The sequence below is a fragment of the Cucumis sativus genome, chromosome 7 (assembly GCF_000004075.3).
Source record: "Cucumis sativus cultivar 9930 chromosome 7, Cucumber_9930_V3, whole genome shotgun sequence".
NCBI classification, from domain to species: domain Eukaryota; kingdom Viridiplantae; phylum Streptophyta; class Magnoliopsida; order Cucurbitales; family Cucurbitaceae; genus Cucumis; species Cucumis sativus.
The window spans coordinates 1,166,644-1,238,732 of NC_026661.2; the positions used below are offsets into that span (position 1 = coordinate 1,166,644).

Genomic DNA, 72,089 nt, shown 5'->3' on the forward strand with positions numbered 1-72,089 from the left:
GGTTGTTTCCAAGATTTACACATTTTATTTATATAGTAGAGATTTGTCTCGATTCAATCGTAGTAATTTATAAAGCATATAAAGTAAACCTCTTTTCCATTTAGAAACACATGGATGTAATGAGTAGGTAGACGACCTAATTAATGGTCATTGTCCCATAACAATTATCAATATTGAAAACTAATTTTAAAAAGTTATAAAACATTTAATCATATTTGTATCTAATAGGTATTCATATTTTTATAAATGATGTATCAACAAACATCCTAATTTTAATTAGACTTTTATCGATTTATTGGAAATTTAAAATTTATTATAAATTTATTTAAAAGGTTACAAATTTAACAGCTAAAATAGTTAATTGCATTAAGAAAAAGTTAATTGTAAATATGTCAAATTTTTAGGATTATAGTAAATCAATTTATAGGTTAATTATCAACTTTAGTTCTATCAAAATTATTAAAGGGAGCATAAGTCAATGTTGACATGTACTAATCTTCTTTAATTAAAATTATATGTTTGAATGATCGAACTCATTTTTCAACTAAGATTATTGTTCTACGCATTTTGAGAAAATTATACCTTTATAATATTATTTCCATAGTTTAACAAGCAATAACCGACCTGATTCAAACAATTGATCGACAAATTAATATTACACTGACCCCTAAGTTTGTTAGATGATCTATCTTGTGTTACACTTATCTTTATGCATACGACCATCAACATAATTTACCAGAAGACAAGTTCTCTTACTTCTTTTGAAATATTTAATATACTTTTTTTATATAAATAATTAGAATGAGATGCATAAAGACGAAGTGCAGTCCATGATGCATTCAAGTATATCGATCAATCCTATAAAAATTTATATGTTTATTTACAATATTTTTCGTCACACTTCACATGATCTTAAAAATGAATTTTAGTCAACTCTATCATGGTTTAACCGTTAAAACGTCTCTATACTATCTCAAAGGAAGTCCCACTTGTAGCATATAGGATTAGATAGGAGAAACGTGAAGTGAGGCAAAAGAGAAACGATAGAAGAAATAGAAGGATGAGGCACTTTTTTACGTGTTTTGGGTGTTGTTTGATGCAAGCTTCTAAGGTGGAGGTTAGACGAAACTTGAAACTCTCTCTCTCTCTCTCTCTCAAAAGGATAAGAAAAGTGATACATATATATACATATATATCATATCCTCACTTTTTAATCCTTTTTTTTCTCTCTTAGTATCAACATGTCCACTTTCTTCCTTCTCTCATTCATATCTTATCTCTTCTCTCTCTCTCCCACGTCTTCTATAATTTTGATCTTTTAATTCAAATCTCTATTCATATTATATTTTACTTACCTAATTTTCAAAATAAAATAATATCCTATTATTGTGATGCAATACACGTACAAAGATCGATATATATATAGAGATATACATGGTTCATTAACAGTGTGTTAGTTATGTCTATGAAAGTAGAAAAAAGTACAATTTTATTAAAGATAATACAATATAACATTACTAGATTGAAGAGTTTATATATTCCGTTTCTCTAAACCTTTATACTAGGTGATTCAGTGTATTTCAATACATATTAATGATAGTTAAGTTAATAACGGCTATAAAAAGTCTATTTTCGTATTTATTATATTATTGTTGCTTCTTGGTCAAATAATTCAACTTAAATAATATTATCTCATTTTAAAACGGCCATTTTACACGTGTGTTACATGTGGTTTAACGTTACGTAGATGAATAGAACGTGTTTTCCATGCCGGCTTCCGTTACTTAATGGTAAAATTAAAAAGAAGTTATATATCATGTATAATTTGGATACTAGTTAAGATATAATGATTAATAATATCATGGTAAGATTATGATTGATTAATTTTAATATTTATTTAAAAGACAAATGTAACAAAGCTCCCATATACCGTGAAGTTCGTTTCTATGTGTGTGATGTGAACTATACTTTTTTACTCCTTAGCTTAATGCCTTATATAGAGACGTTGCCGCGGACCACGAGAATGTGATGACTTTCTTTGCCCCATCTCAATCCCTAACCGTAAAAAAATTTGGTGTCTCAGTTTAATTTCTCCCCATAGAATATATTCATTGTTTAATTCTTTTCTTTTAAAGAAAACCAATCAAAATTGTTTATCATTAGAAGTTTTAAAATGATTTAAATAAATCATTTAAGAGTTTAAAATGATTCGAACCTACGTTCATATATCAATGTTCGGGCATTAGAAGTTAGCCATGTACATATTTTTATTTATATGTACATAAATATAGAAAAAATATATAAAAACTAAGTTGGGTGGGAAACGAAGGTAATAATTGTAGAATGTATTATGCGTATATCCGTTGATCGTATTTAGCTCGCATAAATTTTTTCACTCCCTTTTCCATTTTCTTTCGATAACTAAATTTTCATATGGGTCCTCGACTACTGGAAGAAAATAGACATCTTTAATAATATATCATCAAATTCCCAAAGTTTATTAGAATGAAACAACATCTGTATCACCAAAACAATAAACAAACTTGAAACAAATCTATTAAATATAAAAAAAACTAAAAAGTTAAAATGTGACAACTTGATGGTCCTAATTATATTCGTATCATTCAAAAAGAGAGTAAAATTTAACCTTTCACAGTATTTATAGTTGATAATAACAACACTTATAAATCATTTCTTCTGTGGGGATTATACAAAAAAAAAACATTATCAAACCGTAAAAATCAAAACTCTAATTTTTAATTTAAAATTATAAGAAAATCTAAAAAAGTATATATGCTAAATAGACATATGATCGGTTCTTGTAACAAGTTGAACATCTAAAATTGTAATTCAACCCAAAGAATTTGGGACCAACATAAGATATTTAATTATTTATTGGGACCAAAATAATAATAATAATAATAAATGTTTAGATTTGTGAATAGCTACTGAGCTCTATCCTGTCCGAGCTGTATGGGAATCCAAGTCGCTGTCTTTAATGTTTAATATTTTTACAACCCTTCATTGCCACGTGGATAGATCTAATCTGCCAGATATTACCATGGACCCATAATCATCTTCAAATTATCTATTCTCTCATGCCTTCTATTTCTTCTTTGAATAGCCTATGCAAAAAATTAAGTAGTCAATTCAACTTAACAATTTACGTATTTTATTTGAATAGAGAATCAATATTATATTAAATTTATCTCTACCTATTCTTGTGTATTCAATTGGTAATTTATAATTGTATAGGAGCAATTTTCTCTCATCTGACTTTTATTTATATTTTAAGCTTACAAGTGAGAAAATACCAAATATATTATATTAATTTTACGTTTGGTAACGTCAATTTTTATCGAACTAAAACTTTTCCTTCCATCATGCTTTGACAAATTAACTAAGCTAAGATTAGAAATTTTTTTTTTGTTTTTTCCTGTTTTGCAGTTGTTTCATTTTGATTTAGTTTATGTATATTCTACCATTCTTTAAATTAATTTGTTGTTTTCTCGCAAATATATTTAACTTTAGTTAACATTAATAACGATCTGATCTCAAAATCTTGAGAGGTTTACCTACATTCACTTTATAAATTGTAAAATTATATTTGTACGATGTACTTTTTGTATGAAAATTATTATTATTGTTTATCTAATTTTGATGAGAAACTCTTTAATGTTTATTTAAAGTATAGAGATCACAATTTGATTATGTATAGAAATTATAAGGACTAAAATGTAATGAAATTCAAAATACATCGACTAAAATAATATTTTACCAAAACCTAATTACAAATTTAATTAGGACTATACGAGTTAGTAAAGTGGCTAAAATATCGAATTGATTAGATTTCAATAATTCAAACTTTTAGTTACGTGTGAAATAAATATTTGAGTAATTTCTTTTATTTAGCTCGTGAACATATAAAATAGAAAGTTTAATAAATTTTAACATACAACCCTTTTAATTTTGTATTTAATAGATTTTTCGATTTTAAAAAACGCAATCACGAGACAAAAATGAAAAGTTGAAAGTCATTTTTATATTAAAAAGGTTTCTATTTGTATATATACTTTAGTTAACCTTTTTAAACATCATTATAAATAATTTCATAATTTTACTATCTAACTCGTAAATATAAAGTAAGCATGCTTCTTCTTTTTTTGTCGACATATCAATATTTTCATCGATCATCGCCATAAAGTATACAAAAGTATAGAAAAACATTAATAAACAATATAAAAGAAAGGTAAATATATACAAATTGTACACATTAACTTGTTTTAAAATTAGAAAGAAAAAAAAGTTCATTTACTAATTCAAATTTATTGTTTATGATATTTTTTTATAAAAAAACATTTCCCATCTTTTATCATCCACACATATAAAATTAAGATACGAATATTCTATGTATTAGACGAGTTTGAAATACGAATTGATATAATCATAATAATTAGTTACCAAAAAGAAGCTAAAGTTGACAAATCCATGAAACCAAAGTAGACCCAAACAAGTATTTAAAAGGATACATAGAACCAAAATCATGGGATTATAAAGTAACGTTTAGTTTATATTCATAATTGTGATCTGCCCAATAAAGAATACCTTCAAGTTAATTAGTCAAACGACAATATGTTTTATTGATAATATTAAAAATTAAGAACTAAATAAACATTTTTCTATAAATATTAAACCTATAATCTAGGCACTTTCCATTAATTCTTTAACATATATTTTTATGAAACCACACCCCCAAGTACCACCTGTGTGTGTTTTTATTCTATAAAGAGTAAGATTTCAAACTTTAATAACATATAATAACAATAATAATGATAAATGATAATATATTTTTTTCCTTAAATAAGATGATAATGTTAATTAACAAATTGAGTAGCATGCAAGTCGTGGAACTAATCATGATTTATTTCGAGAAAACGAATGAACGGTTGGGATTAGATGGTGGGAGCAAGTTGATGTTCATCATGGGGTCAAGAATTTATAGAAAGTTTCAGATTTGGAACTGGGCGTGTTGGTGGGCTGTTCCAAGGCGACGAGATTGAAGTCCAGATTCGTGGGGATTTGATATAATTGTGGTTTTTTTTTTCTTTAAACAAGTTGTTATTATTTTGATTGGTTAATTAATTGGTAATAGTTCAAAAATTAAGATAAATAATAATGAGCTGACTCAAGGGAGTTTAAAAAAAAAAAGACTTATCTTATTATTATTGCCTAGAATTTGAAATATTTTGTTGGGATTACTCAATGAATTTGCATAAACAAGTATTTAGGATGATATATTTATATGTGTGGACATTTTACTTTACGAAGGTCCATATAGATTAGTTTAGATTAAAAAATGATAATATAATATATGAATAATTTTTTAAAATGATGATTTAAAACTTCCATCTTCTTCCACATTTTATAATCATAAAAAAAGGATTTTAAATATTAAATAATAAGAAGAGAAAAAAAGTTGTTAAATGACAAATTGTAATTGAACTCTAAGTAGACAACACAAAGATCGATGCAAACTTAAAAATATACGAACATTTTCTTCTAAAATGAAAAGAAGAAAAATGTGAAAATGATTTTATTTTTCTAATATTGCAAGAGTACATGTCCCATTTGTTTTTCTAACACAACAATTATTAGAGACAATAAATCAAACCTCTAACTTCTTTTTAGGTAAAAGAACATGTCAACATAGCTACATAACCCACTTTTCACACTAGAGATTTACCTTCATAATTATTGGTGGATTCCACAATTCATCCGTCGACTTTTTAAGTATTTTGATGTGACACACAATACGTGAAGGGTATGAGTTTTTTTTGAGAACGTTGCAAATAATATAGCAATCAAGTTTAAATTATTTATAGATATAGTACAATGTAAACTGTAAAGTTAGTTTTTGAAATTTATTAGTGATAGATTATATCATTAATTAATTTTTTAATGAAAAAAATAGAGCTTTTTAAAAAATATTTATGATTTAGTTAATTTTTTTTATTTGAGTGGTTTTGTTGGAGAAAATGTAAACAATTTATAAATTTTTTCTACTTTGAAAAAACTCGTGCTACACATTCGATTAATAAAAAAAAGGAAGTTGAATGAGAACGTGATCCACGTGGCAACAAGTGGGAGGAGCGTGAGGGGAGGTAGGTGAGGTGCACGAAGCAGACATGAAGACAGGGGATCCGCATCTTGGGATGAGAATAAACTGCCGTTGCCCGGTGTTGACCTGGCAGAAGGATGACGTGGAGACGACGTGGAATGGGGGGAGCATATCTGAGGTGGCAAGTGGCCTTTGGAAGTAACGAAGAGCCAAAAAAAAGTAGAATGTGAGGACAGCACGAGGTTTGCCAGCGAAGCGGCGAGTGGTAGCCGCTGGAATCGCCGATGGAAAGGAAAAAAGGGGGAATTAGTAAACATTTGAAAGAAAGGAAGGGAAAAAAGCGCATGTTTTGGGGGAGAAATATTAGAATATTGGCATTATCATATCTCAAACAATGCAAAATTAAAAAATAGCATTATCCGAACAGAAAACAAATTTAACTTTTTTATTTTTATGCATGTGCCCTCAACTTTACCTATTTTCATTTTTTCATTTTACTTCATTATTTTATTTTAATTTTTTGTTATGTAAATTATTTTTGGAGTACTTCATTCATTAAAAATTAAAAATATAATAGTACATTTGCATTTGAATGTAGAGAAGTGAATATGGGAAACTAGAAGGTAGGGTGATGTAGCCATAACCTGGACTGATTGCTGACCTGATTGAATTTGTGGTTTAGATATAAATGTTGATCCGCTACCGTTGGGGGCCCTTTATGGACTGACAATATTGACCCTACAGGCGGCATGGGGTGTGGGGGCACAAGGAAATATTTGACAAAATTTCAGATCCTAGGAATTTTAGATGGCCCCATTCTTCTCTCTCTCTCTTCATACATGAGCTTTGAGAAATTAACTCTTCAAATTACACATCCTATCAATGGCTAAATTAACCTTTTGTTTATCTCATTTTAAATAAATTTGTTCCTTCACGACATCCAGATCATCTTCATGTTTGTTTTGTAGTATTGTAAAATGATCAACATTTGAAGATTTTCGAGAATGGAAGAAGGATAATGAGTTTTTTATTTTAGATCCTCTGATATTCTCTTCTACATTTTTTTTTTTTGTATTTTACATATATTAATTTCATCTGATATTCTCTGATGCTGTTAAGATCTAGAGAGCCACAACTTATTCGATTATAATGAAGAACTTGCTTACCTTGTGTGCACCTCTCCATTCTCCTCTAAATATAGGTTTTGATGATTATCCTAATTTTTCTTTTAGTTTACTCCTTCTCATGATTAACTAATCCTCTTAGGGTTTTGAATGGGCGGAGTGAATATGAACGAGCTTGGACCGAGTCCTTGCTATCTAAACCACTTCAAGTGAAATATGTCTTTGTTCTAAATTAAGGATGAACTAGGTTGGTTCTTTGATTGTTGGGTATGTCCTGAAGCTCAGACAACTCAACAAAGTCGTAGGTTGGATTCATGACTTTTTGTTATCCTCTTGTTCCTTCTTTCTTATTATGACGTTTTTGTCATTGATTCTAGAATCCACACGTAACACATTTTACTTCAAAACTTGTCACATCACATTAAAATTCACTCTAATTAATATTCTAGTCTCTCCAAAGCATACCATATATAGACTAAAATGTTACCTGTTTATTAAATTCAACTTTTGTTAATTCAAAAACGAGTTTTAAATCAAAAATTAAAATCATATGAAGATTATTGTATTATTATTAATTTTCAACAATATATATAGTCTTGATTACTACAGAAGTGAATCATTCATTGACTACATTTATCAAAACTCATGATTTTCTTTAATAAAATAGTATGGACTAATGAAATATATAGTTTTTTTTTTTTTTGCCACACATAATACTCTTGTAACAAGGTTTTTTTATAAGAAAAAACTTGTCCAAACAGGAATGATTGTAATAGCCAAATTAAAAGTTTAAAGTTAAAATCAACCACTTTACTCAACAAATTTAGAAAAAAATAATATTTTCTCTATTTTCTCTAACCCTATCAAAGATGTTTTAGCCATTAAACACTTCATTTATTCTTGGTTCTTTTCCTATTACATGAACCGTTTTAGTTGTTAGTTTACTATAAGATCATGTTTTGAAGTGAATATAAAGTGGTTAAAGAAATTATGAAACATTTTTTTATCCCCCAAAGACATTTTTGAACTACAATTAAAAATCTAAATTAACTATGAAGTTAATGTGGACGGTTAAAAACTTGTTTTGGATTGATTTTAAATATAATAAAAACACTTTTAACAATTTCAAAATCACTCATAAACAAATTATACTTAGTGCATTTAAAATAAAATCGTTACATGTGATTAATATAAATAAATATATCATTCTATTTCTTTCGGAACCAATCATGCGCTAGGGTCAATCAAACAACTACAATTGATTTTTGTTGGCTCGAGACACTTGCACGTATTTATTGCCACCATAGATGTTTCACACCCTTGTTCGATGTCTAACTTTTCTTGGTACAATCTTTGTTCTTCGAGCTGTTTTGTGTGAGAGTTTCTTACATTGTTATATATAATGCCAAGTATATACCATACTCTGATTGCTTAATTAAGTTGGTATATGGAGTGCATAGTTCAATTAAGCTCAAAAGTAATAGGTTAGAGTCGTCACCTTTGAAGATTACTTATCCCTCCAATGTGTGTGGTTGTTGATTGCGACTTATCATGCCTTTTCTAAAACTCGTTTGACACGTGCAACTCCAAGCAATGTTAGGGTTATTGTGACAAGTACTCTAGATTATTGTAGGGCGACAAGTTGACTTTTTCGATTGGTATATATTTTCTTGCCCAATTGGTTGGTTCAAAACCTAACGACTTTGACTTTTCCGATACATGTTTTTCGATGTCTTCTCCTAGTTTTTCTAGACTTATACCTGTGTCTATGAACTTTGAGTTACCTAGAGCAACTCTTAACAATTTTTGTGTTTTGCATACAAATTATGATAAATTCAATTAATGAAGGTCATAGAAGGAATAATAAACAAGAACTCATTGGATTTAAATAAATTTGAATTTGAAAGTTTTCAAATTTGTTAATTCAGAGTTCATAATCTTTAAGAGTTGTTTAGGACACCAATCAGAATTTGGTGAAGCGAGTTATTGTAGTCCATTCATGTTTGGGATACCAACTATAATAATGAAGCACACAACAATTTATAACCTACAAGTAAGTATAATAAATACTATTTCAAAACTTTTTTTACTACAATATATTTACTATTTGTTTCCATGTTTACTATTTTTCACTCATTCTCTATTTTTTTTCTTTGCTACAATATTTACTATTTTCTATCTAAACAAAATTGGTTCACCCTTCAAATTATTAAAACTCAAATGAAAATAGTTTGCATCTCAAGTTAAAACGTTAACTGTTATAACTAGTCCATTAATTGTTATAATATATTAACTATAATAATTGCTGACTATAATAACTAACTTATTAGATGTTAGAATTCATAAAATTTTGGTTAGTTGGTAAAATTTTCATAAATAATTGATGCAACCAGATTTGATTAAATTATAGATATTAATATTTAAGTAACTAAAATTTGAAATTTTAATTTAACAAAAAGAAAAAGAAAAAAGTGGAAATCAAAGCACCGACTTCCAACTAATTAGACGTCTGGTGGGAAAATAAAATGACCGAAATCATCAGAAAACGCCACCGGAAAAGTTATGCAAAAGCAAACGCGGGTTGAAGAAAACTCCAATCCAACTCCGTCTAAGTGCAATGAACCAACAAAGTTTCGTCCACATTCATTCAACCAAATATAATTATAAAACTTCTTATTTATTTATCTAGGTTAACATCGACATCCGTCGAGTCAAAGAGTTTATATATTACACTTTTTTAAGTCATTTAATAAAAAATATAAAAAATATAAAGATGAGAAATGCATAAATAACTTATTTGTACTTGATCATTCAAAGTATCAAATAACATATTCAAAGTGCTTCATCAAATTTTATAAACTCTTGTATTGATGTTCTAGATGATAGTTTTTTTTAAAGTGAGTCTAATTTTCATTTGGTTTCTAAGTTTAAGTTGTTATACATTTATGGACCGTTTGGGGAAAGGATTATCACTATTGGGTTAGGGTTATGGTAACACAACCCTTGTTTGGGGGAAGAGTTATCATAACCCTTGTTTTAGGTTTACCATAACCCATCTTCCCTCTCTTTCTTCTTTCTCAATCCCTCTTTAACCCTCCATAATCCTACTTTTTCAATTCTCCATAATACTACCTTTTCAATTTTCCATAATTTTACCATTTCATTTCTTTTTTAAAAAATTACTCTTTTATTTATCAAATGTCATTTGTTTTTTAATTAATTTAATAGTCTTAAAAGAATTTTGTTTTTAATTTATTTTATTTACAAAATAAATTTTAAATAAATATTCATTGTGATTAGTTTATGCATTTAGTACTCGTATTTACTTTAAATTTTATTTGTTTTTTACCTTTTTTAAATACTTTATTGTTTTATGTCTTTTATTCTAAATAATGATTTTTATTAAACTTATAGAAAAATCAAAATAAAATCAAATAATACGATTTAATATTAAATTAACTAACTTTAGAATTCTTAAACAGCCTAAAAGATGTATAACAAATATTTTTTTTGGAAGTATTTAAATTTTTAATGTATAATTTTTTTAAAAAAATCAATTTAATGGTGAGATTTGATTTAAGATTTATTTGAATTAAATTTTGAATCTAATTTTTTACCAAATTATGCTATATTTTTTCAAAATGTACTTTTTTTTTTCCTCTTTCTTCTTCCTTATTTTTTATCTTTCATTGATTTATTATAATTTTTTTTATCATTTTTGTTGCTCCTCGAACAACAATCCTTTAATTTAAAAAGTGGAGAAAAAAAAAACATAATATTGAGATAAGAAGAAATCTGAGAATGTTTTATTCTTAAAAGAAAATTAGTAATTTATTCAACCGAAACGATTACTTAAAAAAATGTTCATAATTGTATTTAAATAAATTAAGGAAAATTATGTTACGAAAACTAGAATGATTAGATAAATTAAATATACAAAATTTGTGTATTGGAGTTAGAATATGAATTTTTTTAAAAAAATTAATAATTTATTTGCACGTAACAATTACGTCAAATAAATCTGTATATTAGATTTAGAATACAAATTTCTTTAAAAAAATCAATAAATTATTTGCACATGACGACAACATAAAAAATGTTGGAAATAGATGTGACATTTAAATAAGTTATTGAAAATTGTTTTACGAAAATAGAATAATTTAGTAAATTAAATATACAAATTTTGGTTGGATTTAGAATATGAATTTTTTTAAAAAAATGTATAAAAAATAAATTTCTACATACATAACCCTTCCCCAAACACATCTTATCATAACACTATCATAACACTACTCACATAACTCTTTCCCCAAACAACTTTTATCATAAAACTAGTTTTTATCATAACACTAGTTTTATTATAACCCTAATCCTTCCATAACTCAACCCTTCCCCCAAACGGCCCCTTAGCCTTTAAGTAGTTGGAAGTTTGGTTTCAATCTTAGTTCCCAACTTTTAAAAGGTAATAATTTACTTCTTGTTTCAATTCGATTTAAAAGTTTTGAGTTTTTCACTTTCAATCATGATTTTTTATTGGTTAAATTATATACAAAAAAAAACACATGTAATTTACACTAATTTGCATAAAAAAAGTTCCTAAAATTTCAAAAGTAAAGGAGTAAAAAGTTTTGAATAGAAATCATTAAAAAATATTATTTCGTGTTTTATTTATTATCTTTTTTCTTATACATTTCATATACTAGCTTAATTAAAGTTTACAATTTTACTTATTTATTTATTTAGACTAACAATTGTCAATTAGTTACCAAAAAGGCATTAAGAGTGATGAAGAAGAGAGCGTGGAAAAAGATGGAAAATAAGAAGATAAGACGATATTAACGATTTATGTTTATATAATAGTAAACATTGATGGATCCATAATTTTTGTTAATGGAGGCTTTATAGTTTAATAAAAACAATCTGAATAAATGTAAAGAATAAGACTTGGACCTAGTCTAGAGGGAGCTAAGAAGCAATTTTACCACTAAGTGAATTTCTACTATTGGTATATATTAGTCAATTATATATACATATTATATAAAGAGCATAAAGTTGAGTGGAGTTCGAGTCTCCTCTAGACCTATGCTAAATTTGTCAATGTCAAACTGATAGTAAGTGTGTTTCTTTGTTTAATTATTTTTTAAAAGTTATTAAAGAGAAAATAAGTCAATTTTGTATATAAAATCCTAAAACTTCCTAACTTAAACATCAGAGTCTATGTGACACGCATACAACACGTGTGTAGATTTACTTATGTTTTGCATTTAATCACATGCTTTTCCACTCTAATTAATTTTACTTTAAACAATTTCAAAAACAAAAACAAAAACAGAATATTTTGAAAACTAGCAAATAGTCTTGAAAACGTAATCCTTTATCATCATCTTAATTTTTAAAACAAAAACTCAAATGATTTAGGTAGCAACAAAAACCATTTAACCCCACATGTATCCCTATGTATGCATGTATGGATCAGTATTGTATTAATATGTGGTATCGTCAATTGATAGGGTAGAATCATAAAAGCCTTTATTTAGATATTGATTATGGTTTGGTCAATAATTAAAGAAGTGTCAGTTAGGATTGAGATAAGATAAGCTTTGTGAATGTAATTAAAAGACTAGACCGTTGGTGTGACGTGGCATCAGTAGTTGACCTATTAAAACTCCAAGAGATTATATTTGAGTCACCAATTAAATAAAGTTTCCAATATTGGGTATGATTATAGGGAAGAAATCCGAATTATTAAAGTGACAATTATTATCCTTTAGAAAACTAATTAAGGCAAATATCATATAGTTTTACCCATCATTAAGTTACACACAAAGTTTATGCCATTTATGGGAGACAATTCATAGAATCGTGATCTTTTAATTTCTATTACTAAATCATCATGTATTCTATATAACTTTTGCATTATTACTATATCTATTCTATCATATCTAAATTGGTTTTGCTTATATCTAAATTGATTTTTGCTTATGCATATGGAGTGAGAAGAGAATATTTTAACTTACCATTTATACACAGCTTGATAATCATGACTTACTAAGTATGAAAAACAAAAGTATATATATTTTTCATATCTAAGTTTTAAGTTTAGGTTTCATTTAGTAGTCTTTAAATTTTGAGTTTGATTTCGGTACGTTTCAAAATGTTACAATTTTTTTGTGTTGTTTGATAACTAAGTTTATTTTTCTAATTTAATAACTACTTTTTGTCCGTAGTGTTAGTTATTTTTAAAAAATATTACTTAAGTTTAACTCTTTTATTTATCACTATTAAGCTTTCTTTAACTCCATTTAACAATTATTCGAAATTAATCATCAAACACTAAAAAAATAAATATTAATTAAAAATTCAAGGTTAAAAGTATAATATTTTTAAAATCTAAAAGTAAATGAAAATTAAATCGTATTTTTCTTTTAAAAACTCTACTAAAATGCAAATTAATTAAAAGGTTTAAGAACCTTTTAAACACAAAAGGTTGTAAAAGTCATAGAATAAATAGGTAATTTAACCAAAACAAACATGGCCAGTCATGTCAAAATTCTTATTCATACAAACTATTTTTACCATAAACTTTATTTAAGCTTGAGTTGAGTTGATATATAATAAAACAAACTTTTACAAACTTTAGTCTAAATTAGATTAATGAAATGAAAAAGACCCCTAGAGAGAGAAAAAGAAAAAAAAAAAAAGAAAGGTTGTATATTGAAAAAAGAAATCCACTAGCGTAGGGGTATCAAATTTAGGGATATGATCAAAACTAAAAACAAAGCCACGATTGATGAAGCAAAAAATGGTGGAAGCTGATGCCATGAAAGAACAACATTACCCACACACATACACTCCCAAAACTCACTTCTTTCATTCACCATTCCACCATTTTAATGTTTCATTCCTGATACTTTTTCATTCAAGAAATTATCAAAAATAACAAATTTAACAAAATATATACAACATATAGCAAAATTTGACACGTGACTATTGATAGACACTGACATCCTTTTGTTAGTGACATTGATAGACAGTGATAAAAAGTCTATTAGTTTTTATCATTGATAGATTGTGATATTGTGCTATATTTAAAAATATTTTTGAAATTTTGTCATTTAAAATAATTAATCTCACGAAAATGTTGGAATTGGCCTCAACTTAATCGAGATCGATGGTTCGAATACTAGTTAAAATGTCATATTTATATTATATTTAGTGATATTTTGTTATTTACTTTTTATATTTCACTAGTAGGAGTCGAAGGTTACAAAGAGTGGTTTTTAGATAATAATAAAATTTATCACTTTTGTTTTTGGTATTAAATGTCAAAGATTAGGGTTTGAAAGAGATTTTCAAAATTTTGGTTGTTAAGTTCATATTTGTTAGCTAACAATAAATTTTAAGGTAATATATGGTATGAATTTGATTAAATGTGTAAAATGAGATCCAAATCCTATAATTTTCAATATGTTAATTTTAATTTTTTCCAGTGATACCAACTTTAGTTTTGAATTATTAAAGTTGTTGTAGTTTGGTCCCCTTCCTTTTAAAAAGTCTTATTTTAGTTCTATCAACTTTTTAAAAGTAACTATTAACATTTTTACTTTCTCATCTTTTTATTATTTAACCATAGTAACTTAGAAAAGTAACATACCAAGAAACAAAAATAGTTTAACTAAATAAATGAAAATGGTTGTTTTTTACCCAAAAAAAAATTGCAAACTAAAATTAAATGAAAAGTCTGAGGTGTAGAACTTAGGGTTTAAGTACCAAAATAAAATAGTCTCAAACAATAATAAAATTCAAACTAATTTTACATGATTTTACTTGTATTAATTTTCACAGATTAGAGTTTAAATTCTCCAACTCAATTTTTTAAAAATACTTTAGAAACTATGTTGATTTTTTTTTCTTTGAATACAACAACTAGATGGAAGATTAAACTTTCGAATTTGTAATTTGTAAGTGAATTATTATTTGTAGGGATGGATGGGGTGTTTGTTAAAGCTATGTTATATCATTTGTGCTGACAATGCTCCACGTTGGTAGGATATACCAAATTTTAAAATTTTGACTTTGTCATTTTGTTGAGTTATATCTAAAAATGAGAAAAACGTTGTCACTTTGATCATTCATTTTGAATTCCATTGGACAAAAGATATAAATAACCAAATTTGATGGATTTGAATACATACACATACATACACATATACATATACATATTTAATGCAGATTTTAAAACATTAGTTGCTTTTGATGGCCTCATTTCTCTGTCAAATGTAATTTTCTTGATAAGCATACCAGCTCAGCTGGTTAAACATGGTCATGATTTCAAATCTGTGTTCCTTTTTTTTTTCCAACTAATAATTCAAATGGAAAAGTTGGTTTTAGTTTGGAAGTTTTGGGTCTTGTTTTTGTTTGAGTTGTTTAAGTTTCGAATTATTTCAAATTTATTTAAGTTTTGAGTTTAGATTGAACTTAGTTTCATCTTATTCTAAAGTTTTGAGTTCAATTGGTTTTAAATGTTACAATTTTATTATTGGAATTTGAGTTTGGTTTTTATTTGGTAGTTTCTGTTTTAAGATTTACACTTTTGTCTTGATTTTTCACTAAGGCCATGTTACCCAATTAAAAACGTGGTAAATCAATAGTGATGTAAAAAGTGAGTCTCATTTGATTACTTCTTATTTTGTTTACTTGTATATGCGTATGTACAAACACATGAGCCTTGCTTTCAAATATGCAATAAAACATGTGAATTGATTGACGAGTTGAGCATGCTCAATCCAATTGCGTTTGAAAATTAATTACGTCGTATTATTACTGTTAATGTCACGGTTACGACCATTATTGTTGTTGTTCAAAAGAAAAAAAAAAAAGCATGAACTTTGATTTTTGACCCTTAACGGCAATGGTAAACGTTAATGTAACAAAATTTATAACTATAAGTAATCAAGTTACATTTCTAATTTAGATTTGTTCATTATAGTCGATCCATAAATAAAATATCATTACAATTACAAAAATTATCATTATGGTTTGGTCAATGTGGCAAAAATACAAATGATGAAAGTCTAAAATTTAATTTGAATTGTAATGAAAATCCATCAATAAAATATCATTACAATTGCACCAATTATCATTATGGTTTGGTCAATGTGGCAAAAATACAAATGATGAAATTCTAAATTTAATTTGAATTGTAATGAAAATGGTGAAATCTAATTAATTATATATTTTTTTAAAAAAATTCGAGTCGAATACAAATTGAGTTAAGCTCTCGTTATAAAATATATGAAATAAGTATTTATTTAATGAAAGCTCGAGAAATTTTCTTTTATCTTCATAATCGTGAGAACTCAAAGTTACCAGTGTTAATTTGAAACCTAATTCAAAACTTACAACAACAAGTCTTACATTTTGAAGTTTCTAGAGACAAAAAAAAAAAGAAAAGAAAAAGATTTAGACCAAAACTTAAAAGGACTACAAATGTATTTTTTCTTATTTCATATTTAAAAGTAAGTAAGCCAAGTTTATGTTTTGTCCAGGGAATATATCTTAACTGGTTCAAGACATGAAAATTCAAAATTTGAGATTTTGACAGAAAATTGAGTTTGATCAATTATAATTACAAAATATAATCAACTTTCTAATATAATAATTGTGAGGATAGAGCCTTCCACTGGAAGGTTATGCAAGCTTTTTTTGCCAAACTATGATCAATTGAATGAAGGCATAAAAGACTAATGAAGTATTATTATTATACTGAGCAGCTACTTAAATAAATGTCTTATTCTTTTTTTAATTCTGTAATCAAATTATTTGGATAAGTTTGGTACGGTAGGGAAATAATTAAGAATATAATAATGAGTTCATTATTTTATTATTTTTATTTTGAACAATAATATAATATTAAAACCAAAGACATAGACTTCCAAAAAGATATTGCATGAGAATGACATTTTCTTTTTGAATCAGAATATAAAAAACAATGCTGTGTTTAGATGTCACTCACCACAAATGATTCAAAGCTGAGAATAATAGAGAGATGGTAGGATTTTGATTCTAATTCTCGATCACTATTGGCAGAAGTTTTGTATTAACACTTCCACTCTAAAAAATATGTCAAATGTAAATAAAAACAAGTCATTGACATAACAGAGAATAATTTAAAGTGTAAACAACAACAGAGAATCAACATACATTTAAGTAATTTGTTAATAGTATGTCAACTAAGTCAAGAAACAAAAGAGAAAGAATATCATATCATAGATTCAAACTGCATCTAAAGTTAAAAGTTTATATAGAAAATCCTAAAAACAAAATTGTAAATAACATAAATACAAATAAATACAGATTGTATTTAATACAGATGCAACTTTTTTAGGATCAATTAGAGTGCCCGATAACAAATCCAAGACAAACACGAGGATGAATGTAGTTATAAATTAAATTTTGGAAAAAGAGAAATGGATGGAATTGCTTTACATATAATGCCTTAAACAGTGTTAATGCTGAAGGGATGGAATTACTTTACGTACAATACCTTAAAGGAGCATACATACAATATGATACATAGAAATCCAAGTATTTTCATGGAATCATATGATTAGCTCTGCATCATTTTCATCATCTGCTATATCGTCATCGTCCTCACCATCAAAGAGCCATTGTTCAAATTCATCCACCTCATCATAGTGGTGCATATAGAAACTGTCTGAGCTATCCCAATGGTCGGCACCCAACTCCTCACCATGACATGCTACATGCAAGAACGGTCTACTTCTAGCTAAAGCATCTACCAAATCGCGATGTAGACTTCCTGTCACACCCAACCATCTCATCCTTGGAAAGTATGGGTTCTTCAACCACTTGAACGAGAGCTGTGTAAGGCCACCACAATTGTACAAATCCAACAGTCGCAAGCTACTCCCGTGTCGTTGGTCTTCATTGACCTGCATTGAGGCTAATGCCATGACTGAGACATCACCAATGAGTGGACATTGACGCAGTCGGAGTTCGGATATCGCAAACTTGCTTCTGGTTAGTTGTAAGATTGCAGCATCAGACAGGTAAGGAAGGTTGGATAGATCTAATACATGTAATTCTATTTTAGATAAGCCATCAAACAGGACAGTGATGGATTTATCTGTAAGCTTCTTGCAACACCGAACAGACAAGGAGACTAGTGAGCTCATGATCAAGGGTCTTAAGTGAGACAATCCTGCATCACTAATATCGGACCCGTCCAAAAGCAATGTCTTCAGTTTTGGAATAGTTCCGATAGCTCGAAGTGCTTCATCCCGAAGGCTTCTGCAATCTCTCAAGTCAAGATAACTTAGATCCTTGTTCAACGATAAGTTTTTAACGGCATCGTTTGTTAGGAGACTGCACCATCTTAAGCTGACATGTTTCAAGGAAAGGGAAGTAGCAGAGATGTCATGGAAAACTAGATGGGTTAATTGGATTCCATGGAACACCCTAAGCTTATTTAAATTAGAGAATGTATGCAGAATTGTCCGGAACCCTGTGTCAGTAACGCGACAAAAGCCCCCGAGACAGATGCTCTCCAAGTCAGCACATCCGTCAACCATTAAGAGGATTCCAAGATCGTTTACTCTTCTAAAATAAGAAACAAGAAATTCCTGACTTCGGACCAAAGAGAGATGCCTCAATTTTGATAGCTGATTGATTTGTTGAAGGCCAACGTTGGTTAGGTCAAAAGAAAATCTTGGTTCAATGATGGGAGCATCTTGTAGTTCCAAATGAGTCAAGGAGATTAAACCTTTTGATATTGCACCAACCATAGCATCAGTTATGTAGTCCACCGAAAGGCACAACTTTTCAATGTTAGGCCACATGGATGGGACAATCCGATTCATAGAATTACCAACACCCAAATTTTGGCTGAGCAGTTCGGTGACCGTAACAGAATAGATACAGCCAATCTCCAGAGACGTTAGTTTTTCTGAAGCCATAGCCCAGACTCGAGCAAAATTTTGACGAAGGAAAAACGAGACATCAAACATCAAGGTTAATGCCTGTTAATGCAGAAAACACATTAAGCATAAAACACATTCATGAGAAACGAAAGAAAATTAGACTCAAAAGCAAGAATAATAATCTGTAGACAGTAGTTAGGCTTGAATAAACTAACTATCCCGTGTAAAACAGAATTTGAAGGTTATCAATAATATCACAGCAATTTTTTCTCAAATTATACTAGTTCAGGTGTTTTCAGAGTTGTATAATCTTTGCTTAGAGAGACAAAAAAGTTTAGCTCAAACAAAACCATTTGCATAACATTTGTCATCCTTACATGATCTGAATACCTTAGTAGTTAAAACAATTAACCAAGAAGCGTACTGTTCTTAAACTAGATTGACAAGAATTGTCATCAACCTATAAACCTTTATTCAAAGCCTTATAACGTACAAGAACAATTTTTGCTCCATCTAAATGATTGGGCACAAATACTTGAAACATTTGGGCCAAGTATATTTGAAAAACAAAAATAACTCCGAAAGTTAAATCTATTGCAGCTACCCCTAGACAATATGAATGTTAATGACAGAATTCGGAAAAATCATCCAGAAAGTTCTTAGCCTGAACACTTCAACGGTGTATGCACCACGAGGTAGCTCAAGCAAACTTGGATCCGGTCTTCATCCTTGGCTCAATTTGCTAGGAAGATTTGGGCAAGTTCTATGCAAGTTACAAGCAGTGAGTCGAATTGGATTTAATTCCATGCCAAGCTACTTGAATCCACTTACATTAAAACTACTCTCTAAAATATTTGGAAAATGAAAAGAGATCTTTTGGGGAATGGGCCTGGCTTTCTGCCTTTAGAGCTGGAACACCAGTTGTCTCATCAACTAGATAATAAATTAGCCACACGAATATAGAACAACAAAAAGCCCCACGAATACTGCACTTGTGCTATGTTACAATTCTTCTAAGACTATCAATAATCGGCTTAAAATAGCGAATGAGATTTTGTGTAGGAAACAAAGCGAAGGAACGCTGTAATTCTGACCATATTAAGGAGTTTCATCTTCTTGATTATTGCCAACACTTAGATTGTCCTATATTAATTACTAAGACATTTCATTTAGATATTAACAACAGATATGCTACTGAGTCTTACTTCCAACTGTGTGCAACCACTTAGTAACTCTTCTAGATCCGCAATATGAATTGCCCGACCTCTTTTTTCAGCAACTGAACTCAAATAGAGGGACCTGGAGGGAAATATTGACCCAAAAACCCAAAAACAGCACCATTGAAACTTGCAAGAAATCTCATATAGCAATTTGACTTGATGGGTAACTAATGAAAAAAAAAAAGTTTTTAGCTTAGCTTTTAGGAATCAAGACAAAAATACCTTAGATCCTTGCAGCACCCTCCGATCTCAGAAAGCAATTTCCCACTGAAATCAGCGCAATTATGGAGACAGAGTTCGTGCAAGGAAGGCTTCAGCAAAAGCCGGATAGCTGAATCATCAAGCTGACCACAGTCTACCTTTAGGCTTCTCAGGAAAGGATTTGGAGGCAGTAGAGGCCTCAGAAATTCCACCGTTGGAGAAATTTCCTTGACGACAAACATCAAACGAGAAAAATAAATAAACTATAGAACAGCCAAATTTGAATTTCTTCTTTTCTATAAAAATTAAAGAGTAATTTCTGAAAGAGAAACAATTTCGGAATTAGAATAAGCATAACGCAAAAGAAAAAGAATTTCTCTGTGTTTGATGTAAAGAGGAAGTAACTAAAATTCCCATTTTGAAAAGTAGAAATCAAGGGGAAGTAGGGGGGAAATTGAAGGAGAAGAAGACTTACAAGGAGATGAAAAGTGGGGAGAAAGTTGAGAATTTGAGAAGCACAAGAATGGAAGGTCCTGCATGTGGAGGCAAGGGAGCAGATGGAAGGCAAATCGAGGTTAGTCATGATTGTAGCAAGGACAGCAGAAGGCAGGAGATCGAGGCTTTCGACGCTGCCATCTCCGTCCGCCATATTTTGTGTGTACAGTTTGAATTCAAGCTCCTTCAACTTTGATTCGAAGGAAGATGGATCTGGTTTTTCGGGAATGTACTGTTCACGACGACCATCTTTGCATCCTCATCCAAACACAACCTCCCATCCCTTTTTTCTTTATTCAAATATAACAAAACCCAAATATATTTTTATAAATATAACAAAATCTCATTCATTTTTTTTGAAGTGTTGAAAATTGAATTGAAGACGTGTAGTTCAATTCAGTTTGTGTTAAATTGAAACCGTTTCTTATGCGGTCGTTTTGATTTAAGACATTAAACTGAATATATATAAGTATAACTTATTTAGGGTAGACTATAGAAGTGAAACTCAAATGACCCTTGAACTCGAATGACGTAGGGAAACGAAGATGACACTCTCTAACACACAAACATTTATTTTCATTCTAAAAATTGGAAAATCATGTTTATAATTTTTATATTGGTTTAAAATTTTGTATATTGTAGGTACTAGGCAAAATGTCGATACGTTAGAAAAATTTTACCAGAGGTTTCGTTAATGGCAATAATAAAAAAAGTTGAGTGGATGTCGAGGGCAATGATTGTGGAGGTGGACTCAACAGTGGTCGTCGAAAATGATTATTAAAAATTAGCCAATAATGATCATCGAAAAACAGTTGTAGAAAGTTAGCTACGAAAATTAGTTGTCAGATGTTGGTCGACAACTATTACAAAAAAAAAAAAAAAAACAGTACACAAAATGTTACCGTAAGTGGTAGAGGTTTGTATTGAATTGAATCACCAAACAAAAGAAAATGGTTACTTGAAGTTTGGCTAATTAGGATCCTCAAAAAATGGTAGAGGTTTTTTTTAAAACTATTGAGAAAAACGGTAGATGAAAGTTGGATGTTTGGAGGTTGGTAGTTCTCTTTTATTTATTTATTTATGCATATTGATTAACTTCTTGTTGTTTAGATCTACTTTTTTTTTTTTTTACTTATTATTAATTCTTACTTCTTCTTTCTTTCTTTTTTAGTAAATTCATTTTCTTTATAGATTATTGTTTATTTTACATGTTTATATTTATATTATGGATATATACTTTATTTAAATATTTGTATTTGGGCTGTGGTCCGTTTAATGTATTATTGGTAATAGTGGTTTAAATTTGTTAATATTTTAAATTTAGTTTCTTTTAAAAATATTCAAATGACGAATTCTAGAAATATTTAAAATTTTGATTTTGTCCAATCTTAAGAAAGGTAGCTCATTTTTTAAAAGTACAAGATCAATTCTAATATATTTTTATCCATTTTTTAATATCCTTCTATACTATTGTGTATTGATTTATTTTTTTAAATTTTATTCAACTTCTTAACAATGTTTTTCTATTAGTCTCTAACACTTTTTAACCTTACTTTTAGTGGCTTCAAATTTACTTATTTTGAATCTTAAATAAATATTAATTATCTTTCTTATAGGAACAACTGTTTTCAAACACGTGTTCTATAAAATTTCCAACAACATAATTTAGAAAATTTGAGAATATTTAGAAGTCGAAAATTGGTATTCAATATTTTTTTATTAAAATTTTAACGTGCTATTTTATGTTTGATTAATTGAGGATGCTATTTCTTTATTTATGTTTGTTTTGCTTATATAACTTTTATATTAAGCCTAATTAGGATTTTTTTAAAAAAAAATATTCTAAATACTTCTAATTATAAATTTGTGAGTGTTTTAAAAAACAAATCCTTTTCCTAAACCAATTAAAAATCTTCTTTAAAACTATATTTTTGGTGTGTTTGTATATTATGTTGCAGTTTGTTGAGTTAAAATTTGTTAATTTTATTTGGTTGTGTAATAAAAAAATGATGGGTAAAATTAATGGTACATAAAATAGGACGTGGAGCTTGGTGAGGTCCGGTGCAAGTAAAATAAGTGATAAACTAATCATCTAAATTTAATCTTTACATGTTTGTTTAATTCTTTGGCTTATCCATGGCAATTGCTGATCCCCCGCAACTACCTTCTCTTCCATCTCCACGTGTTTATCCTTCTCATTCCTCTCCACTTCCATAGATTTTAGTGTGAGAGAGAACTCAGAACTAATGGCGTTTTCTCTCATGGCCGCATCCTCTCTTACTACCTCTTTTCAAAGAAAGACCCCAATTCGATGTTCTTCCTCTTCCTCCCCCGCTCTTTCTTCTCAACCCCAATCCATTCACTTTGACCTAAAAACCTACTGGAAACAGCTGATTCTCGAGATCAACCAGAAGCTGGATGAAGCTGTTCCACTTCAGTACCCAGACCAGATCTACGAGGCTATGCGTTACTCCGTCTTGGCTCAAGGGGCCAAGCGAGCTCCTCCCGTTATGTGTGTCGCCGCCTGCGAGCTTTTCGGCGTCGATCGCCTCGCCGCTTTTCCTACCGCCTGTGCCCTCGAAATGGTTCTTTCTCTTATCTAATTTCACGTTTCTGCTTTGAGAGTTGATTGAATTCTCGTGTTCTGTTGTTTCTTGGGATGTAAATCTAGTTGGAATTTAATTTGCTCAATAATTCGACTACTCACTTTTGATTATAATTCCCTGGTTGTCTGTGTTATGCTTGCAATTTTTTTGTCATAGTTACTTAAACAAGGCTGCTGGCTGTTCAATTTCAATCCTTAACTATACATTGTAATTAGGTAGGGTAGGACAAACCCGAGGGATGAGCAGGGGGCAATTCATTCACTTCACACAATCTCTTACACTATAAATTCTGGTTCTCAGAGTCAGTGATTCAATTCGTTTCAACTTGTGAGTTGATTTCTATTATCATGTGAGGATTGGTAGAATGTAACTGCACTGGCTGCTTGGCTTAACTTTTGATGAGGGTTGGATGGATAAATGTGAGAGAACCATTAAAAGGGCTGTTTAGGGTAGTGAGTTTGATAGAAAATGTAGTGTTGAATAGTTCTTGTGTTCTATGCTCTTTTTCTAGCTGTGGTTTTTATTTGATCTAGTTAAATCATTTGTATCGATACTTCAACAGTTTTTATCTGATATCTGTACTACTTGTGTGTACTTCTCTTCACCTGAGTTTGAGTATTTTGTAAATAGACATCCTCATCTAGTTCTTACACCGAGCACATCAGTTTCATTTTACATTTTGTCTCTCTTTATCTTTTTTTTTTTTTTTTTTTACCAGTTTTTACAAGTCCATTAATGTCTAGAACTGGTATCCAGATCCAAGTTATGGTATCTCTCTCCAAATGGAAAACTTAGTTATGGTGAAATGCAATCTGGGGATCTAACGTTCAAAAGTAGAAGTAAAACTCTTCAATTTTATTTACCCTTCGGTTTTAACATTTAGGGATTGAGAGACCTTATTAGTTCTTTGTGATATGAAAGTCAATGTGACAATTTGTTCCTATGTAACAAGCCATTGCGAGTCACTAGATTATTTTCAATATATCTTATCAACATGTTTCAATTTAGTATGACGACTTGATCATGGGTCTTTTGACAGGTTCATGAAGCTTCGTTGATCCATGATGACCTTCCTTGTATGGATGATGACCCCTCACGGCGTGGCCAACCTTCAAACCATACAGTTTATGGTGTTGACATGGCTATCCTTGCAGGTGATGCACTTTTCCCCCTTGGCTTCCAACATATTGTCTCACATACACCCTTTGATCTTGTGCCTGAGTCCCGCCTGCTCCGTGTGGTTGCTGAGATTGCCCGAGCCGTTGGTTCCAGAGGCATGGCAGCTGGACAGTTTCTTGACCTTGAGGGAGGCCCCAACTCCGTTGAATTTGTCCAAGAAAAGAAATTTGGTGAAATGGCCCAGTGCTCTGCAGTGTGTGGAGGACTTCTAGCTGGAGCAGAAGACCATGAGATACAGAGATTAAGAAGGTACGGAAGAGCAGTCGGGGTGTTGTATCAGGTAGTTGATGATATTTTGGAAGAACAATCGAAAAAACTCGATTATACAGATGAGAGTAAAAGGAGTAAAGGCAAGAGCTACGTTGAAGTATATGGGATCGAGAAAGCTAAGGAAGTGGCGGAGGAGCTGAGGGCCAAAGCTAAAAATGAATTGGAAGGATTTGAGAAGTACGGAGACCAAGTGATGCCTTTGTACAGCTTTGTGGACTATGCTGCTGATAGGAGCTTCAGTTTTGAAACTTCAAGTTGATGAGAAGGATGGTGGAATCCCCTTGATTCTGGAAATGGGAGAGTTTAGAAATCTCTTAATATATAAACTAGCAGGTCTTGATTTTACTAGTTGTTAACCATTTCCCCTTGGAAAATATTAAGGCAGCACGAGCAGGATAGGACCATGTTGATGATATCAGTCTTGACCAAAGAGCTGGAGAAAAGTTCTAGATGATCGAGTTACGGATAAAAGTTTTCATCAACACGTTGATATTTTTCAAAACGCGAAAGGAAAGTATACATAGTTTCTGAAATTCTGTTCCACAAAAATTGAAAATGTTTTAAACAGATAAATCTGAATACAAAGAATTAACACTTTGAGGGGTAAGGGGTTTTTAGCACCATTGTCTTCAATTATCTCAAAGTTATTAGTTCAAAGGGAGTATTTGTTACTAAGGAGCATGGAAAAGGGTAATTATTTTTTTTTTTACCTTCCTTTCACGTGGTTTAAATTTAAAAAAATTTGTTTGCAAGTGCAAAGAAACAATATTTTGTGAAAGTTACCCTTTGTATTAGTCTAAATCCTAAGTTTTCATGAATAAATTGTTAGAAAATCTTAAATGAGTGTAAATAATTTTTTGGGTTATTTTAAATTGAATAGAGTTTTAATTCGAAAGAATGGTCAAGTTTTAGGACATCAATTGATATTTTCTAGGAATTTATGGAGTACAAATGAGGAGAATCCTTATGGAACAATAAAATATTATAGGTTAGGGGGCACGGAATCTCTATTATGGAACAATAAAATATTATAGGTTAGGGAACCCGAAATCTCTATTATGGAATAATAAAATATTATAGGTTAGGAGACACGAAATCTCTATTATAGAACAATAAAATATTATAGGTTAGGGGACACGAATACAAATATGATAGCATAGTATAGATTAAGAAAACTAAGTTAGATGAAGAATCCTAAGTTACTAAACACATTTTTTTTTTAGAAAAATTTTAGGATATAAGTAAATTTAATATAAAGATGCTAACAAGTACAATAATCAATAAAATGTTATAGAAAAGAGATACAAATTGATCCATGAAGTTTAGAATAAAATAAGAATTTTTTTCATTAAAAGGTTGAACTTTTTCGTTAAAAGGTTGAAGATATTCAAGAGAGTTATATTTTATCGGACTTTGTAGGGACTCAAATGAGATGATGATGATTAGATAATTCTAAGATTTTGTTATTTATTTATTTTTTGATTTTAAGACGGTTGTTTAGTTTTAAGTTGCAAAATATTATATGAATTGCTTATTATTTTTTTTTTTTTTCTCTTTAGATAGAGGTTTGCATGTAAGTAGATATGTCAAATTGAGTGTTAGATAGTCGACCTAAAAACAAATAAGTAAAATTGTATGTCAGGTACATCAACATAAAAACAAATAAGCCAAATTACGTATAGGTATTTGAAAGTATCCATATCTAATACGTGTCTAAAGTTAATTCATTGCTCCACATGAAATATTTGTCTCTCGATACATGAGGAAAAAGTTCAGAAAAATTACACAAAATAGCACAAATTAGAAAATAAATATAATCTAAGCTTAAGGGAACAATATTTGCAAAAATAACAATTTTTACCAATCATATAGTAAATTTTTAAAAAATACGGATTATACACTTTAATTTCATTCCTCTTATGCTATCAATGATAACTTCTATTAATGATAACATGCCTAATATGCCAATGTGTTTTTCATGAATTTATCATTGATAACTTGAACTTCAAATTTCTATATGATATAAATGTTGATAGCATAACCTAAAATCAATAATTTATTTCAAGAAAAGTTGCAACTATATCAATTTCATTTATATATTAGTGATAGAAGCTATCATATAGATAATATGTTATTAGTGATTCAAAGCCATATCACCCATAACATGCTAATATGATTTATTTTCTTTATCATTTATGCTAAAAACAAACAACCACAATATCACTTTATAGTAACATTACCTTGATAACAGTTATAAACTATAGCAACTAGCTGTAGCATGATACTATATTTATCAAATTAAAAGTCAACAGTGACTATCATTGATAAAAGTTATCGCTGATAGCCGTTATCAACTAATAATATATTTCTCAAATTAAAAGCTATCATTTATAGCATCTATTGATGATAGTTTGATGATAGTAGCATATAACAGCTATCAATTGATATAAATTATAGCCTTCAATTTAAGAAAATTGAAAAAAAAAACAATGCTTGTAATGGTGACAAGTTATCACTGGTACCAGTTATTAACGACGATCAACAATATTTACGAATTTTTGCTATTAGTGATAGCTTTCAATGTGAAAAAATCAAAAAGCGTTTAAATAACAATTTCTCAAAATTGAAAGTTATAAGTAATAACACATATCACTATTCATTATAGATGCTATAGTTGATAAATTTTAATGAAATTAAAAAAAAAATGGTTAAACCAGTGGTTTGACGTGGATAATTTAGTCTTTTACTATTTCGGTGGTATATATGAAAACAATTTATGTATGTGCTATATATGCTATTATTGTGAGCGTTTTATTTTCCTTTCATTTATGCAACTAAGCATGATGAAATGAAATATAGTTTGGTAAAGGGATCATTTGACACAATATCAGGCCCAACCTTCATCGTCCATGGGCTTCAATTTCTTCAGAAGCCCAATCCCTCGTTCGTCTCCCCCATTTGTCTCCTCGTCCCGCGTTTCGACAGCCATTTCTGATTCAGCACAGCCATGGCGTCCTTTAGCTTCGGCTCTTTGCTGATTCTCTCAGCCATCTTCAGGTTTGTACTTATACTCTACGGCGAGTGGCAGGATGCGAACATGGAGGTCAGATACACTGATGTCGATTACATCGTATTCTCAGACGCTGCTTCTCTAATGGCGTCCGGAAAGTCCCCCTACTTGAGATCCACTTACAGATATTCACCATTGCTCGCGTTTTTGCTCATTCCGAACACTATCTTCCATCGCTGTTGGGGAAAATTTCTATTCTCAGCAGCAGGTACCTTCACCTTTTTATTTGATTCGTTGAATTATAGTTTTCTGTTGGTATCTTAATCAATTGTCTTGGTTCTGTCTAGATTTGCTCGTCGGGTACTTTATACGTACTATTTTGAAGAAACGTGGGGTTCCAGAAAATTTGTGCATCGGTTCTGTTATGGTTTGGCTTTTTAATCCGTTTACGTTTACCATTGGCACCAGAGGAAACTGCGAGCCTCTTGTTTGTGCAATGGTTCTTAAGATCCTTTTGTGCCTGATGAACGGTGTAAGTTTCTTTTCTCTCTCAATTTACGATCGGAACTGTGTCATTTCGGTGAAGTTAAAAGTAATTATGCAAATTTGTAGATTGGAAGAATAGGTGGTGTGAATTTAACTTGTTTGCATTGATATTGGGAGATAATTCATTAGATGTAGCTGGATTTTGCATGCTTCACATTTCACTATATTCATATTTCTAAAGTTTAATCTTTTGTTGATTGATAAGTTGCAGGTTTTGTTTAATTTATATGGAGTTAACTTGACAGTTAACGCTAGTTTTTCCAAAGTAATTTGCTGTCGTTAATATCCCATGGAAATGTAATGTAACTTCACAGCATAAACAATACCTTCGCCATTTAGTGCCAATCTGAGCAGTTGGTTTGGACAAAACATAGACTAATGACCTAGAGGGTCATGACATTGTTGAAATAAAATCAGAAAAAAAAAAAAACTTTGCTGATGTAGGAAATCTTGTATCCGTTGGATTCTTTTATTTTCTTTAGTTCTTGAAGATCATCTTTGTTTATTGCCTAGAAGAATTTACTCTTTGGTAACTTTAGCTTTATAGGTGGATGCTTTCATTCAAAGGGCATTCATCTTTTTTTTTTGACAGAATCAATAATAAGAATCATTCTCCACTTTCTTTATATCATTTGCCATTTAGTACTTAATTGGTAGATTACCTACTTGTAATTTTAGTATAACTCTCTTTCCCTATAACAGGCCAGTTGCTACAAGCTGCATTTTGGTATGGACTTGTCGTCCATTTCAGAATCTACCCGATCATCTATGCCCTTCCTATTCTTCTGATTCTGAACCAGAATGTATTCAAATCTGGTCTGAATCCCGCTCTTCAAAAATGGAGCAAGGGTGATGAAACGGCTCCTCAGAGCAACTTACCATCGAGATTGGCTCATATCTTTAATCCATTGTTTCTATTAAGATCCATAATGACTAAGGAGAGAATCATTTTTGGCCTAATTTCTGGTTCGATTTTCATCTTCTGCACTGTAGTGTTTTATTATCTATATGGTTGGGAATTCCTGCACGAGGCGTTACTCTATCATCTTACACGCACTGACCCAAGGCACAATTTCTCAATATATTTCTATCACATCTATCTTCACCATGAACACGAGTTCTCGGTTGTGGAGAAGCTCATCTCATTTCTGCCTCAGTTAGTAGTGCAGCTTGTTCTCGTTTTATCATTTGCTCAAGATCTTCCATTCTGCTGGTTTGCACAGACAGTTGCATTTGTGGCATTCAACAAGGTTCATTTCGAAATCCATCTTTTGATCTTATCATATGTTACAGATAGAGTTTAAGACTCCTGTCAAAATGTGTTTTTTTCCCCCTGATCAATACTCAATTGTCTTGATGAGTATGAATTTTTAAGAAACTCTTCATATTTGATCAACAGGTAATCACAGCACAATATTTTGTTTGGTTCTTCTGTCTTCTACCTTTGATTCTTCCTTGGAGTAAGATGAAGCTCAAATGGAAAGGCGTTTTATCAGTATCAATCTGGACGGGAGCACAGCTTCATTGGCTGATGTGGGGTTATTTGTTGGAGTTCAAAGGAAAGAATGTGCTGATTCAACTATGGATAGCAAGCATCTTGTTCTTGGCGGCAAACACAACCGCTTTGAGCTTAATCATCCACCAACACAAGCCCTCTACACTTTTCGTGCTACCCGAAACGGCAGTTGACAATGCGAAGAAATCCAAGAAATGCAAGTGATGCATTGTATATGTATTTTGTGATTAGCTCTAATTATTTAAGTGTTAACAGCTCTCTTCTTTGTTGTTAATTTCGGGGTAGCTTTGAACCGCATTTTCAAAGGTGTACTTTGGAGGAGATTTTCTTTTCTTCTTTTTTTGTTCCTCCCTTTCCTTCGAGGGTTCTTTTTTAAAATGACATTTCTCACTTAGTTGACGAATGGATTTCTTTCCTTCGATGTGAGTTCCACATTGATCACTGAGAAGGGGAGCAAAGTTTCGAGACCAGAGGCACAAACTCAACCTAAAAGGGAAGAGGTCCAAGTTGTTGCTTCAAAAGAAGATTATGATGAATCTGAATTCACCATTTCGTTTGAAAGTGAACTAAGAATAACAAGTTCCGTTACTTCAAAAAGTAAGTCACTCAAACGTGAAAACTTTTTCTTCCTCCTCGACTAGTCTCCACTCCATAGTAAAAAACTACTAGATGACAAATTTGTAACACTTATTTTGCTATAAAGTGCTTACCTAATTTTGACAATTTTCCAATCCTTTTTTTAATATACGAAAATATTTTCCTACATTATTTAATTTTCCAATTAAAAACAATCAAATTCTTGTAATTTGAACATGTTTAGTGTTTCACCTTAAACAAGAGCTATGTTTACAATCTTTAAAAACTACGCATTATATTACCACTTACAAAGCATGAATGCCAATTAAATTACTTTCTTTCACAATATGACTGCCCTCTATTAATCTACAGTCTCGTTATAGACTTTGGAGCTATCCAAAATTAAATCTAAGTTTTGTAATCAAAAGGCATAAACTACCTAAATTATATATATGTACACTGAAAAAAATTGCAATTTTCAGCATATAACAAGTTTATCTAAAAAATAAGTGCATTCAATGAACAGAAAAATGCAGCGGTTGATGTGCATTAATCAACAAACCTATCAACTCGATTCGTGTCTACAATTATCCTAACATTCTAAAGAGAAACTTTGATAATATCTATCATTCAATTTATCCCAGGAATTCACTCGGAAAGGTTTGAGATACACATTCCTGCTCCAATTATTCTTATAGTAATAAGAACACTCTTTTAGTTAAATTTCAATAAGAGAGAAAGCTATTGAGCTATGACTCATCTATGAGCTTGTCCTATAGTTTATATACAGAGACATAATCCACAGATGCAACTTCAATACAGCATAAACTTGTGCAAAATTCTGACCATCTTCATCGAGCATTGTAACCAATAAAACAAATGCAGAAGAGAAATCAAGCCCAGTAGAGTTCCCTAATCTTATACGTTTGGTAATCTATAGTTATGATGTACACAGCCCAAGTCTAGTATGAGGTACATTTAGGAGCAGAGTATTGCGCTGCAATGAACAATTGTGGTGGCTCTCATTTGTGGCGTTTGCTTTTCTTTGATTCTTTCCTCCTCTTTTTCTCAGACTTGCGTTTCGACTTATGGTCCTTTCTATGCTGCTTGTGTGAACTTTTTGATCGTTTCGATCTGTCATTGTCTGTTTCCTCTTCGGAAGAGCTGTCTGGTTTTAGAGAATTAGGCTTCTCTGGTCCATGAGCAACACTTCTATCAGTAAAATTAGAGCAGGTTGGCCAACTCGAATCTGACTCGTTGCAAGGGGCAAGGTATGGACCAGTTTCATCCATTCGTGAACCAATTGCACCTCTGCCACGCTTAGTCCTGCAATAAAATGGAAAAACTGATGTCAAGCCACTGAAAGCTTTCTAGAGTAATTGTTAACATTACCCCAATCAATTAATGAAATATCCAACCAAAGTACATTAGATCATGTATTTCCTAGTACACACACAGATACCTTGAGTGTAAAAATTCCTCAAGTTCTTCATCTTTTAAGCCTTGATCCTCCCTTAAGTCACAATCCTCGGAAATTCTTTTACTAGATGGGCTTGAACTACTGGGAATGTCGTCGCTGGAAACGTTGGACGGTCTGAAACTCTCTCGCCTCCTAGAGGTGCTGTTCCGATCTCTTGAGTTGCCTCTAAGCCTGTTATCCAGTTCAAGCTCCTTTTGACGAACTCTCCACATTTCATTCACTTCCACAGCTTTATTTGCTATAATAAAAAATATATATATATATATATATATCAACTTGACGCAACAAAAAGGTAACTATTCAAATAGAATCCAGTCCCCAAATTCAAAAATAGAAAGTACATAAAAGGTCAGTTGTTTACTTTCAATTTTCAAACATCGAAGAAAACCAATAAAATGGCAAGAGGGTTTTTAGGGTTCATATCACCAAACATAAGATCATGTTACAGATAAATAAACACTTGAAAACATAAACTGAGAAATAACCTTGTTGAACACCCAGAACAGTCGCAGTAAGAAAACGAGAATTTGGACGACCCCTGACTTTAGGATGCCGCAGATAGGCCTCCACACCATCTTTCTCAGCCTGGCGACGCAATTCTGCCGCCTCTCTCATTAGAATTGCAGCTATTCTATTTTCTGTCTCGAGGTCCATTAAGTCACCTGAACATTTTCATTACAAAATGTAAATCTCCACCATACAGATGACCAAATATCAAAACAAAAGAAAAGATAAATTCCACAATTCAGGTGGGTGAGTTAAACCTCCAATCATTTACACCTACAAAAGAAAGAAGTCAGGGAAGGGTATGATGGGAATTACACAAAAGACCAAGGGCGGGGAGGTTCTTAGGGGACCCACCCTTGATGAGGTATATAAGGAATGTTTTGGGGATTAGCAAATCAGGTCATGTTTTGGGTAAAGGCTGCTGAGGCTTTTGAGGAGAAGACTCTAGCCTTCTCGAAGGAGCTGGAGAATAACCTTGGCATTTATTTTTGTCTTTCCTTTCTTGTTTTACTGTGCTGTCCTTTAGTGTATTCTGTGGATATTTTGTGAATTCATCTGGAATTTATCATCAATAGAATCATAGCAGACAAATGTCTCTGTTTTTCTATTTTTTGGGGGATTTTACTGAGTTTGAGGGAAGGAATCCTAACAAGGTGTCATCTGAAGACTGCAAATACATAAAAATCAGACATGGCATACAAATATTTAATTTAATGTAACGACCTGACTTTCCAAGACCTCTATCTAAGGTCATCATCACATGCATGAACTTGTATAACAAAACCTCAAGAATAAGTTCAACTGTACTTAAAAAATAAAATAATGAAAAACACACCTTGGCCACAAATAACCAAAAAGAAAAAAATGCATATCAGTTATGCATTGGGATCCTTGTTGAAATAAGAAAAAAAATTGTTCGAATGTGAAAATAGAAGGGCCAGGTCTGAATTTTAATATAAGCATTGAAATAATTTTAAAGACATGACTAAGTGCAGAACATGGCAACTCTAGTTAATAGATCGTCTAGTACATTCTTGAAATGAAGATTTAGGAAAGGCTGAGTGCAACATAATAGAGCCATCCATCCACAATCACATCAATCTTTACATACATGCATATATAACATAAAATTCATGACTTTCATAAACTGTAACATTTACAATTCATGGCTTAATCATTTATGGAAAAGAAATTCCATTCACTGCGCTCGTAAATCAATGAATACAAATTCATGATATTTAAAATATGACTTTCATGGTTCATGACTAACTCAAGTCTTCACATAAATGTGCACTATACACCCAACCTTGCCCTTATAAGGTCACTTAAACCGTAAGGAATTCCAACAACTTCCAAGCACAACTTAGAAATCCTTGATGACCCTGAATCGAATTTCATCCATAAGAAACTTAACCAAAGTTAATCCGAAACTTGAATTGACACCTGTTAACTTACCTCGATAAATTTCCACCCACGAATCAATTCATCTTTGACTTACAACCGCCTAAAACAACTCCTAATCCATACACTGAATTAATATCAGCATCTAAGACCCGAGTTCGGACTGGAAATTACACTAAAAAGGCTTAAAAGGGCTTATCCAAGCTATCTTTTAATCTGAAACAGTCTGCAAACCTCATCCAAACAATACGAACCTAACATAAGGAAAATTTCAAGGGTTATTGTACAATTTTCAGCATTTACTTGTCGTGTTCAAATAGGTTAGGGATTGCAGATCTAAACTCCATGGGTTAAGGGTAACTTGAATCGGAATCAAACTTGTACTAAAAGAAATCAAATGACCAAAAACCGAACCAACGAACACTAACCCCAAAACCCACTTTACCTTTTAATCACCGTCGAAAGGCAGCGGCAGTGAAGCGACAATGGAACAACGGCGGACGAGACTGAGAAAAAGAGAAGGAAAGAAAAAATGTAAGCCAAAAGAAACAAGGAAAGAAAGCGCAAAGGGAGGGAGAGAGAAGGAGACTTGCCGGTGACGATCGGAAGCCGATCAGAGAGGGTTGACGAAGGCGAGCGGCAGTGGCCGGAGAGAAAAAGAGAGAATCTAAACAAAGGCTGTCAATTCCCACAAAACCAACCCTTTAAATGAAGGCCCAGTTCTTTTGTTCTCTTCACTTCCAACTTTAACAACTAAGGACCCCAAATTCACCCAATTTCAGTTTAGGAAGATTCACTTAACAATTATATTTAAAATAATTAAGTATATAAGGATATTTAAAAAAATAGTGATAACCAAAAAATTTGGTATACTAAAACATAGCCAACATAAAAAATGTTAAGAATTTTGACAAAATTAGTGTGTTGCAAAATTTTAAAACTTTTTAGGTGTTTATATCTTTTAGGTAAAATAATAAGTGTTTTTAGATATAATGTATTTGTAAATTATCATTAGTTTTGAAAAATATTAACAATATCTTCTAAATATAGGTCTATAATTCGTAACAAATTTTTAGATTTTTTAGTATTTAAATCAAATTAATTAACATTTATTTATTTAATTCATGTTTAATAAAGATTTATTCTAAAAATTGCTAAAATATTTTTAACCGTTGTTTATGGTTAGATTTCATAATATTTTCCTAAAATAATGAATTCAATATTTTCCTGTCATTTACATTTCAATTTATTTAAAAAAAAGTATTAGATAATAGACAATATTTATGGTTAATAAAAAAAATTGTTATGAAAATTTCAATCGAGTCATTATATTTTATAATATTTTGATTTTAAATATTACATCTATTATTTATATTTCAAGTTATTTAAAAAAAATTATCAGACAATACATTGTACATATAGTTAATAATATTTTAACAATAAAGTTCTATCATCTCTACAATCGTGCTAATTATGATTATACACTTGTTTTGGTTGATTTTTATTAAAAAAATAATTTATTGTACTCTTGTATCGAATAATTATTTTTTCACATTGTGTTTTTTAATTACGTTAATATGCATATTTATTTTAATTAGGCGTTTTATTTTATGTGTGACGTTTAATTTCCAATCATCCTTGCACCTAAATCAAGAAGTATAATATGTATTTGTACCAATTTATGTAGGATAATACGTTATATATACGGTGTATTTGCATGATACAAATAATGAGACCAAATATCGTATAGTCACAGATACAATGTATTTGCAAACTACAACTTATTTTGAAAAATATTAACTAATTTATGATATTTTTGGGATTGACAAGATTTCTCCAATATTTTAGGAATATATGCCTATAATTCATAACAAAGTTTCAAATTTTTAGTATTTAAATCAAATTAATCAATATTTATTTATTTAATTCATAAAACTTATGTTTAATAAATATTTTTCCTAAAAAATTGATAAATGATTTTCAACCGTTCCTCAATCTAATCCTAAAATAATGACAATCGCTCATTTGAATTTGAATTTGTTATATTTTAAACAATTTATTATATTTTATTATATACAATATTTTGAAATTTGTTATATTTAAACAACTTATTAAATAATATATAATATATATTTTAAATAAAAGTTTAAGTTTAAATTTTAATATATTTTTAATAACAATTTGAATTTAAATTTTAGAATTTAATTATACTTCAATCACATTTTTGCAATTATTTGAATATTCTTCTTTTAGATTTTATTAGAGACATGAAAAGAAGAAGATTGTAAGAGGGGGCAGCCGATCAGAGACAATCACAATGAGAGAGAGAAATTTTTTCTTGCAAACAAGAGAAGAGAATAGCTCAAATGAATCTCAAATGTACGAGGAACTTGAAGAACTCATCGATTTGAGTGAACGAACTCACCAATGCGTATCTTGCTAAGATGTGTATAAGTTTTGAATTCTATGGTATAATTCCATTATTTCATCTTTATTATAATATCAACAATGGTCCCATTTTGAATTCTTTGATGAATTGATGGTTTCAAATGGTTTTCAAACTTTCCTTAGGGTTTTGAATGAAAGAATAACGTAAGCGACTGAAGTCTAAGGAAAAAAATGAGGTGGAGTTTTCCATTAATGACAACTTTTCTAATTTTTATGTTTTTGGTGGGAAATTTTTATGTAGCATATGTGTTATTTCAATTACAGACTATTTAAGGTCTAGGTAAACAATTATAATTTACATATTGGATAAGAGCATTTGAGAGATTGTTTCATTTATTTATTTTTCTAATTTTTATGTTTTGCTATTTTAACAATTTAAAATTATTTTTGCTATTTTCTCAAAGTAAAACTCATAATTTGCTATTTTTCTTGAGAGCCCTAAAAAATATTGTAAATACATCATGTTGTAAATATTGATATATTATTAATAGGCCTAGAAGGTTCAAAGAATAATGACAGGCCCTCGTGCGCCTTTCTCTATCCTCTTTCTCTCTTTCCTTTATAGTAGATATTGATCTCCTCGTTTAAGTATTGGTAGTTGGATAGGTGTGAATCCACATGGCTTGACAACCCTACTCTTTCCATGGCCCTTGAGTAGTAGATCTTCGGGGTCAAAAATCGACTTATAGCAAGCCTAAATTTGATTGAGATGTTTGAGCTTGACATGCCGATCATGGGGCGATAGGGGAATTTCTTCCTCATCCATCCTCCTCAGCTCCTTCTCCTTCTCTTAACTCATCGGGAAAGCGGTTACACTTCTTCACCAAGGAAATCTCGCCCATATATTAGAAAGAAGAAAGATTGACTTATGATATTAATGAGGACATCAATTAGTTGGATTCGGGTTCAATCTTCGATCCAAGAATGAATAGTTTTGCTTTCCCTTGAACTCATTGATAGGCCATATGAGTCTACTACCGATAGAAGTCTAGATAGACTTTCCTATATTTGCAATTTTTTTAAATGCTCCTATATACTTAATTATTATTTATAAAATTCTATCTATTGTAATTACCCTAAAAAAATAAAAAAATATAGGCATAAAATAGAAAATTTATAGGTCTACTTTAGATAAATAACAAAAATTAATTTAAATTGTTAACATAGAAAAGTCCTAAAAAATGAAAAAAAAAAGACTACAACAACAATTTCTTAAATGTCTCTACTAACAAAAACCACATCCCAAATACAATTATTCCAAAACCCAAAATACTCCATAATTAAATTAGGCTCTACCTAATTTTACCCTATGAAACAATCAAAGTAATTAAAACTTCAAATCATCCCCAATTTCTCCTTGTTCGTCTTCTTCATTTCCATTAAAGCCAATTTCAAAACCTTCTTCGTTCGTCTTCTTCATCTCAATTGACAAAAAGCATCAGAAGCCCTCACCCTCGAAAAAGCAGCGAATGTTCATACAAAATCTTCTCAACTGAAAAGAAACGTCTTCAACTTTGATTTATGTAGAAACAAAGTTTGCTTTGCTTCTTCTTCTTCTTTCACAAAACAGAGATTGTTCCTGCAACCTAAGTAAATTGATGGTTAATAATACCAGCCCCCAATTCTTGTCAATCGTGACATGCAAAGATGATAGATTGGATAACATAAAAAGTTTACCTTGATGCTGTAAACAATCATTCACAACTTGGTTGTGATAGTATCTATCGAATTTCTCCTCTAAGAGATATCAACGTACCTACAAAAAAATTTAAAATGCCAAAAAAATAATTTTAATAACAAAATCAAATTATTAGAAAACAAAAAATACCATAACAAAAAAACTATAATTACGATTTGATTAAGAAAATATCCAAAAAAAAAAAAAAAACAACAAATTTCAAATTCCAACTACATCAATTAAATAAAAAAATAAATTATTAATAAATAAATAATAATTTTATGATATAAATAATATTAATAAATAGATAATAAATTACCATTTGATTAAGAAGAATCTCAAATTAAAAAAATTGCAACAAATCTTAAGAAATAATCTTTAAATTTATAAGATAATATTTTCCATCTTTTAAAATTAGGGATTCAATAACGTAAATTTTTTTATATTTGGAAAAAATATGCTTTTACTCTACGTTTAAAAAAGAGACACAAATAGCTAGTCATTTAACAAAAAAAATTCTTATTCATCTAAAAATTAAACCAATTGTAAATTGGTTTACAATTCTAATATAAATAAATAAATTATATTTGTTGAAATAGAAAAATAAGTTTCAATACAGAAGATAGAAGGAAAAAATTAGTATATTAACAAAAGTGAAAGTTTAAGCATACATAAATTTTAAAGAATTTAAGAAAACTTTACCCTTAAAAAAATGAAAAATGTGAATACAAAAAATATCTTGTATTTGCTATTTAATTCACGAATCATTAATTCTCTACTACTAGGTAGTTCACAATTCAAATACATATACTTCCAGCAACACTAGCTGATACAGAGTCAACAACCCAACTTAATTAATGATTTCAGTAAACGGTGACAAATGAGTTTCGAATTGTTGCAACCATCCTAGTAAATTGTCAAACAAGACACATTATTGATTGGAGGACGAAAAAAGTTTACCTTAAATACATTCAACAAATTGTTGAAACGAAGATGCAAATGGAACATAGACCTCAACAACGTGATAATCATGATCTGGGTAGTTTCTATCTATCTACCATAAAAAATAGTCTTTGCTGGTTGTAAAACCATGAACTTAACCCTAACTTATGTACAACACAAAAGTAAACCAAAGTAGTGACCAACAACATCAAAACTATTAACAACTTTACATAGAAGATTGGAGACAACGATCAAGCTCTTGGATCACGATCTCTACATGAAAAGTGGAAAAATATTTGGAAAGGGTGAGCTACAAAGTCAATGAGCAACAATTTTAATAAAACATACCTTTTGAAATAACTTCATTTTTTTCTCAAATCATTCAATAAACATATCATAAGAATATAATCTTTTAAAATTCTTTCCACCTTTGGAAATATCTCTAATTTCTATCTTTTAGAAGCTCTTTTGCTTTCTAAAACAAATCTTTGTTTCTTTGTTTTTGTTAGTTATATACCCTAAAAACTTGGTCACGCAATAGTAACTAGCTCTATACCCACCGTGTCTGAAAACTTGGTCATGATTATATCATGCATAAACTCGATCAAGATAGTAGAGTGATGATCATACTATTCTGCCCTGAACTTGGTGGTAGCAGCTAAGTGGTCAACATAACCTTATATCCCTGGAACTTTGTGCACATTAATCGTCGAGAACTCGATGTATAGAACAAACAAGGTTTTCTTGCTTAAAACCTTCCTAATTAAATTCATGTTCTTCAAACATCCTTCCAAAACAATAGCAATTCCATAAACTCAAAGCATATTAATTAACCATAGCTTGCAAATCTCATCAGTAACTTGTTAGTAGGTATATGCTTTTTCAAACGTTTCTAAACTCATGTTTTGGAACACTTTCTAAATAACACAATTCAATACTTTTCATAATCATGCTTGTAAGTCAATGTATCATAATTAATATAGTTCAATAATCATTCCAAAACATTCTTAAATAATAGAGGTGAAATCAAGTTGGGTTGGAGGACATTTTCAACTCAACCCATATTTTCGGAATAACCCGAATTTAGTTTCCAACCCAACCCAACCCATATTTTACGGGTTGAGTTGGGTTGGGTTGTCGGGTTGTATAAGTTTTTTTTTCTCCTTTCGTTTCTAGTTACATTTAAATCAGATTGTATAGGTTTGTTACATTTAAATTTCAAATATACATAATTTAAATTTTCATACAATAAATTCAAGCTAAGCATTCATAAATTCAAAATTACAAACACAAATAAATTCAAAATTACAAACACAAATAAATTCAAAATTACAAACACAAATAAATTTAAAGTTCTTAAAATACATCAATCCAAAAATTACCCATAAATGTTCATGAAGTTCATTTTTAATAATAAATGAATAATAAAGTTCAAAATGGAGCCCAATCTAAACCTAAAAGAATAAGAAATCTAATTGTTTTTTTATTAAATAATATTATATATATATATATATATATATATATATATTATTAATTCGGGTTGGGTTGGGTTGGACCGAATTTCTCAACCCTCAAACCCGAGATCCAACCCAACCTGAAAAAATGACATTTTTTAAACCTAACTCATTAATCTAACCCAACCTAACCCTTATAATATGAGTTAGGTAGTCCGGGTTATTCGGGTTCAACCCCTATTCCCCTATTAAATAATAGCATGTAAAACTTATTCAGAAAGTTTATATGGAAATCGTTTTGTCATTCACATATGGTAGCTTAAAACCTCGATTTGTAAACTTTCCAGATCTTCTCTTGACCTGAAATAATGGAAAATAATTCCATTTAATTTTCTTTTATCATAAAAATATCAAAATTTCACTTAAATTTCCTAAAACCACTATAAAATGTCCAAAACCATCAATTGACATGGGTTGGTGCACAAGAGTGGACGACAAAGGCTGGCACACACGCGCATGGGCTGGGCAGGCCTTGCTGCATGCTAACATGGTAAGGAGCTTGTTGCATGCGCCTTCCTTGGCCATGCGTCCAGTGCCTCACGTTGCCCCTTTGCGCGTATGGTTTGCCCTAGGCTTCCTTGGCCGCACCCAAAGTCCAAACGCACACAAGCCTCCTTCAACCGAAAATCTTCGCCCATCTTCCCTAGCAATCCCTGACACTCGGTCAACCACCAAAACTGCTCAGCACACCCTTTCTCGGCCAGAAACTTACTTTCTTTTTAGAGGTTAATATCTTAATATACAAAACTCAAATGAAAATATTTCCTTCTACAAAGTGTTTAAAAAATGCCATAACTTTCTTACCTCAAAATTTCAGCCAAACATTTCACGAATTGTCTTCTGTAGCCTCATTGGAGTGAAAACTACTCAGATTCCTTTTGAAAATGACATTTCTCCCTTCTTTTAACTCACTCTCAACATTCCTCTCTTTAATTTTAATCAACAGTCCTAACTTAGAAAATAAACTCAATTTATGATCTTTTGGGACTAATTTTAGTCAAAACACACCAGTAAAATGGGAGAAATTCTAATTTGAAGTGACATATTTATACCGAGCCTTGCATAAAAAGTTCTTGACACCCCCTACTTGCTGAAATTTAACCTAAGCATGCACTTGACACATGTAAAGCACTTCATCGACTCCACCTCTTCATCATCTCGCCTAACCAAAATGTCAAAGTTTCAAACAACAAGCCAAACACCTTTTTGCATGCCCATGACTCCACGTCTATCCTCTCAACGCCACACTAACCTCCAAGCAAGCTTCCTTGCCAAGTATAAATGCCCCAACTAACCTCTAAAGACATATTTTCTCGCCTAGTCTAAAACGCCTAGCCACTTAGAGATTTTCTCCATCCTTCTCGACCACACACACAAACCATACTTGTCGCCTAGGTCACCATCACCTCGCCCAAAATAACCTCTTCATTTGGCTGCCCACCAAGCCCAAAACGCCTACTTCATGGACTTAGCCAAAATTTTCACTTTTCAACCTAACCTCGTTAACTCTTAAACCATTCCTTCTTTCTACCTACCATGACACGCTTATAATTACATAGATTTGTCGATAGTTTTAATTGTACCTTGATGTGACGGTTATGAACTATTTGGATTGAATTAAGGGAAATTGTTAGCTTTGTCTATAGGGTAGTGTACCTTGCAGGTGTCTTATGGGATCACCACTTGTTGTGCATCATTTGGGAGCACTAGACTGTTATGTGTATCATTCGGGAGTACTAGACTAATATATGCATCCTTTGAGGGCACTAGACTGATTATATGCATCCTACGAGATCATGAGACTATTATGATGCAGGGTTCCTTCCAAATAGGAAGTTAATCATTTTTATCCTTAATGGGATCAATAGTGGTCTTTTACTGGGTATACTTTTATACTCATCATTTTCATGTTTAACTTTTCAAGTAAAGATAACATGAGAGGTAGACCCGCGACAAGGGACAAGAAGGACTTGTGATAGCCATATGGAAACACCCTTTCAAAATGCTTTCGCTTAATGTTTTTACTGTTTTTTATTAAGTTTTGATGATTTAAAATGAGTTTCATGCTTATAACAGTTTGTTTCTAAGTGATTTAATGAACGATATTTTTGAACTTTTATTTTGTTTGAAATAGGATCCGAATAAAATTTCTTTGATGTCTATTCAATTTTTAACATATTTTAAGAACTTTTATGTTTAAACAAAGTGTTTTTATGTTAAAGTAAGGACCCCAACTTCAGAATTCGGATTCCTGACATTTCCATGCATCTTCTGTGACTTGACAACATCATCCTTACTGTTTTAAAGACTTATTAGAGTAAAGGTCATCCCTACAAACCAACATGAGTCCTTTCAGCATGATTTGTCATCACTCACATGCATCACAGGAAAATTCCTAGGAGATCACCTAACATAGAATTACTTCAAGCTAAGCACGCTTAATTTTGGAGTTCTTTTATTATCGAGCCACCAAAAAGTAAGGTGCACCTTGTTGGTATAGGTAGTAAATTTTAATTCTTTTAAGTCTTTCTTAACATTACTTTCACATCATCATTTCATGTCCTAAGGATCTCTTTCATTCAAATGTGATATCGGTTCATTCATGTTTCTCTCCTAAACTCATGGCGTTACATGTACACACTTCAGTCGTTCATGGTTCTTAAAGTAAGATGAATCATCAATAAATGGATTTTTCCCTAATTCTTTTCTCTTTTATTTCCTCGGTCTCACATCAACAAAATTTAATCTTCTAAAATTCCATTTGTTTTTAACACCATCATGATAATATCTTACAGGTCCAAAAAGATGTTTGTAGAGTCCGTAAATTATACATCTGAATCACTACTTGACTTGGAGGCCACGACAAGCTAAATCAATTTCTTGGGAGGGCATTTTGGTTTTGTTAGAACTTACAAAGTGATTGGTGAATTAAATTGGGTAGGGATGAAAAATGACATCAAGAAATTAATTTAGCCTGTTGTGGTTTTCATCTTGTTTCTTTGAAATATTTCTCGACATCATTTTTTTAATAAAACTTCTTGTTGTGTGCAAAGCGTCAAGGAAATATTAAATACTACTTGACGTTTTTAAATTATCAAGACAAAATATGTAGTAGTGATTGTAAAATATGGCCAAATGGAAATTTAAATTTGAAAACATACCTAATAATTAAGAAAATTGTATCAGATGACAAAAACATTTAGAAAAAAAAAAACCAGCTCACTACACATTTTTTTTACATATTGGGAATAAGACAAATATAACAAGTAATTAGTGGTATAGAGAACTATCATAAGGTTATTGATTCTAAATTTGCTATTTTTACAACTTAGAAAATGTAGTGAGTTGGATCCTATTATCATTTTTTTTATATATTTTTGCACGTGCTTAATTATTATTGGGCAATGGGTACTAGATATTGAGCAAAATAACTAAGCAATTTTTTTTTGTCATTGCACTGATACTTAATTATCTGTCTTTTGGTTGGGATTACACACAATTTTTTCTGCATTGTTTTGTTTTAAGGGAAGCAATGAATAGGCCAACTACATGCATATAACAAATACTGCCCATTCTTCAAGTGTTCTTTTGTTGCCTTTATTAATATGGGTCATCATCACTCACCTCAACACATCAATTATTGCCTCATCATATACTGCTTTTTTGAATGCCTTCTTTATGCATTTTTTTTTTCTCAAAATTTTTGACTTTTTTAATAAGAAAAATACTAGGATATTTCCTTACGTCTAATCTCATTTCTTGATTTAAATTTTGTTTGTTTTCTTAAATTAAGTCAATAAAACACTGATTTCCCATCTAAAGTTCTTAATTTGTTATTAACTTTTGTCTATTATTACAAAAAAGCCAAGCTCAATTTTGAAAAATGAATAAAAAATATAATGCTTTTAAAATCATATTTTTGTTGTTGAAACTTGGCTATTAAATCAACTCACCCTATGTACTTAATATGCAAATTGTAAATTGAGAGGAATAAAGTTCAATTTTAAAAAATGTCAAAATTAAAAGTGAAAGTGGTTAATGCTTCATAATTACCTTCACTTGTAGCTATGAAAATTTGTAGAAAAGTTCAATCAAATAAGTAAAAACCAGTTAATACTGGAAAGAAAAATTACATCATAGATGTTCAAATGAACATACATGGCCTCCTACTCGAATAATATATATATATATAAAAGAAGTAATTATATAAAAACGGAAGGGAAAAACAACTTCTAGTAGGATGATTGATCAATTTCCCCTTAATTAATGCATGGAAACAAAGAAAGGGAAGAAGAAGAAGAAGTAGAGCATAAATGAAATCCTATAATTTGTTATTAATTATGAGATGAAAGCTTGAATGATTGATGGAACTGCAGCAGGAATTGGTGTGATGGTACATCGACTAAAACCAGCTTTGTTAATAAGAAGTTGTGTCCACTCATCAGCAGTTCTTTCTCTTCCCTTTCGTGATCGAGTCATCATCATTATGTCCAAAGTTAATCTTATATCTGTAGCCATCTTATTTTCTTCATTTTCATCAATCACTGAATCTATGATTATCACCTTCCCTCCTGCTTTATTTTCTCCAATAGCTTCCTTGCAATTCTTCAAAATTTTGATGCAATCTTCATCATCCCAAGCATGTAAAATCCACTACAAAATTTAAACCAACCTTAAAATCCTCACAAATTGAGTCAAAAAAACTTAAGGTAGTGAATGACTGGGATAGAAATATGAAGAGAACACACCACAAGTGAAGAAAATCAATTTTAATGGATGAGGAAATAACAATGGGAGGGCTGAATCTCGGTGAACCACTAACCATAATATATACTATCTTAATCACCAATTCACCCAAAGATTTAAGCAAATTGGTGAAGCCAAATTTAATATTATATATCCTTTTAACACTGTATATGGACTTATTATTATCACACATGCACAAACACACGATCAGTATCACAAAATTAATAAATTAACTAACCATGAAGAAAGCAGCATCAGCCTTTGGAACAAAATCAAGCATGTTTCCACCAACATGTTCCACACCATCATACTTTTCTGAAGTTAGCACAACATTTGGAAGATCAAAGTTAATACCTTTCATCCATGGAAAAGCCTTAACCAAAACACTCAAAGTAGTCCCGTTCCCTCCTCCCACATCCACCAAACTCTCAACTCCATTAAATATATCTCCACAGTTCTCAAGTATAGCAGGCAAAGTAATAACTCTTGCATTACAAGCCAATCCCTCATTAAACATTCTATTAAACCCTGGATTTCTTGCACCATAACTCCAAATATCCTTCCCATGAGCTACTTCAAACGGCACTAATAAATCACTATCATCATTATTATTGTAACTATTCTGAAGCCTTGCACTAAGATTTTGCCATGATGCAACAATTTCTGGGCTATTCTCAAGCAAGAGTAAAGGAGCTACATTGATGAGCATATGAGATAGTGGTGTTTGCGAATAGGCTATGAGGTTTTCAGGTGTGATTTCTTCTTTGAAAATTCCTCGATGGGTGAGGAATCTCATTATGCGAAACAAAAGTGGTGGAGAGCAAATTAAAACTGTGGATAGTTGAGAAAGTGTCATTGTTGGTCTGCCATGGCTTTCAATGACATTGGCGATTTTGAGCTCTATGGCGCATTTTATGACGGCTGCTTCTGCAAAACCAAATACGTATTTGTATATTTGGATCTTTGCTTCTTCTTCTTCTTTCTTCCATATTGATTCTTTGGTGATAGTTTGTTCCATTCTTGTGATGTTATCTCCTTTATTATCTCTTTGCTCGTCTTCCAAGTTCTGTATATATAATTGGTGAGAATCCCAACCATGTAGAGAAAATATCTTAGTGCCATAAATAATTTGTTTTTTGTTTCTATTTTTTTGAAATTAAGTAATGATGAGGTGTAGTGTAAGAAAAGTTAAAATTTGAAAATTGAAAAAAGGGTTAATTTTTCTTTTGACAATTAGCTAAGAACTAAACCTTTTTATTTACCTAATAAAAATATTGGAATCATGGTAAAAAAAATTGAAAAAAAACTTAATTTACTGGTAGAGAATTTAAAAATAAAGAATTCCATAATAAAAAAGAGTTGCATTTTACATTGAAAAATGATATACTTATAAAATTATAAAACTATACTTCTCACCTATCCATAAACTATTATTAATTTATTTATCAATATAATTTGTGTTTAAAAAATTTGTTAAACTATAATTTTAGTCCTATATTCATTTTTTTTAGAGAAATTTAGAGTTTCATCTATAGTTTGATAAAAACATTATATATAGATCCCATGATTTAACAACCTTCATAAATAGTCCTTATGAGCGAGACTATTTTTCATGCTTTGATAGAAAAAACTAAATTCTAGTTATAAATTACTAAAATTCAAACCATATGGACCAATTTTATATTTAATTTACAAATTTATATATTTATTATTTTGTATTATTATATAATTATAATACAATATACACTACATATCGTATTAAAAAATAAATTGAGTTTATGAGCTGACATATTGTATTTTAAAATATTTTTATATATATTTAATATAATATAATTATACTTTTAGTATATAAAATTTAAATTTGGGATAAATAAAAAAGATGATTTTAGAAATTTGACATAGTAGAAAATAGATTTTTAAAAACAAATTTTGAATTATATATTTACGAAAGTTAATAATTTAAGTTGATACAACTATTAGTATGGAGTCTAAATTGATATCGCTAACCAAATTTAGACTTTAAATTGATATAATTTTTAGTTCACAGTCTAAATTTGATACAACCCTACTCTCAACAGATATAAAATGATATTGTTTGCCCTATATTTTATGAAGTCGAAATAGATATTTGTCCAAAAATTGAGATCCCATACAAAAATGATGAATGATTCAATATGTTATTGGTTTTATAGAGAATCAATATTTATCTAATATTATAGATGTTTCTATGAAATTAAAAAAATGTGTTTACCTATTAGTAATTACTTTCAGTGATTTATTACGGCTACTTTAAATTAAGTGCGTGAAATTAATTGTAGAGATTAGCACAAATTAATTTTAGTTACCAACCATCTCAATTATAACAATGTAGCTATGGAGGACTAAAGTCCTTATCTTTCTTTCAATAATAATAATAACAATAATAATTCACTCGCTCCCCTAAAAAATAAATTTAAGGTTAATTTTCGTAAATTTTGATAAACATAACAAAACACCAAAATATTTATGACTCACGTAACAAAATCAAAAAGCTCATAAAGTAAACTATTTTCTAAAAAATATTGCACGCTTTTACCCTTCTTTCTATTTTCTTTTTTTTGCAATTTTTTTTTCTTTCTATCGTCATTTTCTCTCTAGCTTCTTTAATTTTTTTTTTCATTTTTTTCCAAATGGTTATTTGGTTCAATCGTGCAAAATATAAACGATCTATTTTTAATTATTTTTTTAAACTGTTATTTGGTTGTTCAACATCGTGTGACAAATATAAAAAATCATTGGGATTAGATATCCAAATTTAAACGATGGTGTACAAAAATAGGCAAATCTCAATGTATAAAAAGTAGCTAAATCTAAATGTATGTGTACAAAAAAATCCAATTATAATTGATCGTATATCAAAAATTTTGAAAAAAAATCATTTAGATTTGACTACTCAAACTTAAGATAAAATCTAAATGATCGTGTGGAAAGAAAGTTAAAATAAAATTGTCAACTCTAAACGATTGTATAGCAAATAATAGTTAAATGTAAAGAGTAGCTTACTAAATATATTACATCACAAACATTTTTGGTATTTTTCTTTGTGTATCTATCAACTTTTTTTTTTATTTTCAAAATTATTGTATGCAATATAAATATTTTATGGTTATATTCTATTTTGAAAAGACCTCTAAATTGAGAGTTATATTTTAGAAAAAATAGTAAAAAATGAAAAAGAGAGCAAAATATTTGGCCACGATAGCAAATGCAAAATAACAAAATTGTGCAAACATCATTTATGGTTTTAATGATAATTTGTCCTTTTCGAAGTATTTTGTGGAAACATCAACCCGTTTTTATAAATCTTTTTCTATTAGAAGTTTAAATTTTATTTTTGTTTCTATATATTTGCAATATTTTATTTAATTTTAAAATGTCAATTTTTATCATTTAGTTTATTTCAATTTTAAATCTTATATTTTCAAAACGTCAATTGAACCATTAATCTTATACGGAGACAAAACTATTCATTATTGTTGTCTATTTTTATGAAATAAAATTTGAGGTGGGGTAACAATATATTAATTTTCAAAAGTGTAGATATTGACACATTTATTGAAAATATCAAAATATAGTTATTTTGATCGAACAATAATTAGGTAACTAAATTGTATCTTCCAAAGAAGAAGTAAATACAATAATAGTTCATTTTTAATATTTTACTCGATGGTAAAAAATAGTAAATTTGACAAAACATTTAAATAAAAATTTTCAGATTCTATCAATAATGAATATCAATAGCGACTGATATGCTTTTATAAGTAGCATTGAATATACAGTGATAGAAGTCTGCCAGTGACTATAATTGATAAAATCTAAAATTTTGTTATAACTGGTAAATATTTTAATTTATTTTGTTATATTTAAAATTGTCGGAAAAGCACGTGGATGAATGGAGTTAGCGGAGATAATTTATTTTCTTTAATTTGATTTATATTATATATTTGATTTGATTTATTATAATATTATATTTTCTAAATATCCCTATTCTCATTGTGCCTATTGCTCGTTTTCACAACACATCCATTTTTTTAATTCTTCTCATATTCTTCCGTTTTGATTCTTTGGTGACAAATGATTCCATTATTTAGATATTATCTCTATTTCTACACTTGTATTGCAAGTTGATATTCATATTGTATATTCAAAATCCTATCCTAAACACATATATACTCACCTTCTTCAAAGAAAAGAAAAACATGTGGTCTATACATCTCGGTGTCCATTAGTTTTAAATGGATTTTTAGCCTTTAAAACATACATAAACTTCTCTTATATATTGTCGATTTAATTTTGAAATAGAACCCTCGTTCAAAATGTGTATTCAATCTATTATGAATGATTATTAATTAATCTAACTAACAGACAACATCAGAACTCCAAAACTCACACGATCCAATATATTGAATGAGCTAACATAATTTTGGTTTTGAGATAGTTCGTATGTTTATCTAAATATATATTGATCTGCTTCTGTGGCATATATCAAAATGTGAAAGCGCTCTCAGTGCTTTTAGCCCTTAGTTTAATTATTCGACCAAAAGCTCTTTCTTCCATTCTTCAATCTTATTTCTTCTAGTAGCATTTTACGTACAATTAACGTAGTTTAGACAAATACAAATTTTCCATCTCCTATACATCAAGATTGACTTCAGAGGTATTGAAGGTGACCAAGATAAGCTTTACGTGTTTTATATTTTCTCATCATTTATGATCTACAATTCAAGCATCTAACCTCTTGGCTCAAGAATATATATGCATTATTTGATCAATTAGATTGATACGATCAACCATTAAAATATGAAATCAAATATTACAACGTTGTAAAATAGACGACCAAATATAATGACACACAAATAGCTCAACTCGATGAAATATCATCTAGTACTCCTTTAAGCGTGAGACCTCCTTTGAAAAAACTTAATTAGTCTATTAGTAAGCAATCATTTAAGCTACCTATAAACTGTGAGACTCCTTCACAATCGTAATATACATTTATTCACCTTCAAATGTGTACCACGTACTTCACTAATCGGTAAAGCTATGTTTTGCCTAAGTTTGAGCCTCTCCCTTCTCAAGTAACATGTCTTAGGCGTCCCCTAAGATCAAGACAACCGTCATGAATCAAGCATCGACAACAATGTAAAGAACACAAGCTCGAATTTGAATCACAATCACAGATATTAACATACATCCACGACATTCAGCCACCACATAAAATGAAAAGCTTCCCAACAAAATTTTCAAAAAGCGGCAACCCCTAGCAAGTCAACAATTTGTTCTTATAAAACCACAGCGGAAAAAAAGGGAAAGAACCTGGTTCAAAATTAATAGAGCATGCATAAATATGAAGAATATCTAAGAGAAATAAAAGTGTCAGATAACCCAAATGAAGAAAAAATAATAATCAACATTTTGAGACACATTCTCTAACACAATTTTTGAGACATTACTGAAATAGTTCAAAGAAGCAAACGCAAATATCTTTAAAATAAAAATATATAGCGGAAACAAAATCTTTAGTATTAGTGATAATTAGATGCCGTATCTATTAAAGTATGGTACGAGACTACTAGTGGCAATGATGATATATAAGATTTAAATGGAAAAAAAATATATAGTAGTACACTACTCCATATTCATTTTATTTGTTAATTATATGGAGCCACGTTCTTTTTAGATACTACCTTGTGGCAAGTAATGTGATAGACCTCCAATATTATTTACGTATAGAAGGAGGAAGAAGGAGGAAGAAGGAGAAGTCTAACAGTTCCCTATAGTTTCTGTAATTTAATGTTATCTTTACCGTGTTGTTGAGTCTTGCAGTTATTTAGGAAGGACACGGTAGATTTTAGGGGTTTAGAGGAGTCAGTGAGAAGGGGAGATAGGTTATTTTGGTGTGTAGGCTGTGCATCCTTGAGAGGAGGATAACAGAGGGGTTTGTTCTAGTTTTCTTACTGTATGTTCTTGTGTTATTTCCAAATTCCAGATTGATAATGTATCAATCTTACTTTCAGTCTGTAACTTTTTTAACCAAATTGAATAAAGAACTACTACAATAGTGCTCTGCCATAATGATTATAGAGGTGGTAAGAAATATTTTTCATACTTTATATGCTATGGTAGTACTAAAAATTCCTCGATTTAAATTTGAAATGTATTAGAAAGCCAATGAGATATTAATGAAGAAATTCAACCAATTTTTTGGCCATTGCACTGTTTTCTATGTCTTAGTGGGGACTTGTAACAGCAAGCCTCAAATTTCTGCCCCCACATCCTTCAATTTCCTTTATCTTTATCTTTTCCTGTCTATTTTTGTTTTTTGTTTTCTCTTTTTCTATTATTGATTGCTTCCCTTGTAGTTACTTGGAAATGTATTTTCTGTCGTCCTAATTGCATATATATGGAACCATTCACAACTCTTTAACCTCAAAGTTCGTTGATATTGATATTAAATAAAATATCTAATTATGACATGTCCTGAGTAGAAGAGTGACATTTGGACGACAGAAAATGACAATTAAAATTTCGAATATGTAGTTCGAGAAGAAAACAAGGGCATGGAAGTTCTTTCCCTTAAAATTGCCGTCTCCCCAATTGATGTAACGAAATGTTGATGATATGGACTGAAAACATGGAAATAAAAGCTTCCAGTCTAGTGTAAATGCATGAACTCTGCCAAATATGTAGTAGCTAAGTATTTAAACAGGAAATATTCGAAGTATAGTGTTCCAAGAATGTAGATTGGGTTGGGATGATTTCTCCTTTTAATAAAAAAAGAAAAAATTCATTTGTCTACCTATCATTATGATCAAATTGTCCCAAGATTTTTATTGTTCTAAATCAATACAATACAATTAAATTATGTAGTATTAAATTTTTGAATAGCATTAAATTTTAAATTATTTTAAGTAAAATGTTCAATTTCTATGTATCTAAATGACATTCAATAGATTCAATTCTAAATTGGTTAGAGTAGAATAACAAACTTACAGTAAAAATAAGTTTAATATCTCATAAATTTATAGGAACAAAAGGACCATAAGAAGTTTGCAAGAGTTTGCCTCGATTGATGTGTCTAATTTCGTATTAGTCTAAATTAGCTCCAAAATGAAGCATCAAACTCAAAATTTCATTTTTGAATGGCTCAAATTCTATAACACAATAAATTAACGTCATAAAATAATGGAACAAACCTTAGATAAAACATATTTCATTTACTAAGTTAAATTACTTCTTAAAAATATCACAATATGTCCAATGTGTTAACTACAAGTGGATCAGATATATATATTGATGCTTGTCACTGTGAGAGACTCTCCATACAAGTAATCAACAACCTCTTGTAATAATATAGTGATGGATTTGTTATTGGATTATAAATTTAACCCTCTAATGCTAAAACACAAAATAATAATTAACATTTGATCAAGAGATTAAAGGCATCAAAGCACACAAACACATGAATTGCTAGCATGATAGAAGTCTTTTAATCAAGTACAAATTATAAATGACCTATTCAATATTCAACAAAAAAAATGCAATTAATTAATCATATATAGGCCATTAAAGGCACGTAATTGAAATATAACTTTTTTTATGCTAACATTTTTAATAGTTTATAGTATAAAAGAAAGGCATTTGAATTGTTTTAATAAAGTAAAAAGCTATTGACGACCTTGTGGAGATCCTAGTGTGTTAATTGAACCAACTTTTCAAACTTGCTTAATATCCAATGTAATTAAATCATTATAATCACCCATCTTTGTATGGTGGGAACGTTTTGGTATAATTAAATTACATTGGAATATTTTCTCTTGCTAGACTTTTTCCTCGACAACAAGAGGTGGAGAATCTCAATAAAATCTTGAAATAATAAATAATTTATGCTCAATTGCAAACTTTAGCTCTTAAATTATTGATATATAGTATAAGTTTTTTTAATAAGCTTTAAACAAGTTGTACTTGTATTGTTTGTTGTACCGTGTATTAATAACATCAAGAACGATCATGAAAACAGAGAACACATCAAACTTTGGTAATTTAGTTTAATGACACAACATCTACATCTGGAGAGTCTTAGACTGTGATAAAAGATTACATTACTCGTGTAGTAATTGACTATTACAATGTTATAACTTAAGGTACAACACTCTAAACATAAATCATTATGTTGTTTACGGACTGACTCAACTATCAGAACTTTAATTGTACAAAAACAATAGCCATTACATTAATAGGATCACTCATTCTTAATGATCACTCATCACCAATAAATTCACATTTGAAAAATTTAGAAATAAGATTTGATATAAATTTTGGAAAGACTATATGCTATTTGAAAAAATTAATTTGGAGAATCCAGATGTTAATACCAACACTCGAGAATTGACTGAAAAAGCAAAGAACAATCGTTAACATCAAAGAGATTAGATTTTTAAGTAAATTTTGTTGGCCGATCTCGAGTGAGATATATCGAGAAAAACTATTCTAATGAGTTTTACAAAGGGATGTTAGTTACGAAAAGATTTAAAATGCTATTTCTTATAATTCGCCATTAGGATCGATGTTTTGCATGCTTAATTTGAGATTGCAGTGGTAATGAGTTGGGTTGAATTTATCAAATTGGTTTGATTATTTAGTATAAATACAGAGATAAATTAAGGAGTTTTATAAAAGGAAAATCGCATCAAACGACAAAAACATTTAGAAAAAAACCGTTTATGCACTTTTTTTTTTTTTTTTTTGCATACTGTGAATATAATAAATATGATAAATAATTAGCGTAATATCAAACGGCTATCAAACGTTATCTGAAGACTATCAGAGAGTTATCAGAGAGCTATAAGAGGATTATCAGCTAGCAAAACAAATTTATGATAATAGAGCCCATGTTACAACATTTTTTAAATTTACAATAGTAGCAAATTTAAAAGTAATGACTGATAGCTTTATAGTTATCGTCCTCTGATATCACCAATTTTGTCATATTTGCAATATACAAAAAATTAGTGTCATGAACTATTGTTTTCTAAATGTTTTTGTCATTTGATATAACTTTTTTAAAATTTTTTATTTTTACAATTTATAAAATGGAGTTGATAGATCCTATTATCATAATTTTTTTTTGGTGATTTATGCCGAAATTCTTTTATAAAATTTAGATAAATTTAAAAACAAATATAGTTCAATTAACCTAACTTATAATGCCATATACATATAGATTAAGTATATTTTGAATATGAAAAGTGATGTGGTTGATAATAATAATTAAAAGACCACTAGTTAATCATACACTTACCTTTGTTTAGCTCCATCTATAATATGCAAAATATTATTTTTAACGACATTGTTGAAAATAAAAAGAGATGTCGTAAATAGTAAAAAAATATAGAAAATAGTTTCAATCCCACCTCGTTAATCATTTCAAACGTAAATTTAAGCATAATTTATTCATGTTAAATAAATTCAACATATGAAAGAGGCTAAAAATGTGTCCACCTACTAGTATTTACAACAAAACCTTTATTATTTATTATTATAGTTAACCAAACCTTCAATACAAGTCACAAACGAAACATAGTTTAAACGAGGTAAGATACCATTTCTCTAACCGAAAGGTGAAAGATTTAGATCTCTCTTTCACACACTTTTTCGTTGAAGTAAAAAGGCGAATTTCATACCATAACAAAAGGTAAATTTAAACCTTTTTTTGTCAAATCAAAGGAAAGCCTGAATTACAGAGTGGACAGCTCGAATGGGTGTGATGGTGTATTGAGTAAAACCAGCTTGATGAAGAACATGACCCCATTCTTTAGAGGTTCTTTCTTTACCATTTTTGGTATGAGCCATCATCACCATGTCAAGCATCAATCCAACATCCCCAAGTTTATTATTGTTTTCTTCTGATCGTTCTTCAATAAGTGCTTCTACAATGATTACTTTCCCCCTCTTTTCCGAAATTGCTCCTTTACAATTCTTCAATATTTTGATGCATGTCTCATCATCCCAGTCATGTAGCACCCACTAATATAAAATAATTAATCTCACAAGAGTTAGTATACCATTTTTTTATCCAAAAGATTTCAGCACATACATGTAGATGCAAGATTCATAAGCTAAAACGTCATACCACTAGCTATACCTAATGTATGTTTTTCAAAGTTAAAAAACACATTTTATACTTGAAACTTTTATAAAACCAACCATTTATTTCTTGTACTTTAATTAGTAACCATTTAATATTTGTACACTTCAAGTTCTAACAACGTGGTTTCTTAAATTGAAATAAAACATTTGGTCTTCATGTAGGTAAAAATTTTAGTACCTATTCACTATTACATAAAAAATCTCTTCAAAATGAGTTGTCAACTTTGCTTAACGATTTATTGTCGATTAATTTTACAATAAGTTGGAAGGTATCGGAACTAAATTAATACTTTTTATGAAAAAGTTCAAGAATTGTGAATGATTTGTTACCTATATTTTTAAGTAAATTAGAAATTAAATTCGTAAATTTATATTTTTTTTCTACATGCTTTCAACTTTTGAAAGTATATATCAACTAGATCTCGAAACTCTTGAATTTCATTCTTAAAAAGGTTCCAGGATTTTAATCTCCATTTAGTGACTTATTTAAGTCTGTGAATGTTAATAAACACCAAATACTAGTTAACTAATTAATCAAATAGACTAAAAAATTGAAATTTCAAGAATCAATTAGAAAAAAACTGAAAAGGTTAAAAATCACTTTTTAATTAAAATTCATATACTTCATATATACGAACTATATTTGTGAAAGTCTCTAAAATTAAGATTTATTAAACATAAAATTGAAAATTTAGAAATACACCACTAGATGTTAATAGATGACCAAACAAACAAAACTTAGAAATTGTAGAACTACTAAATTAAATTATGCCATTTATATGTATGTACTAACCATAATGAATGCAGCATCAGCCTTGGGAATGGAATCAAGCATATTTCCGCCAACATGTTCAACACCAATGTATTGTTGAGAAGAAGAAATGACATGTGGAAGATCAAAGTTAATGCCTTTAATCCAAGGGAAAGCCTTAACAATCATGCTCAAGCAAGTTCCATTTCCTCCTCCCACATCAACTAAACTTCCAATTCCTTCAAAAATCTGTGGACATTCTTCAAGTATTGCTGGCACAGTAAGAACCCTAGCAGTACATGACATAGCGTCATTGATTACTATGTTGTGTATTGGATCAGCTGCTGCAAAGCTCCATACATCTTTTCCATGAGCAGCCTCAAATGGGGTTTCTCCATTGCCTTTAATTCGAGCACTGAGCCTATGCCATGGTGCCAACATCACAGGGCTGCTCTCCAATAAAAGGAATGGAGCCATGCTGTTGTTGTTGCTACTTGCAAGCAGCCTTGACAAAGGTGTTTGGTCATAGCTTATGACATTTGCTTCATTGATTTCTTGTTTGAATATTCCACGTCGGACTAAGAATCTCAAGATGCGGTATAGAAGTGAGGCAGAACAATTTAAAGCTGTGGATAATTGGGAGAGTGTCATGGGGCTTCCATGGCTTTCTATTGTATCACCTATTCTGAGTTCTATTGCACATTTTACAATCGCCATTTCCACAAAACCAAATATGTATTTCCATATTTCAACACGTGCTTCTTCTTCTTCTTCTTGCTTCTTTGGTATGGATTTTTGGGGAGCAAAGTCCATTTTGGGATTGTATCTTTTTTTCCCTATTTGGATGATAAACCTTTTGTTTTAATTTCTTTCACATCCACATATATAGAGGGGGAGGGGGAGGGGGAGATCGGGAGAGAGAACTATAAATCCAAATGTACGATATAGGTGTCGGGGGCTTTAAAATTTGGCACAAACCATAGTGTTAGATTGTTTTTTCCATTTAATTACCATAAGGTGCCATGTGTTTCACCGGGCTCTTCCTTAGATTCCCCATGATTGTACATCTAAATTATTGCCTTGTTTAGTTGTATCCTAAGAGGTTAGATTTTTTTTTTTATTTTGTGATTAACAACTAATGTAGAAAAAATGTTATTAAATTATTTTTAAAGTTTGTGGATAGTTCCATTACTGTAACTAAATCAATTAGTTAATCTAACTAAGGTAGATGGAGAGAAATACTAGATATGATAACTTTTTTAATTTAATTTTGATTTTTAAAAACTAACCATTTTGAATTTTTAACCATTTGGAGATTTTTTTTTTTTACTATAAATAATATCTTTTTCTTCGTATCCACGTAGAACATAAAAAAGAAAAGGCCATACAATAAACCCTAGATTTTTACATCCTATGCATCCTCTCTTCATACTCCTCCTTCTCTTAACTTTCATATATTCTTAAAGAAAAACCAAAATCTCTGCAAGATCCATTTTATTTTCTCTTCTAACAATCCCTAATCTTCATCTTTCTTCCAAAAACTCTCTATAATGTCAAGAATAATTCCAAAAAAGAAACTCTAACTTAGTTAGGGGTGTGTATGATAGGGTTTTGGTTCCAATGATCCACACTTCAAACAACGAGTAAGTTTAATGGGTTGAATTTCAATTTTTTTCTATCATTCGTCTTCTTTTTATAATTTTTATTTTTCTTTTGAAGTTCTTTATTTTATTTTTTTTTAAAATTCTTACTGTTCTCATTATTTTATTTTTCTTTCTTCAAGCTTCCATAAAAAAAATACAAAAGACAAAAAACAGAAAGAAAGACTTAATGATTAAATAATTCTTTATTATTCTTATTAAAGACTTATTTTTTCTTTACTTTAAGACAAAAATCTACGAAAAAATCTAAAAAATTTAGGAGTTTAATTTTTTATAATTCTTGAGGTGAGGGATTACATCTTTAAGAGTCCAAGATTTGATTCCAAGAAAAAATGATTTTAATTAATGTTTTTTTTTAAAAATTATGTATTAAAAGACTATTCCTATGACAGATTTTGAGAAATTGTACTAATTTCTCAATTTCTCGAGGTGAGAACATTTTCTTCAATATAGTTCAATTGATGGAATGTGCTCTCCGCTTATTTTATGAAATCATCGTTTCAAATATTTGAGTAATGAGGTGTAAAATAAGACATTGTTTTTTAAAAGAAACTAAATAATATTTTCAATACAAGATTGGAAATTTGGTCACTGTTGATTAAACGGGTATTATAAGGTGTTAACACATATATATGAAAGTACTATGGTCTATAATAGACATTGATAGAATACTATCAGTGATATAGCTAAACACTAATTAACTATTATCGCTATGTATGATTCAAAAATTTTCTACCATATCTTAAACATTTATTAATTTATTTTAACCATACATTATAACTTGAGTAATGGTCGGTCATAAGTTTCAATTCTTTCCACCTTCAACATTATAGCAAAAACATATTAATAAAAGTGAGTTGTTTTTTTTTTTTTTTTTTTTTTTTGTCTTTTGGATATAGATATATCAAAGGAAATTAAACCTTGAATAACAGATTGGTGAAGAACATAATCCCATTCCTTAGTGGTTCTTTCTTTGCCATTTTTGGTATGAGATCAAGCATTAATCTAAACGTAACATCCCCAAGGTTATTGTTTTCTTCTTTTTCTTCAATAATTGCTTCTACAATTATCACTTTTCCTCTCTTTTCTGAAATTGGCATCTCTACACTTCTTCAATATTTTGATGTACGTCTCATCATCTCAATCATGTAGGACCATATATCAAAATCACTTTGACAAATAGGTTAATACTCTTTTTCATCCAACAATTTCAATACATATGTGTGCAACAATCCATGTGAGGTTAATCTAAACTTTACGTGCTAAGGCCAAGTTTTGGGATTGTCCTACCTTTAAATTAATTACTTACAAATGTTGTTTTAGAAATATCAATTATAAAAATGAAATTAAGTAAATTAGTGTTGGATATAAATGTAAGATTGAAACCTAAAAACATAAGTTGCAATGTTTGGTATTGGAAAAATGATCTTTTAGTACGTAAGTTTTGAGTCTATAAAGATGGACTCATTTAGTTCTCGAGTTTTCAAAATATTCCATTTTAGTTTTTGAATTATTAAAAATAAGTTTAAAAGACTCCTCAAATAACTTTATACTTTTGTTTTAAATAATTATATTGAAATTTTAAATTAGAAGAATAACTTTTCTAAAAATCATATCCTCTCTAAAACTATTTTTAAAAAGTTTAAATATCATATAATTATTTTTAAAAAGACAAACATAAAATACTTTTAAGACCTTATAAACTTGTATTTTAAAAGTGAACGACTAAAAAGGTACATTATTTTGAAAACTAGAGAACAAAATGAGTCTATTGTTATAAATTTAAGGACAGAAAAGATCTATTTTTAAAACTCAACGACCAAAAACACATATTTACCAAAATTTGGAGACAAACAAAGGTTGTTTTATCTAGATATTGGAGTATCTTGAGATAGAGATAATAACTTATAAAATATAGCTATTAATAACCTTTTTATTTTTATTTTTTAAACTTAATAATTTTAAACAATAATTTAAAAGATACATTTCTCTTTAAATTATATCAAGGGAAATAACTTTTTAGTCTTAAAAATAACTATGGTACAATTATTTAAAAAATAGATGCATTCAACCTATGAAAATTGGTAGATTTGATTAGGTGAAAAAAAAGATAGATATAAAAGAAATTTTTTAAAAAATATTAGATTTTACAAAATATTTACCACCTATAGTAAATTATATCACTGATAGTCATTGATATGCTATAGTGATAGAAGACTATTAGTGATAAATTCAAAATTTTGCTATAACTTGTAAATATTTTAATTTATTTTGCTATTTTAAAAAATACTCCTATATAAAATTGAAAATTAAATAATAATTAAAAAGTGTGTATGGTTTTAGGAGAATGTAAGAAAGCTGGTAGAATAGTATGTAGTCCCAATATATATGTTTTACAAAACACCAATAATATAATGGTTAAGATCTACTTTTTCTTTGGTCATCACTTCTATCCCTTCCAAAATATCTCCAAATGTACATAGGGCATGTTTGGGGTTAGAAGTAGAGTGGATTATAATAGTCCACTCATTACTTTGGACAAGTTTTAATTTTAATTGAATATTAGGATTAGGATTTCAAATAACCTACATGTCTTTACTAGCATTCTTTAACTTAAGGTACTTGTTTCAAGAGTTAGGGAAGTTCGACGACCAACTTTAGGACACCATCTCAGATGATCATCACCAGTCAATCTTTGACCACCACCTCTGGTGACTCCATTGGCAAACTTCAGTCAACCAACTTTTGGAGACCGTCGACAACCAACCTAGCTCTTTGATTTCAACCAACCTCTCTAATACCTTTGAAAATTTTTAAATAAGGACAGTGGTACTAAAATTTTTAGGGTTTAGGCTAATCTCCTGTGATTGTCACTGACCAATCTCCAACCACCATCTCTGGTTACTCCATCGACAAACTTCCGACAACCAACTTCGATGACTATCACCACCAATCAACCTTAAATTTTTTTAATAAATGCATTTTTAGGGTTTAGGCTAATCTCATGTGATCATCATCGATCAATCTCTAACCACCACCTTCGATGACTTTACCAGCAAACTTTCGACAACCAACTCCACCAGTCATCGCCATCAATCAAAATCTTGCATGTAATTAGGTTATTTAAAGAGTGGTTTTCCAAATATATATATAAAAAAAAAAAAAAACTTTTTGGTAATTTAATGTTTTTCCTTGAAATTAATTTCTCCAAGTTTTTTTGCTCTCAACTCTCAACCCTAAGTTCAACCTCAAAATTATTCCATCTATGTCTCACAAATTCTTCACTCATCGGGTCCCACAACCTAATTTTAAGTCTAAAGAATAGTGGGTCAACATTAGTGGTGGTTTGGGTTCGAGATTGTGAGAAGATTACAAAAATTCAAGAGAATTTTCTTTTCCATCCATGTCAACAAGTAATCAATTTTGATCTTTTCATTTGATGCATCTCATTGTTAGAATTTTGCTTCATCAAACTTAACATCTCAAGTTTATTAATAAATTTTCTTACAAACAGAGGTTGTATAATTTGTAAGTCTTGGAGTTTTCACTTTATGCAACCAAAATGCATTTTTCTGATTTATCATCTAGCATACCTCTTTTTTCATCATCTAAAATATGAGAATAAGCAATACATCCAAACATTCTTAGTTGACTAAGAGTTAGTTGGTTTCATTCTCCCTCTAAAAGAGGATTGCATATGAAAAATGTTAGAGATTTATGTCCTAAAACTTGTAGATTATAAATATAATTCATTGACGGTTATTAATAAAGTGTTATTATTACAATAAATGTTATTGATTATATTATTAGTTTTGTCTTAGTAACCTAAATCCAATAAACTAACATCCGAAGCATTTTGATGTATCTCGAACAATATATAGAGACATACAAGGATCAATGTTTGGGATCAGCTTAAAGGGTCTATAATATAGGGATAAAGTTGAGTACCTTATCCTGGTAATACTATGGATACGACTCACGTTATATTCGATACAAACACAATGATCCAACACGTTCATGTAGATGATATGCGAGTGAGAGTATCATTTATATAATGAGTTTGTATAAGACCGAATCATGAAATAGTAACCACTAGATTTATCTCCGTTAACTACTTAGGTTTCTATTTCATTATGATGTAAGTTTGTAGTAGAACTTTTTTAAGGTAAAAATGCAAAGAAAAAAATGATTAAAGAAAACAATTTTATACTTATTAAAAAGGATATATATATTGACAAACAACGATATATTGAAATAGCATTACAATATGTCGCGACGTGATTGCTACGTGGAGCGGCCGACCTTCCCGTTTATTTTATTTTAATAAATAATTTTGGAGTTGCCACCAATCATATTAAGGTGTGATTGGTCACAAAAAAAAAATGGTCTACGTAAATTCAGAGATTTAAGTTCGGGAGTCAATTGTGTGTAGAGAAGGTGTTAGCACCCTACAACACCCACAAAATGGTTACCCAATTTTATCTTTTAAATTAAATATAGGGGTTCACATAACAAAGTTTTTATTTAGGTTTTGTTTAAATGTCCCATGTTTATCAATTCATATCGAAGAAAGTAAAACCTAAGCATGAATTGATAATTATGGGTGGCACATGAGCCATTAGAAAAATGAAGTTTGCCATTAGAAAAATGAAGTTTACTTTTGTTTTAAAATATTTTTATTCACCTTAAGAATATTAAGATACCAAAACTTGATATTTTAATCTCTATCATAGGTGTTTAATGAAAAAATTCATATATCTAGAATTAATAAATTCATAAAAAATACTACTCAGTCTCATTTCAAAATATGAAATGTGTTAATTTAAAAAACAATCTATTAATTAAATTTCAAACGGAAAAATTTCATGTATTTATGGATTTTAAATTATAAAATCCATAAAAAAACCAATACTTTTTCTCCAATTTACATTATTATATTTAAATAAAAAAATGAATAATAACAATGGAAAAACATTATGAAATTTGAAAAATACTTAGGTGTAATATGCTGAGATAAAATAAATACATTGATAGTATATGCAAAATGTAAAAGATATTAATGTAGGATGCAAGATAATTAATTAATTCAAAATGATGCAAAATAATTGATTAATGCAAGATGAAAAATAATTGATTAATGCATAATTAAACGAGGGCCAAATGGATATCAAATAATAATTAACAGTTGAATGCCAAAGTAGGTTTGACCCAATATGCAAATAAATAATATTGCAAATAAATAATCACACCAAAATGAATATCAAATAATTATAGCCAGATGCATACTGATTAATTAATACATCATGCAAATAATTAGAATGAGTGAGTGAAAATGTCACATACAAGTTGCTAATTAATTAATAGGCCAAATGAAAAATGGGTGTTGCCAAATATTAATTATATCATGCATAATTATTAACATGGATAATATATGGATAGCAATAATTATTAACGGAGTATGCCATATGGATACATAGATAAAGTAATTAACAAAGACCGTAAAATGGATGCCAATGAAGAATGAGTATTATCAAATATAGGATGCTAATTGATTAATTATGCATAATTATTAAGGCATGTTATATAGATATAAGTAATTAACTGTAAAATGGGTGCCAATGAAGAATGAGTATTACCAAATACAGGAGGCTAATTGATTAATTATGCATAATTATTAAGGCATGTCATATGAATATAAGTAATTAACTGGAAAATTGGTGTCAATGAAGAATGAGTATCCAAATACAAATATATGATGCTCATTAATTAAAAAGAAATTAACACAGAATGGATGCCCAATAATAAAAGGAAGAATGGATGCCCAATAATAAAAATAAATTAACACAGAATGGATGCCCAATAATAAAAGAAAATTAACACAATGGATACCCAACAATTAAAAAGAAATTAACACAGAACAGAATGCTCAATATTTAAAAATAAAAAATAAAAAATAAAAAAATTAATATAGAATAGAAGGTAGAATGCTAAGTATTAAAAAAAATACAAATAATTAAATTAACATGTCAAATGACGGTAAAATGATGAACACGATAGTTCATAATTAAAAGCAGTATCATCAAACAAGAAAAAAAAGAGGGAAAAAAAAAGTATCATCAAACAAGAATAAAAAGAGGAAAAAAAAAAAAAGAAACTTACCAGCAGATCTGTCCTTAAATGCCAAAGGTTATTTCTTTTGATCTTCTTCACTCTTCACCTCTTTCTAAATCCTCCAATAATAAAAAAAAAATCTCCCCTTTTCTTTTTTCCTCTTTCCTTTTTATAGGGCAATGTCCATTGTTTTTTTAGATCATGAGATGGAGAGCAGACTATAGAGAAATAGGAAGAAAGTGGGAGAATGTGAGAAAGTGATAGAGTGGGAGAAAGTGGGAGAAAGTGGAAGAAAGTGAGAGAGTGATGACGAAGAAAAAGGGATGGTTGAGAAAAAATAGGAAGGAAACAAACCTTTTATTTTTATTTTTATTATTTATTTTAAAATGTATTTATTATTATTATTGTTTTTAAAATATAAATTTAAGATTCAAATTCAAATTCAAATTCAAATTTAATTTCTTTTTCTTTTCTTTTTTCTTTTATAATAAATAAATATAGGACAAAATACGGTATCTACACGATAGTTTGAAAAAGAATGAGATGGAAAGTAAAATGCTAGAAAATATGCATATATATACATATATTTGAGAATAGACAAAACATAAATAAAATATAAATGTGAGAGTGTAAGAGCTAGATAGAATAATAAAAATAAGAAAAAAAATTAAATTGAATTAAATAGGATTTAAACAAAAGAAAAAAAGAGGAATGAATTAACGAAAAAAAAAGTAGACTAAAACTACTGCTACCCATAGTAGCAATGGTGATAATCAATCATGATGAAATTACTACTTGTAATAATGATAATAATGACGATAATAATAATAACAACAATAATAATGATAATAATGAAGATGATGATCATAATAATATCATTATTAATATTATCACCATCACAATAATAAGAGTAATAAAAGTAAATAATAAGAAAAGAAAGAAAGAAAAATAATGAAAGGGGTTTGCGACTGCTTTGTCGTCCATCCATACACCTACATATATATATATAATAACAACAATAAAAACTACAAAAGAAGTAAAAAGTTTTCGTATCCTATTTCTTTCTCTCCATGTTTTCCAAAAGAGAAGAAAATAGGGTATTAGGGATAAAAGTTGAAAAACAATATTGATCTTTTCCTTATACCCTTTTCTTTCTCTATATGTCAAAAATGCTCAAGGTTGAAAAAGATAATAATAAAGTAATGACAAATAAGAAGAAAAAAAAGTAAAAAAATATTTTACTTACACCATTTTCTTTCTCTCTATATCTTCTCCAAGAAGAAGAGAAAAGGCTAAAGGTTGAAAAAATATAATAACAAGAATAATGAGAAATAAGAAAAAACAAGTCAAGAAAGTAAAAGAAAACAATAAATTTTTCTTCCCCCTTTTTCTTTCTCTCCATGTTTTCTCCAAAGAGAGAAGAAAAAGGGTAAAGGGTTGAGAAAAAAAAAAATATCATTCCTTGTTTGAGATGAATTTTGTTTGGAGAAAATCCAAAAAAAAAAAATATTCTCCCAAAATAACAAAAAAATTTATGATAATAATGAATGTCACTAGATTTTTTTAATTTAAAAAATAGTAAATTAAAATGTCGATAACCTTATGATATCACTAATTACTCGTCATATTTATCATATTCGTAATATGTAAAAAATAGAATAGTTCTTTGTTGTTTTCTATTTTGAGGTAATTAAAATAGTAGTTTTTGTGTTTTTTAGTATATCAAACTATTGTTTTAGTAGTTCTTTTTAGTAAATCACATATCAATCAATCACTAATCGGACAATAATCAAATAGTACTTGTTACGCACTAAGTATATTATTGCATATAGAAATTAGTAAGTATGTGAGAAATAATTAAATAATCGAATAACGGCAATCAATATTTAATATTAATAAATAAAAAATACAATTAGATATAGTAATCGACATCAATATTAGATAGTAATTATTAGACAACAATTAGTATCATTGTCAATTAAATAACAGATATCAAACAGCAATTAAGACCCAACAATTAGATAACAAAATTTAATATCAAATAGCAATTAAATAGTAATAAGATAACAATAAATATCCATCTTAAATATTAATAAATCAACAATCAATATAACAATATGTATCATTCACTTAGTATCATATAACAACCAGCTGGTTTAGGATATATATATTATTGGGTAACATTCATATAGTTATTAGATAACAATGGATCATATCATTCGGCAATAATACATATCACACTAAAGTAACAAGTAAACAATCATCAGTATCATTAACACAGTAATAATGAAATAAGAAGTAGTAAAATATTACACAGTAAGTATCTACATTTTGTAAAAATTAGCCAAAGACTTACTCAATTAATATTGTTTTGCATTTCTTCATAAATTTTTTTATTGCATTCATATGTGTAGTGCCCCTACATAAATTTTTGACTCTATTACGTATTAGAGAAAAATTTTAAAAATTTTTGTAGATTATTTTAATGTAATTTTATAATAAAAAATTGAACCTCAACGTCTAGAATGAGATCTCGTACCAATTACTTTTGAATTAACCCTAATTTTAGTATGAAGATTTAGATACACAAATCTTAAAAAAAAAAGTTATTAATATAAGTTAACTAACTTAACTTATACTAAAAAACAAGGTTAGTTGAGTTAGGAATTCGATTCATGAATTAAAATATTATTGTTGAAAAAGCACGTTAAATGTATTAATTAGATGAAGAACGAATTTAAAAGACAGCACTTTCTATTGTGTAATTTAGAAAATAATGTTAATTAAAAATTTAAAAGTAGAATGATTAGAAGGGTTTGGTTTGTTTAAATACGTAACCACCTTAATTTATGGTGTGATTAGTTCCCAATTTGATCCCTACAAACACAACAAAACATATGTATGAAATCTTAATCCATTTCCCAAAATAAAAGTATTATATATACTGAATTAAAGAACTAAATACTCTGCTACGAAGATTTAAAGATGATATGCAAAATCTACTTTTTAGGGCTAAATCATTTTTATTTTATATAAAAAATAGTTTTTAAGATTTTCTAATAATATCCCCACCACTCCTTGTTGTCAAGAAAAAGACAAACAAAATGAATATCCCCAAATGATGTAATGATATCTTATTTCTGTATGATTTCTTTTTCTTCCAAATCTAAAGGTTTCTTTCCATTATATAGATGCCTAATTTTATTTATTTACTCTAATTTCCACTTGTGATTTTACAAAATGAAGATAACCACGTGAATCAAAAGCTACTGCCATAATTAGTTAATTAGTAGTATGTGACAAATAAAAAAACAACACTTGTTAATCATATATTGAGTTTTTTATATTGAAAAACATCTAGAGATCTCGTGAATTCTTATAAGATATATAAATTACTCCTCTTCTAAAGTGTAGAGTCCACAAAAAGTCTACAAAACTCGAATGGATTATTCGATCCAATAAAAGAAAACATATGGGATTCAATCAACATCATCTTAAAGGATATGTTAACTCCTCAATGTTGAGGATCTCACGTTCAAAGAGTCAATGAACCTCAAATTATTGTTTATATTGTAAAAGATAGCTGAATGTTGCTTTTAATTCCAAATTAGTATTGAAATAATGGAACAACCACATTTTTTTTTAACAAAAATTAAAAGATAAGGAGATATCGATTCATTTAGGTCGATAAATCTTGAATACTCTCATCATGTTGCAAACACAACAATGATATATTATTCCAAAAATGAATCTCTAAAACTTTCTCGTTTATTAAAAAAGTACATCCTTAATTAGATTTTTAAAGATTGTGATATTATCCCTAGAATTACCGTTCTCATAAAGTTGGATGGATAAATTGGGACCCTAAAGTTTAGAAGACAAGAAAAACTACAATTGTGACCAAGTAGCTACCCTAAATGAAAGAAAATAGGAGAGGCAAGAGAAACTAAAAAGAAAGAGAGAGAGGGAAAAAAAAAAAAAAAACACAAGTGTATGCATGCTTTTAAAATTTAATAATTCAAAAATTACATTTTAAAATTTTTTGTTCAAAATCATAAAGTGAGTTAAACTATTTAAAAATATATATATAGTAAAATTTTAAAAATCACTCGTGTGTCGTGATAGGTTTGTGAAATTTTATTCTATTTTGTAAATATTTTGGTTCGCTGTATTTGAAAACTATAATATTTTTTCTTTAACAAATATTGTAGGGTGTTATGCCAACTTTTGATTGATATGATGAATGAGAAGCCGACGAATATGGTCAAGCCTACCGAATGTAAAATTCAGGAGTGAAGTTATTGGGTTTGAAAACTTACCATTAACTCTAATATAACCTAAACCAAACCTCTGTAAATTCTTTCCCATAACCATTCAATATCTTCCTTCATAACTACATATATATATGTGAACATCAGACTGGAACTTGCATAATCAAATCAAGACAATATCGATCCAGCTTACAAACAATGGATGATACTAGCAGCAAAGCGTCAAATAAATTGAAAATAGAAGAAGAAGATAGTGATATCAAAGTCCAAATATGGAAATACATATTTGGTTTCGTTGAAATGGCAGTGATAAAATGTGCCATTGAACTCAAAATAGGAGACGTCATTGAAAGCCATGGAGATTCCATGACACTCTCCCAACTCTCTTCTTCTTTAAACTGTTCTCCTTTGCTTCTACATCGCATATTACGGTTTCTTGTACATAGAGGCATTTTCAAAGAAGAAAAAACCACAAAATGCTACTCCCATACGCCCATGTCTCGACTGCTCACAACTACTGGACCAAATAGTATGGCTCCCTTGCATCTCTTGGAAAGCAGCCCTGTGATGATTGCACCATGGCACAACTTGAGTGCATGTGTTAAAGCCAGTGATCATGAGAATGGAAGTCAGCCTTTTGAGATGGCTCATGGGATGGACTTGTGGACTTATGCTGCAGCCAATCCATCACACAGTAGCCTGATCAATGAGAGCATGGCTTGCTTTGCTAGGCTGGTTATTTTGCCTGCAGTTCTCGAAAGGTATTGTAACATCCAAAGTTTCAGATAAATTAAGATTAAAATTACCAAACTAGGCATTTCTGCTCTCATTTAGTATATCAGTTTTTTTATTCTTAAAAATTATCTTAGTTTATTTATAATCTTTTATTAAATAGTCAAATATTGTTTTTGCTTTGAAATTCGTGTTTTATGTATCCATGATTCTAGGTACTGATGTTAGAAAGTTGGGTTGCTACAGGTGTGGGGAGATTTTTGATGGAGTTGGATGTTTGGTGGATGTTGGAGGAGGGAATGGGACTTGTTTGAGTATTTTAGTGAAGGCTTGTCCTTGGATTAAAGGTATTAATTTCGATCTTCCTCATGTTGTGTCTGTTTCAAAGGAGTATGAAGGTATTCAACATGTTGGTGGCAATATGTTTGATTCTGTTCCAAAGGCTGATGCTGCTTTCATTATGGTATGTTGTTTAAATTTGTTTATATATGGTAAATTTTTTAATTAGATAATAACTGTTAATTAGTAGTTTTAGTATAAAAAGACACACAGATTATGCACTATTTTGAAAACTCTGCTCTATAGTTTTTCCTCTATGGTTTTGAGGCTCACTAACATTATATTAAATGATGGCTAAATTAAACAATTGTGAGTCTGAGGCCAAACATAATGTTGCTGCAGGAGGTTCTACATGATTGGGATGATGAGGAATGCATCAAAATTTTGAAAAATTGCAAAGAAGCCATTCCGGAAAAGACAGGAAAAGTGATAATTGTTGAGGTAGTGATCGATGAAAAAGAAGAAATTAGCAAATATTCGGATGCAAGGTTAATGATGGATATGATAATGATGGCCCATACCATTAAGGGGAAAGAAAGAACAAATGAGGAATGGGCCAATGTTCTTCAGAAAGCTGGTTTTAGTTATTATACAATCACTCCTACCTCAACTATCCAATCTGTTATTCAAGCTTTTCCTTGATTTTTAATTTACCAAAGAAAATTTCCATGTTGTATGAGTAATTATTGCTTCCTATATTTATGATCATGTTATATTTCATTGCTGCATGTATTTGTCATTTTGTTGTAAAAGTTTGTAATGAATATTGATTCATAACAAGTGCAATTCTATTACAATTCTATTCTATTGCAAGGTGTTGAAAGGATTCGACGAATCATTTAAAATTCACCATAAATCTCACAAACTTTCAAAAGATTAAATTTTTGTTCTCTTGAAATTCACTCTCTTTATAAACTTCAATTTGCTTTCATTGGTTTTGTTTTTCTCTCTTACTAAAGAGAGACACTTCCTAACTAAAAGACACAAAATAAATGAAGTACATGATATACATATCATTGTAGTTGAACAGTTACAAGTATCTAGAAATACGTACCTATATATATATAATGTTATCCTTAATGTATCTAGTATATTAATTTTTAACACGTGGTTCTATTAAAAAAAAGTGTATTGAGAATGTTCTTGCTGTTTTTATATTGTGTACAGTGTTGTTTGATACTAGGGAGATAATAGTGTAATAGTAAATTACTATGCTTTATAATTATTTGCAAAATAAAACAAGAGCTCTGCATGAATGAGTATCACATATCATATCAATTGTTAAATACAATGACATGATTTTACGTAGATATACAAGCCTCAAATTAGTTTTTTTTCTTTACCATGTGTAGCAATCGAAAATTTCAAAAGAGCAAATACTTAGATGTAGTCTCATGCTTCCCTTTCTCTACCAACAAAAACAATTCATTTAAAAAATAAACAGTCACATAAATAGAGACATTTTAAAAAATAGCAAATTATTGAATCTATTTTTAAAATATAATATAACATCTTCCTTATTTTTAGAATTATTTCTAAATATTTTATGGAGGAGTTAAAAGATTTTTCTTAAATATTTAAAAAAAAAAAGATAAAAGATCTCCTTTAAAAAAGATAAAATATGTTCCCGATATTTAGAAATATTTTATCTTAAAGAAGTTCTTTTTTCTTGGTTCTTTAAAAAATTTATACTTTTGGTGAAGAATGTATATGAAGGTAAAACGGTAACCTTCTTTATTTTATGAAGAATTTTTTATATTTTCATTAGTGGTTTATTGTATACGAGATAAGAGATCATTTAAAGAAGTTCTTGAAGATTTGGTAAAGTTTATTCATATTTATTTTTAAATAATAATATTATTTTATTTTGTATTCTTAAATTTATAATTAAAGTAGTAAAATATTGATAGAGACTAATAAAAAAACGTTTAAAATATTTATAAAATATAACACAACTTCATATTTATCACTAACAGACATTGATAGACTGTAATAGAAGTTTATCATTGATAGAATCTGAAATTTGGCTATATTTTTAACAATTTTGTCCTTTACAATATTTTTCATTTATTTGATGTCCATGCACAGCGACTTCTTTTCAATGATCACATTCTTTTAATCTTCTTTTGTTTCAATATTTAATATTCCTTTTTCAATTTTTCCTTTTTTATTCTTCGTTAATTTTCATATACATAGTTTTCTACACACCACGTTTTGGGTACATAAAAGATTGGCGTGCATCACATTTTTAACACCTCAGACTTTTTCTTATATATCTATCATTATTATACATACCAACTCTAAAACATCGTTTTCATGCACTTAGAACCTTTCGATATGAACTACACTTTCAACACCTCAAAACCCTCTCTTAATTAGCTCTGCGGGAAGAAAAAGATTCATAATTTCATGTAACATACGCACATGGATGAAGTCTCACACACACATAATATCATATGAACGTTGGTCATGCTAAAAATATATATAATTCATATATGACGACAATACATTTGAACA

The 72,089-nt window shown here is 29.5% G+C and overlaps 7 protein-coding genes across 8 annotated transcripts; 3 read left to right on the top strand and 4 right to left on the bottom strand.

Annotated features, from left to right (window-relative positions):
• Positions 1-17,556: 17,556 nt before the first annotated feature.
• Positions 17,557-21,394, bottom strand: LOC101213291 (F-box/LRR-repeat protein 10). 2 transcript variants are annotated; one of them, XM_004144819.3, is made up of 4 exons: positions 21,081-21,394; positions 20,627-20,832; positions 20,390-20,483; positions 17,557-19,283 (listed from the first exon to the last, which is right to left on the bottom strand). In XM_004144819.3, the coding sequence occupies exons 1-4, from the start codon at positions 21,252-21,254 to the stop codon at positions 17,844-17,846; spliced, it is 1,914 nt and encodes a 637-aa protein (XP_004144867.1). In that variant the 5' UTR covers positions 21,255-21,394; the 3' UTR covers positions 17,557-17,843. The 2 variants fall into 2 exon arrangements, with proteins under 2 accessions (XP_004144867.1, XP_031744861.1); XM_031889001.1 differs by lacking the exon at positions 20,390-20,483 and having other exon boundaries at positions 21,081-21,388.
• Positions 21,395-23,239: 1,845 nt separating this feature from the next.
• Positions 23,240-25,775, top strand: LOC101213533 (heterodimeric geranylgeranyl pyrophosphate synthase small subunit, chloroplastic). Its single transcript, XM_004144820.3, has 2 exons — positions 23,240-23,685; positions 24,746-25,775. The coding sequence occupies exons 1-2, from the start codon at positions 23,347-23,349 to the stop codon at positions 25,412-25,414; spliced, it is 1,008 nt and encodes a 335-aa protein (XP_004144868.1). The 5' UTR covers positions 23,240-23,346; the 3' UTR covers positions 25,415-25,775.
• A 2,310-nt stretch (positions 25,776-28,085) lies between these two features.
• On the top strand, positions 28,086-30,793 carry LOC101213770 (GPI mannosyltransferase 1). The gene is made up of 4 exons (XM_004144821.3): positions 28,086-28,433; positions 28,513-28,695; positions 29,414-29,961; positions 30,111-30,793. Exons 1-4 carry the CDS (start codon positions 28,163-28,165, stop codon positions 30,429-30,431), a joined length of 1,323 nt encoding a protein of 440 aa, XP_004144869.1. The 5' UTR covers positions 28,086-28,162; the 3' UTR covers positions 30,432-30,793.
• A 634-nt stretch (positions 30,794-31,427) lies between these two features.
• LOC101214014 (protein FAM133) lies at positions 31,428-34,902 on the bottom strand. The gene is made up of 5 exons (XM_011660313.2): positions 34,785-34,902; positions 34,637-34,697; positions 32,769-32,945; positions 32,266-32,521; positions 31,428-32,129 (listed from the first exon to the last, which is right to left on the bottom strand). The coding sequence occupies exons 3-5, from the start codon at positions 32,935-32,937 to the stop codon at positions 31,826-31,828; spliced, it is 729 nt and encodes a 242-aa protein (XP_011658615.1). The 5' UTR covers positions 32,938-32,945; positions 34,637-34,697; positions 34,785-34,902; the 3' UTR covers positions 31,428-31,825.
• Positions 34,903-44,839: 9,937 nt separating this feature from the next.
• On the bottom strand, positions 44,840-46,572 carry LOC101217081 (acetylserotonin O-methyltransferase). The gene is made up of 2 exons (XM_004144878.3): positions 45,758-46,572; positions 44,840-45,426 (listed from the first exon to the last, which is right to left on the bottom strand). Exons 1-2 carry the CDS (start codon positions 46,535-46,537, stop codon positions 45,112-45,114), a joined length of 1,095 nt encoding a protein of 364 aa, XP_004144926.1. The 5' UTR covers positions 46,538-46,572; the 3' UTR covers positions 44,840-45,111.
• Positions 46,573-55,041: 8,469 nt separating this feature from the next.
• LOC101218114 (acetylserotonin O-methyltransferase) lies at positions 55,042-57,412 on the bottom strand. The gene is made up of 2 exons (XM_004144879.3): positions 56,501-57,412; positions 55,042-55,584 (listed from the first exon to the last, which is right to left on the bottom strand). The coding sequence occupies exons 1-2, from the start codon at positions 57,269-57,271 to the stop codon at positions 55,279-55,281; spliced, it is 1,077 nt and encodes a 358-aa protein (XP_004144927.1). The 5' UTR covers positions 57,272-57,412; the 3' UTR covers positions 55,042-55,278.
• Positions 57,413-68,576: 11,164 nt separating this feature from the next.
• LOC101211054 (acetylserotonin O-methyltransferase) lies at positions 68,577-70,385 on the top strand. Its single transcript, XM_004144823.3, has 3 exons — positions 68,577-69,262; positions 69,480-69,696; positions 69,915-70,385. The coding sequence occupies exons 1-3, from the start codon at positions 68,700-68,702 to the stop codon at positions 70,212-70,214; spliced, it is 1,080 nt and encodes a 359-aa protein (XP_004144871.1). The 5' UTR covers positions 68,577-68,699; the 3' UTR covers positions 70,215-70,385.
• Positions 70,386-72,089: the final 1,704 nt, after the last annotated feature.

What these genes read in the sequence shown, in the direction of transcription:
- LOC101213291 (XM_004144819.3), bottom strand. Translation starts at nt 21,254, where the DNA reads ATGGCGGACGGAGATGGCAGCGTCGAAAGCCTCGATCTCCTGCCTTCT. An exon ending in GGGTGCTGCAAGGATCTAAG is followed by an intron (nt 20,484 to 20,626) that starts GTATTTTTGTCT and finishes ATTTCCCTCCAG; the next exon opens with GTCCCTCTATTTGAGTTCAG. An exon ending in GTGGTTGCACACAGTTGGAA is followed by an intron (nt 19,284 to 20,389) that starts GTAAGACTCAGT and finishes CTGCATTAACAG; the next exon opens with GCATTAACCTTGATGTTTGA.
- LOC101213533 (XM_004144820.3), top strand. Translation starts at nt 23,347, where the DNA reads ATGGCGTTTTCTCTCATGGCCGCATCCTCTCTTACTACCTCTTTTCAA. An exon ending in CCGCCTGTGCCCTCGAAATG is followed by an intron (nt 23,686 to 24,745) that starts GTTCTTTCTCTT and finishes GTCTTTTGACAG; the next exon opens with GTTCATGAAGCTTCGTTGAT.
- LOC101213770 (XM_004144821.3), top strand. Translation starts at nt 28,163, where the DNA reads ATGGCGTCCTTTAGCTTCGGCTCTTTGCTGATTCTCTCAGCCATCTTC. An exon ending in ATTTCTATTCTCAGCAGCAG is followed by an intron (nt 28,434 to 28,512) that starts GTACCTTCACCT and finishes GGTTCTGTCTAG; the next exon opens with ATTTGCTCGTCGGGTACTTT. An exon ending in CATTTGTGGCATTCAACAAG is followed by an intron (nt 29,962 to 30,110) that starts GTTCATTTCGAA and finishes TTTGATCAACAG; the next exon opens with GTAATCACAGCACAATATTT.
- LOC101214014 (XM_011660313.2), bottom strand. Translation starts at nt 32,937, where the DNA reads ATGGACCTCGAGACAGAAAATAGAATAGCTGCAATTCTAATGAGAGAG. An exon ending in TGTTCTGGGTGTTCAACAAG is followed by an intron (nt 32,522 to 32,768) that starts GTTATTTCTCAG and finishes TTTTTATTATAG; the next exon opens with CAAATAAAGCTGTGGAAGTG. An exon ending in GAGGAATTTTTACACTCAAG is followed by an intron (nt 32,130 to 32,265) that starts GTATCTGTGTGT and finishes ATTTTATTGCAG; the next exon opens with GACTAAGCGTGGCAGAGGTG.
- LOC101217081 (XM_004144878.3), bottom strand. Translation starts at nt 46,537, where the DNA reads ATGGAACAAACTATCACCAAAGAATCAATATGGAAGAAAGAAGAAGAA. An exon ending in CTGATGCTGCTTTCTTCATG is followed by an intron (nt 45,427 to 45,757) that starts GTTAGTTAATTT and finishes TAAATTTTGTAG; the next exon opens with TGGATTTTACATGCTTGGGA.
- LOC101218114 (XM_004144879.3), bottom strand. Translation starts at nt 57,271, where the DNA reads ATGGACTTTGCTCCCCAAAAATCCATACCAAAGAAGCAAGAAGAAGAA. An exon ending in CTGATGCTGCATTCATTATG is followed by an intron (nt 55,585 to 56,500) that starts GTTAGTACATAC and finishes ATTTTATATTAG; the next exon opens with TGGGTGCTACATGACTGGGA.
- LOC101211054 (XM_004144823.3), top strand. Translation starts at nt 68,700, where the DNA reads ATGGATGATACTAGCAGCAAAGCGTCAAATAAATTGAAAATAGAAGAA. An exon ending in TTGCCTGCAGTTCTCGAAAG is followed by an intron (nt 69,263 to 69,479) that starts GTATTGTAACAT and finishes GGGTTGCTACAG; the next exon opens with GTGTGGGGAGATTTTTGATG. An exon ending in CTGATGCTGCTTTCATTATG is followed by an intron (nt 69,697 to 69,914) that starts GTATGTTGTTTA and finishes ATGTTGCTGCAG; the next exon opens with GAGGTTCTACATGATTGGGA.